The sequence below is a fragment of the Pipistrellus hanaki genome (genome assembly GCF_964339955.1).
Source record: "Pipistrellus hanaki genome assembly, chromosome: 13".
Lineage (NCBI taxonomy): Eukaryota > Metazoa > Chordata > Mammalia > Chiroptera > Vespertilionidae > Pipistrellus > Pipistrellus hanaki.
In genome coordinates this window covers 23692437-23763849 of record NC_140515.1, presented here as the reverse complement: position 1 = coordinate 23763849, position 71413 = coordinate 23692437, and the positions used below count along the sequence as shown (strand labels likewise).

Below are 71413 nucleotides of genomic sequence, written 5' to 3'. Positions count from 1 at the left end.
CAGTGGTTGAGTGTTGACCTATAAACAAGGAGGTCCTGGCTCGATTCCTATTCAGGGCATATACCTGGGTGGCCAGCTTGATCCCCAGTGGGAGGGGTGTACTGGAAGGAAATTTCATTGATTCTCTCTCATCATTCATGTTTCTATCTCTCTCTCTCCCACTTCCCTCCTCTCTGAAATCAATAAAAGTGTATTTACCAAGAAGCAATCATAGACACAGACAATAGCATGGTGATTACCGGAGGGCACGGAGGTGGGGGAAGCCAGAAGAAGGTAAAGGGAAGATAAATGGTGATGGAAGGAGACTTGACTTTGGGTGGGAACACAATACAATATACAGGTGATGCATTATAGAATTGTACACTTGAAACTTGTATAATTTTATTACCCAATATCACCCTAGTACATTCAATTTTAAAAAAAAATTATAATCACTTCTTATCTTCACCTTCTCAATTTAAATATGTTTCAGATAAAATAAGGACTGTGTTAGATGACCACGGAAATGGTCCTTAGAAATGTCCTTAGAAAGAAACAGCCGGAAGGAATTCAGAAATCGTCCCGCCCACTCCTTCCTTTGGCAGATGAGACCCCAGAGAGGCTGTGGAAAGCAGCTAGCTTGAGCTAAGGGACCTGGTAAGAAATAGCTCAGCCTGGACCCCAGGTCTCCTGATTCCTATGACCACACATGTCCACTCGTCCCTCAGCCACCCTAAGGCTCCAATGCAACCTAAATACTTTTGTAAAAATTATCCAACAACTTGGAGCTCCGATTGATATTCCTGAGGTCCCAAACAGAATAATTACTTCTGGCTTTGGTTGGTGGTTTGCCATCCTCTCTGCCACAAAGATAATTGCATTTTATCAAGCAAGCCTCCCGCTGCACAAAAAAAAAAAAAGTGCAGGCCAGCCACCTGCAGCCAACCAGCGTGCCCGTAAGAAGTCCCTCAGCAAAGCGCGGGACGCATGCAATGCCTTCAGAATGCCCCGGAGTCAGGATGCAAACGGCACACTGAGTCCCACAGCAGCATCGATTAAATGCCCACACATCCTATCACCTTGTAATTGCTTCCAGGGTGATAAAGCGCCGCTGGCTTCGGAGTAAAAATTTTAATTTCGAGGTAGTGCTATAATTTCTTGTGCCTTTTGGAATACAAAAGCCAGTGTAATCTCTCTTCAAGCAAACGAGCTCCTGGTGCCATGGTCTGCGGTGCCCTCTGTGTCATGTTTATGTGCTCTACTCGAAACCGGTTTATCATGAGACGGTGAGGAGAATGAGGGCTTGCAAATAGAACCTGAAATGGGAGGAGGGTGGAGGAGGCAGCACCGACAGATCTGTCTGGAACTTTCAGCCTTGGTTCCTTCGTGCAGCTGGAAAGTCAGGGCTCTAGAGTTAGTCATGCCCGTGGGAGGAGGAAAAGCTTCCACCCAGAGATCCTGACATGGGCGGCTGGGGGCACAATGCTGCCGTGGGTTAACGGGGGATGCACAGGGGAGCTTACCCAGGGCTGGTGGAGGGCCCTGTTTGGAGTATGTAGCATGGAAAATTTGTAAGAAGATTAAGCATAGGAACTGCCTCTGTTCTTTGCTTTGTGCCCTTCCAGTTAGTCCTAGGCATACATTTGATGCTATCGAGTCATCAGCACTGATCTTTGAAGGTTAGATCTTTGAGCTGAGATCTGCCAGGCTGTTTGCCCCCAACTTCCCTCCTCTGCCGGCCTGGTCACCCCTAACTGCCCTCCCCTGCAGGGTTAATTGCCTCCAACTGCCCTCCCTTGCAGGCCTGGTGCCTCCCAACTGCCCTCCCCTGCTGGCCATCTTGTGGCAGCCATCTTGTGTCCACATGGGGGCAGCCATCTTGTGTGTTGGAGTGATGGTCAATCTGCATATTACTCTTTTATTAGATTAGAAATGGAGACTGTTTCAGGGGAGAAAGCCCCAGAGTGGTGATGGATAGAGTTAGGTCAGTGCCATGAATTGTAAAGCTCTGCCCCAGCCCTGCTCCCCCTCACATGAGCGTGTAGGTAAGCCAGAAGCTCCCCAACATGCACCGAACACACACGATTATTTCTTAGCCCTACAAATAGCCAGAACCCATGGCCTCAATAAGCTGACTTTCGGGTGAAGGATACATCCCATGAACAAATAGATAAGTAAATAAATAAAACAAGAATTCCAGATGGTGATAGGGCTACAGGGAAAGGATTAAGATGATACAATGTAAAGGGTGAAGGGAAACCATCAACAATCAGGGATGGCTATTTGGAGGAGGTGACATCTGAGCTGAGATCTGAAGGATGAGGCCAAGCCATGTGAGAGGAGCCATGAGCTCCATTCCTATAAGTGTTGGGGAGGGAGGGCACTGTGCTTAGTAAGTGCCTAGGACTATACTCAGCTTCAACTATTACGCACGCTCCACTAACTTCCCACCAGAGATCCTCTGAGTTCACATTTCTCTCTTCTCACACTGAGACGCACTATTATAGTATGGGTGAATGTCAATTACATTACAGCACAGTTCCTAAACAGTTTTAATCCTCACACTAAGTCATGAGGTAGGTATCAGCCAGTGTACCCACTTTACAGAAGAGTAAACTGAGGCACCATAGCCTGAGTGATTTGCCCATGGTCAGGCGTCTAGTAGATGGGGAGCTGGCATTCGATGGGTCTGCTGCTGCCCTCTGAGCTCTGAATCCTGCACCATGCTCCCCCTCGAGGGCAGGCCTCAGCACATGGCAAAAGGCACAAGACTGGGAGTCAGACAGACACCCAAGAGCTGGCAAATATAAGCGCAGACAAGCCAGGCCTTCTCACACTTAGCTTTCTCCACTGTGCAGTGGCCACAGCAGACACCAGCCCCAGGTACTTCCAGCATGAGCATGAGCTCACAGCTCCTTGAGAAGTGGAAGTCTCTTTTCAACTGCACGACGGGATCATCCCTATGGTTTTCAGACTGAAGACCAGCTCAAGCCCTAAAAAGCCACCAGGAGGTTCCCCAGAGGAGCCCTGCCATCCTCCATAAGAACTGCTGTTTCACTTGGTTCTACTATCCAGCCCTCAGGAAGTACAGAGGAGCAGATGGGATACCTACTGACGGAGTTTTCCCAATTGACCTTTTGTTTTCTTTAATATATTTTATTGATTTTTTTTACAGAGAGGAAGGGAGAGGGATAGGAAGCTAGAAACATCGATGAGAGAGAATCATAGACCAGCTGCCTCCTGCACATCCCCTTCCGGGGATGGGCCCCAACCAATGTACATGCCCTTGACTGGAATCGAACCTGAGACTTTTCAGTCCGCAGGCTGACGCTCTATCCACTCAGCCAAACCGGTTTTGGCCCCAATTAACCTTTTAAAGTTTTAGACACAAGACTTCCAGACTTACCCATCTTTAAGCCTTTTCCACCCAATGCAACCAGGAATTCCAGATCCACTCATGTCTGATCCACCCAGGGTTCTATATCCAAACAGCCTCTTGCAAATAGCTGAGCCATGGAAACTTCAAGAAAAATAGTGAAAAGACGTTACTTTTTAGCGTTCTCCCATCCTCCTGTCTGTACCCACACATTTTCTCCTTGGCTTCCTGCCTGCTCCCACTCCCGTAACACTCCTGTGCACTCCTGCCTCTGAAGCAAAGACTCCAAGCATTTGTGTTCTCCCCATGAAAACTTGTCTTTCCTGTGTCCCATGATTCAGACAAGGTCTGCCTCAGGGACTGACAAGTTTGTCTAATGAGCCAATGCCCTCATCATCATCTTACATCCTCACAGCCCTTTACAGTCTGCAAAGTTCTGTACATCTATGGTCTAACTGGAGCGCATGCCAGCCCTCGGTACCAAGCACTGTCATCCCACTTCAAAGCTGCAGAAAGTAAACCTGCATCCGGTTTTGTAAATCTGAAGCCATTTGCTCAAAAACCACTCAGCTGGGGCAGGTGGGGGGAGAAAAAAAAACAACAACAACAAAAAAACTCAGCTAGTTTGTGATAAAACTAGAATTTGAACCAGGTCTTGGGATTCCATGTACATAGAGTTCTTTCTATTCTATCCCACACCCAAATGTTATTAAAAATGGTGTTCCCAAATGCAAGAGTTTTTAAGATGTATCCACAAACATCTGAAAGCACAGCAAAATGTTGAGGGTATGATTTTTATTTTTATTTTTTTAAATATACTTTATTTGTTTGTTTGTTTGTTTGTTTTTACAGAAAGGAAGAGAGAGGGATAGAGAGTTAGAAACATCCAATCAGCTGCCTCCTACACGCCCCCCCACTGGGGATGTGCCAGCAACCAAGGTACGTGCCCTTGACCAGAATCAAACCTGGGACCTTTCAGTCCGCAGGCTAATGCTCTTTCCACTGAGCCAAACCAGTTAGGGCCAGGGTATGATTTTTAATCAGTATTGGGAAAGAAAGGGCCTTTGCCTTTAAGACACCCAGGACCCAATACCGGGAAGAAGCACTGTTAATACCGTGTTTCCCAAAAAATAAGACACCCTCCAAAAATAAGACCTAGCGCATGGAAAAATAAGACATCCCCTGAAAATAAGATCTAGCGCATCTTTGGGAGCAAAAATTAATATAAGACACTGTCTTATTTTCGGGGAAACAGGATAGACATGATGAGGTGTCCAGCCCAGGAGGGTGAAGAGTCTCATTACATTCCAGAGGTCAATGTCCTCTATTCATCCTTCCTGATCTCTGCTGTACAATTTCATGCTTAGATTAAAAAAAGAAAATTAGGAGTAAAATTGCTTTTACTCTCACTTAAAAAATACTTTCCATTTTTTAATCATCATTCTTTATAATCATTTTAAAGCTAGGAGAGGGAAATAATCAAACAGCACAGAGCTAAGAGGTGTACTGGAGTCTCATATTTATTCTTAGTAAATTGTCCTTCCATCTTTCCCTCAACATCCTTCCAAGTCTTTAAATCAATGATTTTCTAACTCATCTCTAGGGAATAGAAAGATTGTACCCGCCTTAGGGGGGTGGGGGAGGGATAGATGGTATATTAGTCTGCATTCTCCAAATAACGTAACCAATAGAATAGAGAGAGAGGGAGAGAGAGGAGAGAGGAGAGAGAAACTTACTTTAAGGAACTGACTTACACGATTGTAGAGGCTGGTTAGTTGAACACCTGCAGGGTGGGCCAGCAGGCTGGAGACCAAAGAGTGGACGCTGCAGTTCAGGTGTGAAGGCTGCTGGCTGCAGAGCTTCTTGCTTAGGGCAGTACTTCAGCTCTATCCGTCCTCCAACTGATTGAATGAGGCCCACCCTCATCACGGAAGGCAATCTGCTTTACTCCAAGCCCACCACGTGAAAAGCCAACCTCATTCAAAAACGCCCTCGTAGAAATATCCGGAATAATGTCTAACTAAACATCCGGGCGCTGCAGCCCAGCCACGGTGATACATAAGTTAGTCATCACAGACAGACTCTGGCCGTTACCACCCCATCTCCACCCGGCCAAGAGCAGCTCAGCATCGCTTGGTTTTTATTAAACTTAAGATTTTATTTGAAACATTTTGTAAAGGTTTCTTTTACTATCTTAATCCAAAGTAGCAACTCAGGTAGAAATAAGACCCTGACTATGGGGGTGATATTTGGAATCCTGACGCCTTCAGACACTATAAAGCAGTGTTTCCCAAACTTCTCTCATGATGAGAATCACCTGGTGGAGTTGTTAAAATACAGATTCCTGAATCCCAACTAAGAAGTGCTAAACTAGAGTTTTTGGGAACATATAGGTAAAATTGTATACTTAACTAGTGCTCTAAGACAGACCAGGAAACAAAAAATGAGCACTAAGAGCACTAGTTAAGTATGCAATTTTACCTATATGTTCCCAAAAGTTCTAGTTTAGCACTTCTTAGTTGGGATTCAGGAATCTGTATTTTAACAACTCCACCAGGTGATTCTCATCATGAGAGAAGTTTGGGAAACACTGCTATAAAGTAACTTTTTTAACTATAATAGTTGACCCACACCTGTCTTGACTCCCTCTGATTGGGTCTGCAGAGTACATATGGGAAACCTTTTCTCAGCGTAAATCTGACAATGTCAGGTTATCACGTTTAACATCGACATTGATAAGTCATTTTATCAGCATTCCCTGGATGGGAAGCGATGAGAATGGCACTTTACCTCTGTGGTTAGACTTATTTTAACTTCTCACAGCAAAACTTCTTTCTCTTCTCATTTAACTAACACAAATATTTAAAGTTATGAATTTCCCACTCAATACAACTATGGCTACATCCCATTACTTTTTTATATGTGGCTTTTTCATGATCTATATTTTCTAAATATTCAGTAAACGTGGTTTTGGCTTTTCTCTTTGAACCCAGGAATTACTCGATAAAGACATGATTCTGCTTATCTAGTTGTGTCTCTATTTAATTTTTCCCAGGTTTATTTTTTAGGAAATATTGCCTGGTATATTTCTACTTTAGAAACTCTATTGAGAGTGTCTATGTGGCTGAATCTGATGTCAATGTTTATACCTCTTTTTTAGGGCACTTAATTACTTCGGAGAGATTCACAGATGACAGAACTTCATAGACCCGGGCATCACCCCATGGTTGTAGAGAAATCCATACACTGGCTACTCTTGCTATTTAATCAGCATTTTTAAAAATTTCTCTTTTATAAAACCTATGTGACTGCTGATGTAAACTGGTACATTAAATTCTCTTTAAGTAAAAAGATCCAGCTTGGCTCAGTGGATAGAGCATCAGCCTGTGGACTGAGGGGTCCCAGGTTCGATTACGGCCTAGGGCCCATGCCTGGGTTGCAGGCTCAATCCCCAGTAGGGGGCGTGCAGGAGGCAGCCTATCAATGATTCTCTCTCATCGTTGATGTTTCTATCTCCTCTCTTCCTTTCTGAAGTCAATAAAGATATATATTTTTAAAAAGAAATAATAAAGATTCTACAAGTCATGGGACTGAGTGTTATGAGATCTGGATCCAAAATCCCAGCTCTACCACAGCCAGCTGCAGGACCGGGGCCAAGCCTCTCACCCTGAGCTCAGCATCCTCGTCTCCCCATAACAGGGGCCGGAGAGCTAGCCTCCGCAAGCTCGGGCTCTCATCACTAAGCCTGGAGTTTCCAGAGGACTGTGGGGAGCAATGCCATCTCCAATCTCACTGTGTGAAATGGATCTGTAAGGTCCCAGCAAGCTTTAAAATTCCCTAATTGGAACAAGTCAGATACCCATGGTCCTTCGTTTAACTGCCTGGGCTAAAAGCACCCACACTCTATAAAATAAAAGAGAGGAGGAGGAATGAGGTTCAAGTCCTGGCTTTAATTAACTGGCTCTGTCATCACAGACATTACTACCTATTAGATCTCCCACTCCTCTGACCCTCACTTAGCTCATCTTTAAAATGGATATGTCACCAACCTCCCAAAGCTTAAGATAACGAATAGAAAGTGCTTTATAAACTGGGAAGTGCCATAAAACCTTAGTTCCTCTTATTAAATACTCATGCAGCATGAATACCTCCGATGCCTTCTGTGTTTTAGAAGGTGTTAAATTCAATGGAATTGTTAAACTTACTGCCTCTCATTAAAACAGCAGCCACAGGCAGGTCTATACAGGGAAAGCAAGGGAATCGGTATTTTGCCTGAATTACCTGGGTAATCACAGCTAAATCACTTTGATGAGTTAGGAAGAGTAAGAATTAAGACTATCTCAAGACTGGGGAAGGCCTTAATAACCTCACTCTGTCTTCTTCTGCCCGTTATTTCATACAATGGAGGCAGGACATACTGAGAAGAACACGAACCACAGGTTCCCAGCAGACTGGCAACTTAGCATGGGACCAAGGCAGGCCTGCTGACTAGAGTGTCAAATGAGTCTTCAAGTAAGGTGCTAATTGTTTTTTCATTTTAGCAACAAGGTAATAAGCCAATTCTTGGTTCTCCTAGCCCAATGGTTGGCAAACCCCAGCTCGCAAGCCACATGGGGCTCTTTGGCCCCTTGAGTGTGGCTCTTCCACAAAATGCCATGTGCAGGCGTGCACGTAGAGTGCGATTGAAACTTCATGGCCCATGTGCAGAAGTTGGTTTTCAGCCTGGGCAAGTCTATTTTGAAGAAGTGGTGTTAGAAGAAGTTTAAGTTTAAAAAACGTGACTCTCAAAAGAAATTTCAATTGTTGTCCTGTTGATATTTGGCTCTGTTGGCTAACTGTTGAGCAATTTCTTATAATTTTAAAATATACCTGCCCTGTGGCCTACCAATTTCATCTGTAGGTATATGCTCACAAAAAGATTTATACAGGAATGTTTGTAGCAACTCTATTTATAAATGTTGGGGGTATATGGGAGGACTATCTAAATGTCCATCAATAAGAGAATATTTAAGCAAATTGTGGTACAGGCATACAACAGATGACTGTTTGGGGGGGAAAAAAAAAAAAGAACTTATAAAACAATTGGGATGCATCTCAAAACATGTTGAATCTAGGAAGCCAAAATAAACCAAGTACATTCTGTTAGATTTCAAATGTTCTGCAGTATTGATTTATTCTCTATTTTGATTGGAGCCATGGTTACCTGGGCGCATCATTTTTCAAAACCCATCCAACTGTACACTTAAGATCTGTAAATTTTCCCTAGCCAGTTTGCTCAGTGGTTAGGCCCACGGACTGAAGGGTCCAGGTTTCGATTCTAGTCAAGAGCATGTACCTCAGTTGCAGGTTTAATCGCAGGCTCAGCTCAGGCTCAGCTCAATCCCTGGCCCTGGCTGGGGCATGTGCAACCAATTGATGTGTCTCCCACATCAATGTTTCTCTCTTTTTCTCTCCCCTTCCCTTCCACTCTCTCTCTAAAAATCAAAGGAAAAATATCCTCGGGTGAGGATTGACAACAACAAAAAGGTCTGTAAATTTTACTACATGCAAATCAAATCCCAATAAAGAATGCAGAAGAAGAAATAAATGCCACTTAAAACTTGTCATTTCTATTCCTGTGCTACTTTATAGGAAACATTTTTAAACTTAAACCCTTGTTGACTCTTTTCATAAATGTGATTTTAGCTTTACTTTATTCCCACGCCTTCATTAATGCCAATTTGATTTCTTTTTCTTTTAGTGCTTAAACATGCTCTAAGCATCTTCTTCCGTAACGTGCCTTATGCAAGCATTGCACTGAATGAAAATGGATATTCCCAACCCCGAGTACATGGTGCAAAAATAAAGGCCTTGTTATTGACCATGGAACTGGGTGAACCAATTAAACATGGCTTAATAGTGCAGGTGAAAAGGTGGCGACAGTTAGCGCTTACTACGGTGATCCCTGGGGTTCATTAGCATGGAGGGGAACTTATCAGAAGAGGTTTTCAGAACCTAATTAATTAAACCCCCTCCCCCCACTCCACCCTCCACCCCGTCAAATAGAAGCTTTCGATTAATATGAACCCACGCTGAGTTTAAACATCCACATTCATTAACCCCATAACTGATACATTTCCCAGCCAGGTGAGGAACATTAGTCACATTAATCAAAAAAGATCACAATAGGAATGAAAATAAATTGAGCCGAAACCCCGGTTTGGCTCAGTGGATAGAGAGCATCGGCCTGTGGACTAAAAGGTCCCAGGTTCGATTCCAGTCAAGGGCATGTACCTTAGTTGCAGGCACATCCCCAGTGGGGAGTATGCAGGAGGCAGCTGATCGATGGTTCTCTCTCATCGATGTTTCTAACTCTTTATCTCTCTATAAAAAATCAATATAAAAAAATATTTTTTTAAAAAAGAGCTAAGGAAAAAAAGAAAGAAAGAAAAAAATTGAGTAGCAAATGTAAAAGAGAGGATGTGATCCTTTGGCCCATTTTATAAATTCATTTTTATAATAGAACATTATCAAAAAAAATGTTAAGTGACAGCACATTGCAAATGAAATCTTTTTAAATTAGGAAATTGGTTAACATCCCAATAAATCAATTATAAGTTAAAATATTACAACTCAAAATATAATACACCTAGATTACCTTAAACACAATCAGAACACTACCAGCCTACCGCTGGGCAGTCACCTCACTGCCGCTGCCCACCGACACCAGAGCATGGAAGCTCGTGTGGCTAGCCTGGGGAAAGATCAAAATTCAAATTCCTACAGAATGCGCATCCCTTTCATGCCGTCCGTCCTAACTTGTATCCTGCCCACCACCTCCTGAAAATACCCACCACCGTCAAATATCTCCTAGAGGGTCAGGGAAAAGAGCGGAGCTGACACAGAAGGACCCGACCAACGTCCAGCTGTTCCTGGACAGCCTTTTCTCTTTCTTCCAAACAGAAGTCTTAGCGCATGGCCACACAAAGTAAAGACTCCATTTCCCAGGCTTCCTTGCAGCAGGCAGAGGTGGTAGACTGCAGGCTGTAGAACCAGATTCTGGCCGATGGAACGGAAACCAAGCTGTCCCGTGACGGCATTCAGGAGTCCCCTCCAAACACAGTCGGTGCAGAGCGACGGCCGTTCCCTTTCTCTCCGCTTCTCGTTCCCACCCAGCACGCAAGTGCGGCCGTGGGAAACGAAGGCGGAAGGCGAGGCCCTACAAGAGGGGTACGGTGAGCTGGACGCAGGCCGCATCTCTAACAACGTGTGGAGGAGAACCACGCTGATAGCTTGCCCTCACAACTCCAGCCTTTTCTAGGAAAGAGCAGTAAATTTCCATCTTGTTTAGGCCATTTTATGTTTGGGTGTTGTTGTTATTGTTGGGAACTGAATTTAATCCTCACCGGTACAAAGAGCATTATGTTTGTCGTTTTGTGGTTTTCTTTTTTGTTGCTGTTGCTTAAAATCAAACTGATCATGAAAGCCCCCCGTCCTGAGAAAGAGCATCAGGTCTGTGTGAGCAGGCATTCCTGTGGTCACCTGAGTGTGCAGGGAACGGAGCCTGAGCCTGCGGCAAGGATTAAGGCTGATGGTCACTCGCAGGTGCAGTCCCCGGACAGTGAGAACAAGGCAAAAGGGTGTGAAACAGGGAAGGATGAAAGCATGGCCAGGTGATGCACTGCTCACAATGGCCCATAAAAAGATGTGTCAGGTTGCTTGTCACTCGGCAATTCGGGCCATCTTCGAGCCCTAGGAATAAACCATGCTTTAATCCGTCCATGGGAAGGCAGAAGGAAAGAAAATTACTTATGTGCCCCTACTTGGATAGCCAGCATTCTCCCCTTAGGCAGTTAACGCCTCTACTCCGACTGTACCATCTGCCTCCTTCCATATACTCGTACCTCAGGAAGGCAGAGCTCACACACCCACGTGTTTTGTTTCCTTCAACTTCAGAGGTAGAGGAGCTGGAAAATAAAGGCACGTGGCCACCAGGTGGCGCTGTGTGGTGGTAGCCAGAGAGGAGACCCCATAACTCCCAGGAAGTGATTCTCATCCCAGCAAGATGCAGCAGAAGTTGGCCTAGTCCAGCTACTAGTCTTTTGAACTTTTTAAATTTCATGGCACACATAAACTAATTACTAAAATTCTGCAGCACGCACAAAATTTTTTGTTTTTCCGATCTGACAAAAAAAAAAAAAAGTAGGTATAATTTTGATTCATACACACCGGATGCTATGTTATGCTGGCTGCTGTCATTTTTTTACTTGACAATCTAAGGGAAGAGAGGTCAGTGCCCCTGACTAAATAGTCAGGTATTGCACGTTTTAAAAATTCTTGCAGCCCATCTGTTGAAAATCACTGGCCTAGAACAATAAACCCACCAGTTTCCAAAGGGGCCCAAAGTTTGACCTTAAAACATCTCAAAGCTGACATTCGCACTGCCCATGGGCCCCCTAATATACGTACATACAGCCTTACCTGTGAATATGATCCTAGAGGCTTTAGTTTCCTGGTGTCTAATATTATTAGCCAATTCCTCCATTTGCCCTAAAAGGTCATAGATAATACTCTCACTCTACATCTAAGATTAGAATAAATGAAGATAAAAGATGAGCAAATACTTGATAACCTCAAGTCAACACACATCCGAGCAATGGAACTACAGAGACATATTAAATCTTCTGGTTTGTCATATTGACTTCTGGGCGGAGCTATCCACCTCCGATTCTCTGTGTGCCTGCCTCTCGGAGCGTCGCGATTCTGCAGGAAATTTAAATTGCAGGCCAGAGAGGTACAAGAAAGAAACAACCAGACTAATCTTAAAAGGTATTCATAGACAATGCTGTGGTGTGAGAAAAAGTTTTTACTTGCATACAAAGGGGCTGGACCGGTTTTTTTTTTTTAAAAAAAGGACCTCACAGAATATGGAAATGAGTAATATAAACTACTTAACTTACTACATTTCTTTCAGAAATGTTTTCCTATCCTGGGATAAAGAAAATTAAATTCTCCAGGAAGTCAGACGGAGGGAAAAATGGCAGAACTGCTTTTTTCTCTTCTTCACTAAGAATCCAAAGACATGTCCAAGTCCCAGAGGCCCAGTTGGGCCATGCACTGGTTTAACTGGGAAACTCCCCTAACCACTTGTACAGCCAGTTTCTAGTTTATTAAAAAAAAAAAAAAAAAAAAGGATAACGTTGCCAAAACCGGTTTGGCTTGGTGGACAGAGTGTCGGTCTGCGGACTGGAAGGTCCCAGGTTCGATTCTGGTCAAGGGCATGTGCATTGGTTGCGGGCACATCCCCAGTGGGGAGTGTACAGGAGGCAGCTGGTCGATGTTTCTAGCTCTCTATCCCTCTCCCTTCCTCTCTGTGAAAAATCAATAAAATATATATTTTTTAAAGTATAACATTATTGCTACAGAATTAATTTCAAAAAGTTAAAAATCTGATCTCCATGCAAACAGAAAACAAGCATGTCAAAGATCTCATTCCCGTCTTTAGTTATTGAGAGAGCCAGTAAGACATTCTGACTGAGTCAAAGGAGAATGTGAGGAACGGAGATACAGTTAGTCCGTCAAAGGAATGCCAAAATCAATTTGCTCATAGATGTGAAACTGGTTAATGTCCTACATGACAATAAATAGATATTTGGGGTGTCTTTTTCTACTACATAGAAATCAGTGGCATCTCTCCATGGGAAAATTTATTTGCATCCTTGTGGCAAGGAATTATTTACTTTCCTCTTAGATAAGAATCGCGTGCAATGCTATTCCATTTTCACACGTTAACTCCCATCCCTACCGAGTTGTAAGATAGCCCCGTCCAGGAGCCGGCAGGACAAACTACTGCCTATGGGTCAAACCCAGACCACAGCCTGTGGCTTTATTTGCTTGTGTTGTTTTGTTTGTTTGTTTAAATATATTTTTATTGATTTCAGAGAGGAAAGGGGAGTGAGAGATATAGAAACATCAATGATGAAAGAAAATCATTGATTAGCTGCCTCCTGCACACCCCCAACTGGGGATCCAGCCTGAAACCCAGGCATTTGCCCTGACCAGGAATGGAACTGCGACCTGCTGGTTCATAGGTTGACACTCAACCAGCCAGGCCACAGCCTATTTTTATACATCCCACAAAGCATGGCTTGGACATTTTAAAAGAGCTGTTAAAGAAAAGAAAAGAGGGAGGGAGGAAGAGAGGGAGGGAGAGAGGGAGGGGTGACGTCTTGGCATTTAGAATCAGAATAGTTCATGTTCATAATTCCATGAAGTAGTCAAAGAGAGTTTCCCATTTTACAAACCCGAGTTACTACTATAAAAAATCAGGACATTTTAGGTAAAACAGAGATATATGGGTTTATTGAAGAGGTCCAATGAACTGGCAAACTTGGACCCACATTGTCACATGGCAACAATCAACTAGATTCTTATTTCTCAGAGCATGGCATCACCTGGAGATGGTGAGAAATATGGGGTCTCAGACCCCACCACCCCTCCCAAAGCTCAGCCCCAGGGCCAGCTGCCCAGCGACGCCCCTGCACACGAAAGTCTAGGAAGCACTGAGCTAGCTCTGGACTAGGTCTTCAGCGAGGCATGGACTCCCCAGACTGCTATGGTCCCCACCGGTCTCTCTCTCTCGGCATTTGGTCTTTTTTACTTACTTACATTACCTGCCTGACTTGTGTAAATAGTCCAGTTGTCAACCTAATCCAAACCCCTTGGCCTATCAGCTGAGCCCTCCAGCACTATATTTCAAAAGTTTCTCTCACTACTTCCCAGCCCAACCCCTTCCATCCCACTTACACTAACTCCCTAATAGATCTTTCCTCCCATTACTCCTCCCTGCAGAAATCCGATGTGACTCTTTTATCTGCCCATTCATCCATCCACATTAGAAAGCACGTATGCTGACATGCTTTGCATTCCTAATCACAGGACCCTTCCAATGTCACTTTTGCTCACGTTGGTCATTCTAGCACGCAGCACAGTGTCTGGCGTACAGTGGGCGGTCCGTAGTGAAACTCTGATCGTAGGGACAAACAATCCAATGAGCGGAGGAATTGTGAAAGCCAGAACTTCGGGTGACAAATGTTTATTGTCCATCAGGTCCTGTGTGGGGCCCTGGGGATACCAGGTGCAGAAGATGGCATCCTACTCTCCAGGAGAGCCTGACAGAGAAGCCAGAATCGGAGCACAAGAGGATGTGAGCTGTTACGGAAGTGTAACCGTTATCTATTGTTTTAATAATTCTGTATAACACACCACAGAGCCTCCGAGGCAGGCTACAGTTATCACTCTCCCAGGTGGTCATGTAAGCGGCTTTGCTGCTCTTGACTGGAATTTATTAGTACCTGGGCGCCAGGTGGAGGCCAGGAGCTACTGGCTGGAATGGCTGGCTCACCTCCCCGGGCCTCTCACCCTCCAGCACACTGCTCTTGGCATTTTCATGGCGATGGCTTAAATTTATTTTTTCTTTTAACAAGGTAAAACCATTTTTCCAATAAATAATACAGTTTTTGCAAAAAGACCAAAGGAACTACATCCGTCTTGTGGTCCAGGTTTGTTTTATGATGTATGAACCGCCATCCCCTGTCTCTTCTCTCGGCAATACTTCTTGGGATGTCCTTGGTAGAAGCTTAGAATCCAAAATGGGAAAATTATTTTGGAAGCTTTTCCATTCCACAATCCCAGAATCATTTTGTTCTAAATACTATACAATGGCAGGAAGAACACTGCCAATCAAAACAATTTAAAAAAATAATAACAACATAAAACGTGTTGATGCCCTAACCAGTTTGGCTCAGTGGATAGAGCATCAGCCTGCGGACTCAAGGATCCCAGGTTCGATTCCGGTCAGGGGCATGTACCTTGGTTGTGGGCACATCCCCAGTAGGGGGTGTGCAGGAGGCAGCGGATCGATGATTCTCTCTCATCGATATTTCTAACTCCCTCTCCCTTCCTCTCTCTAAGAAACCAATAAAATATTTTTTAAACAAAAAACGTGTTGAGTCCTTTCAATGAGCCGTTGTGCTAGGCACTCCCTGACTCATCTCTCCTCCTAGCGGGTCCAGTTACAGAGGAAGAAACTGAGGGTCAGAGAAGTTAGACGGCTGGTTTGAGGGTGCGCAGCCAGGATTCAGCACTCTGGAAACTCTCCCTTCCTGTCACACCACCAAAAGTGAAGTTACGTCCATCACTGTGTCCTACTTTCCTTGCTGAGAGAGGCTGTGTCATGGTTTTCATAACTCCATCATTTTTGGCCAAATGCACAGCCCCAAGAATTAACATTTCAGCAAGAGAAGCGCCGGGAGTAAATTAGAACACAGGTCAGCCATGAAATTACGGCTGTGTATTTTTAGGGCCATTGTACACGAACAGACAAGGCCTATTCATTTTCCTTGTCCTGCGCGATATTACATTTTGAAATTGTTTCCTTGGTTCAAAAAGTTCTGATGCCATTTGTGTCATGTCAGTCGTAAAACAAATGCAAGTAATCCGAGGAGTCCGATCGTTAGGAACCAACCTAAGCTGAGGACGGTGCAGCGTGTGTGTGTTTCATTCTATACCTAATGCAATTTTAATGGAACCACTTCCCTCCTCAGGTTTGAAAATTGCAACCTAAGTTTTCCTGCCTATCACATTATTTTGTCCAGAGTCGTCATTTGCCTGCAACTTCAAGATACTGAGAAGAAAGAACTCAAGTATGTAGACATGAATATTCCGGGTCATGTGGTGCCGACTTGCTGTCAGAGAAAACTTTCTCATCCTAAAGGATCGGATCCGCACTTAGTACCTACCACCCATCTGCTTTCTCTCCTGAAATACACAATTTTCCGTCTGTTCCAGGAGTTGACTCCCAGTAATGTCTGGCGTGGAATAAAAAGCTCAAAAGTCAAATGAAGCCTTGCCTCAGCAATCCTGTCAACTTCTGCGGTTTGACTTCTAAAATGGCCCACTTTTCAAAGTGACATAACAATCAATGGGCCATTTAGTGACTTAGTTGGAAATACAAAGCCCGGGTTGTTTATTGGTTTAAAAAAAAAAGTCAGCAAGGAGACACAGGAAAGTTAACTTTTTCTTATATCTACATAGAGACAGCAAAAGGCTTCATTCATCTCACATGACAACTCCAGGTAAGTAGGAGTTCTGCCTGAAGCACACTGTTGAGAACAATCTTGAGGTCACGTCTGGAGATGATGGGAAATATGCAGCAATAGATTAGTAATGTCTGCTTAATTATACCATTACAATCAGCAGCCTTTGTACCAGCCTGGCTTCATTCTTCCAAAAGTTACAGTTGTTTAAAAGTTTAGTCATCTAGTTGGTTGCAGGCACATCCCTGGTAGGGTGTGTACAAGAGGCAGCTGGTCGATGTCTCTCTCTCTCTCATCGATGTTTCTAGCTCTCTATCCCTCTCCCTTCCTCTCTGTAAAAAATCAATAAAATATATATATTTTTTAAAAAGTTTAGTCATCTAGAAGTACCCGCTATATTTTATTATATGTGGTCAATTAAAAAGCATGTTTTGATGCCCAGCATAACTGAGGACATTAAAGAAATTACAGTAGCCCTAGCCGGCTTGGCTCAGTGGATACAGCGTGGGCCTGCAGACTGAAGGGTTTGATTCCGGTCAAGGGCATATGCCTGAGTTGCTGGCTCGATCCTCCATAGGGGGTGTACAGGAGGCAACCATCAATGATTATCTCTCTCTCCCTCTCCCATCCTCTCAGAAATCAATAAAAAATATTTTGAAGGAAAAAAAAAAAGAAATTACAGTAGACATTATTGTTCTTCCACAGTGGACCATTACTCAGAAAAGTGACCCAGGGTTTTTCCCTAGACAGCTGTGTAAGAAGCATGTAACGTACTTACTAGTACATATTTATTGTTCATATTCAAGCTTCATAGAATTGGCTTCACCTAGTTAGATTTCTCCTTTAAAATATATCATTGGAGTTCATGCTTATGTGATTTCTCTGTACACACATACTAAATTTTTTTCCACTGTTAAATAAATAAGTAAACCATTGTTTTATTCCTAATCTCTCCCCATAGTTTAGAAACTGAGTGCTCTAAAATGACTATGTAGCCATGTCTTTCGGCAGCCCAGAATCGAATCAGTGGCTTTTCGCTAAGCACATGGCCAGACAATGCTGAGAGCCCTGTTCAATAAAAGCAATGCACATAGCCCATCCCAGGACCACATCAGATCACGAGGTAGAAATCAACGGACCTTCTTGTCCGGTACCTCATTAACATTCAAAAATTATAGTTGTTCCGTAGTTAGCACTTGTACATCTTCCTTTTCACCTGTAGAGCCATGGTAAGAAAAGCATCCTTACTGACGGATGTCAGCAGAACCTGGGAATCCATGGTGTTTTGTGCATTAAGCAAAGGTTAAAACATAATCACATTCAAAGATCACGCAAAAAACAAACAAACAAACAAACAAAAAACACAACCTCCCTTTTCTCCTATTCCTTATCTTTTAGTGCCACCTCCAGGATTTTCTAAGAACAGCTCAAATAAAATCAAGACCTTCAACAAAACACAGAGGTCCGAAATTCCAAAGGAGAACTCACCCAAGTTCACCTGCTGCAAAGCCAGAGCCACTGGGGCACGAGGGTCCTGCAGGTACCACCCTCCTGGATGGGCTTCTTAGAAGCCTCTTCGTAGGCACCACAATAAATATACAGGAAAGATTTTTCAGACCTAAAGAAAGGTTTAAAGAATATATGATGAGCCAGGGATTTAGGGGCTAGTCCTAGAAGCAAACTCTCAATAAACTGAGATAACGCTCTGGGGGATATCCGTTTTGCAGTTTATTTCATGCATTAGCATCAAAGGAGAAGAGGTAAAGCAAGTTCTATGAGCCCGACCAGTGTGGCCCAGTGGCTGAGCATCAACCTATGAACCAGGAGGTCACAGTTCAATTCCAGATCAGGGGACATGCACCGGTTGGTTGCTCACTTGGTCCCCAGTAGGGGGCGTGCAGGAAGCAACTGATCAATGGTTCTCTCTCATCATTGATGTTTCTATCTCTCCCCTCCCTTCCTCCCTGAAATCAATAGAAATATATATTTTTTTTAAAGTTATATGAAATCCATTAGTGGAAGATTAAGGAGGTGGGAAAAAGCAAAGCTGAGAAATCACTAGGACTGGATGAAATGTAAAATAGAGAAACACATGTTTCTTTCATATTGGTGGGTGCGGACAGTTAACACCTAACACACATAGTTTACATGCAGGTAAAGGGTAATAATAAGGAATGTGGGAGTTCACCCACCCTGTTACCTTTGGAGGTCTGGAGAAGAGGTCATTCTGACATTTTAAGTATGTTATTCTAGACGCACAAAAATAATGGACAGAACTTGTTCAATGTTTCTCTCTCACATCAATTTCTCTCTCTCTCTCTCTCTCTCTCTCTCTCTCTCTCTCTCTCTCTCTCTCCCCCCTCCTCCTTTATTCTCTCTCTAAAAATCAATTTGAAAAACACGTTTTAAAAAGAAGACTAACACTTAAAAATGACTGTACAGACTAGAAAATAGACCAGTGCACCTAATCTAGCCTTTGTGCCTCAGGGCCTCTGATTCAGATAGTAAATTAATTCAAAAGAGGAAGATCTCCCTATGAATTAACTATACCAATCAAAGGATTCCACAGAACCCATGAATCCTGAGCTGGACCTTTAAAAATGAGGAATATTCTTGGCAGTTTAAGTTTTATTGTTGAGAGAGAGAGAGAGAGAGAGAGAGAGAGAGAGAGAGAGAGAGAGAGAGAGAGACATTGACAGGTTGCCTCCCAAACACACCCAGACCAGGAACCCACCATGTAGGTCTGTGCCCTGACTGGGAATTGAACCCACAACCTTGCAGTGCACAGGATAATGCCCCAGCCAACTGAGCCACACCAGCCAGAGCAAATATTCCAGTTTAGAAACTCACTCATCGAATCGGCAATTACAACCAAACATTTTCAAGGCCTTTCCAAACCTGAACTAAGGCAGGAAGATGGGGATGCATGACAGACAGAGAAGAGACAAATGGGTCAAAGGTAAGAAAGACTGACAAATAAAGAGGAAAGAGCCTCTTTAAACTCCGTGCTTCTTTAGATCAGGTGGAAAAGCAGAGGTTCCTCACGCCTTTCATCATCATGCTTGAATTCAGAGAGGGAAACCCCATTTATAATGATCATCTTGTGGAAATTCTAAAATTCGAAGGCATCTTAGTGGGAGAGAGAAGGAAGAGAAGAAGAGGGTGGGGAAAACTAGAGGTTCATGTATGCATGCATTTACAGATGGAGAGCAGTGATTTTCAATCTTTATCATCTCATGGCACACATAAGTAATTACTAAAATTCTGTGGCCCACCAAAAAATAACTTTTTTACTGATCTAACAAAAAAAAAAGTCTAATTTTGATTCGTTCACACCAGATGGCTATTGTTATGCTGGCTGTTGTCATTTTTTTATTTGACAATCTAAGGGGAAAGAGATCGGCGCCCCTGACTAAATGGTCGGGCATTGCACGTTTTAAAAATTCTTGCAACATGCCAGTTGAAAATCGCTGATGTAGAGCATCTGCTATGTGCCAGGAGTTATTTTAGGCGCTGAGGATGCATGCAGTCATGAATAAAGCAGATAAAGCAGGCAATGCCCCTATTTTCAGGGAGCCTCAATTCCAGTGAGGAAAGAGAGGTAATAAACATATAAACATGTAAGTACATAATATGTCCATTGTGCAAACCACATGACTCTCTGGGGAGGAGTCCCCAACAGAGGGAACTGCAAGAGCAAAGGTGCTGAGACAAGACTGATGAGAGCATGTTTAGGGAATAGTGTGGGAAGCAGAATCCCAAGAGGGCCCTGTGAACTCCCTCCTCTCCCACACTGCTCCCAGGAGTATGTATGTGAAAGGAATTCTGCTGCTGTGATTAAGATTACTAATCAGCCAAAACCGGTTTGGCTCAGTGGATAGAATGTCAGCCTGCGGACTGAAGGGTCCCAGGTTCTATTCCGGTCAAGGGCACGTACCTTGGTTGAGGGCACATCCCCAGTAGGGGGTGTGCAACTGATTGATGATTCTCTCTCATCGATGTTTCTAACTCTCTATCCCTCTCTCTTCCTCTCTGTAAAAAATCAATTAAATATATATATGTATTTTTAAAAAGATTACTAATCAGTTGACCTCTAGAGAGGAAGACTGTCCAGGTGGGGCTAACCGAATTGCATGAGTCCTTTTAAGGAAACATTTTTGGCCGAAACCGGTTTGGCTCAGTGGATAGAGCATCGGTCAGTGGACTGCAAGGTCCCAGGTTCGATTCCGGTCAAGGGCATGTACATTGGTTGCGGGCACATCCCCACAAGGGGGTGTGCAGGAGGCTGCTGGTCGATGTTTCTCTCTCATCGATGTTTCTAGCTCTCTATCCCTCTTCCTTCCTCTCTGTGAAAAATCAATAAAATATATTAAAAAAAAAAAAAAAAAAAAAAAAGCAAACGTTTTCTCTAGCTGGTTGCAGAAGGGGAACTCAGATTCAGGCCACCCTTTCGGGCTTAGAGATGGGGGAGACCGCATGGCAAGAAATGGAGCTGAGAGTAGCCCTCTGCTGATAGCCAATGAGGAAACAAGAGTCTCAGTCCTACAACCATAAGGAACTGAGTTCTACCAACAACCTGAATGGATTTGGTAGCAGACTTTTCCCCAGAGCCCCCAGACAAGAGTCCAGTCCTGCAGACAGCTGACGTTAGCTTAAGCAGAAAACATGGTAGAGCCTGCCCGGACTTCTGAGCCACAAAATCTCTATATATAAATATGCAAAGTGTCCCCTCGGGAGTTCAACCGAGAGACCAGGAGTTTGGTTGCTCCCTATGATGTGTGCTGACCATCAGGAGACGATGCAGAATGAAGGAAGGCCCTAGCCAGCAGCCAGAAGGAAGGACCGAATCGGCCCTGATCGCTGGCCAGGCTGGGGACCCTACCTGTGTACGAATTTCGTGCACCGGGCCTCTAGTTTAGTATATAATAAGCAATGTTGGCTGGAGCGAAGTCTCAGGCACCTGCTACTAGGTCCACCTGGTTCACGGTTTGTCACCTTCAGAGGCTCCGGGTGAGAGCCCTTCGTTGTCTTTGCCAATGTCACCATGAAAAATGAGCACCGTTATTTTTGTTTCTAAACAGCGTGCACAACCTCTTAAATTGGTCCAAAACTTTTCCATGGATCCTGGCTATTCTACTTCTTGGCAACAAGGAGTGTCTTAAACTGTGAGCCCCGTGAAGGCACGGAGGTGATTTGGAGCTTTCTCTTGGACTTAATTAAATGATTGCAGGTGCTTATTTCAACTATACGCAAGTGTTGTGGGAGCCCCTAAAAAAAAAAAAAATTTTTTTTAAAAACCCTTACATAGGCCTCAAGACCCCTGATAATACTATGTAACGGCTTTTTCGTTTCGTGGGTAATTCATCAAATTAATGAACTTTCATCAGTTCCTAACATTCATTTCGTGGAGTCCTTTAAGTTTCCCATTTCTTTTCTCAGAAATGAGCTGCACACCTATTTGCTCAAAGTGAGAGGATACTTAATGTTTGCAAACCCTCTGCTGAATATGCCTTCATTTAAAAATCACCTTTTTTGGTCCTGGAGATTCTCAGCCTGCCTGGGACCTGGATCCTGGCCAGCCAGGGGGCCAGCTGGGAGTGAGGGTCTTCGCCGACCAGGGCTGGAGGAAGTACACGGGGGATGTCCTCAACTCGCGGTGGAGCCTGAGCCCACGGCTGAAGCCCGCGTCCCCTTGGCCACCTCAGCAGCCGTCACTGTTGGCTTTTTATTTTATTATTTTCCCCCATCACCATTTACTACCCCTATACCCTCTTCCTCACCCCCCAATTCCTGAAATCATCACACTGTTTTCCATGCCCATGAGTTCTTTCTCTCTCTTTTTCTCTTTTTCTTTTTTTCCCTCAATTCTTCCACCCCTCCAATAGCCTTAGGAGATTTAGCTGAGCTCTCTGAGCCTCAGTTAACGCCTGGAAAAGTGGCTCCTTCCTCACGGAGTCCTAGGATCAGAGGCGATGGCCTAGAAAGGGGCTGGCGCACAGCAGCTGGAAACGTTGGCAAAGGACTGCGATCATTTTCCTCGCCTTCGGTCCTTCTTCGGCCTCACTCCCATTCATTGCTTGCTTTGTTTATCCTCATTTGCTTCAAATCTCCGTTCAGGGACGTCTTCTTTGATCTCCCTATCTGAAAGAGCTGCTTTCCTGTTACCCATACCACATTTTCCACGGTAGTGATTTATCTACATAGTCATCATCTATCTTCCCTGCAGACTGTGAAGATGCAGGAGGCAGGCACTTGGCTTTGCTTTCAGCAGTACATCCAGTGCCTTGCACAGTACACACTCCATATAGCTACTGAATGAAGACATGGTCAGCGGAGAGCTGCCAGCACAGCCACCGACACTCCCAGGAATCCTCCCCAAGCACCAAGCAACATGTCATCTCCGCAGACTCCTGCTGGCGCCCTCTCCTACACCCAGGGCCCCACACACGTCCTGCACGTGGTTCGCCAGTGACAGTGGGAATGGGGGACACCCATTATGGAGAAGTCAGGCAGAGGATGTGAACGGATTCTGGCTGGGGGATGGGGGGCAGAGGTGAGGGGAGGGGTTAGCAGTAAAGGCATTGCAGATACAAAACACATTTTTAAAGTCATCTTCACCAGGACTATTCTCTGAAAATGTGACAGAAATCTCTTAAATGTCAAGAGATAGGGTTTTTTGCCAAGCAACAGAGTGCTGAGGACTGCAAGGAAAGATTCTTATTACAAAAAAGCGCTCAATTCTGGAGTAGGGTTTCAACATTCCAGAAATATTTCTGATTGGGTGTGTGTGCATGGAAGGCTCTGCCTCTCTCTCTTGCTGTTATTATCTTGGGGGTCTATAGTTTATTTTTTCCTACGGTGGGGTTCCTTTGCCATTTTCCCAGTCTTCCAGCTCCCTCTGGAAGGCAGTTTCTGGCAAAGCACTCAACCGCCAATAAAAGCTGCCCCTGAGTCGCTATTAGTAATCAATTCCTGGCCACGGGAAATCATCGAGGTTGATCATATCTTAATCACTCGCCAGGTTAGCATGGGGCAGGCTTGGAGATTCCTAAGGCTGAGTCTGCACAGCGCTGACACGTTCGTTAGAGAAGCACATCCTTCCTGTTGCTGTGGGAGCTGGACAGAGAGGGAAGCACGTGATCGCTCTTCATGGATTTGCTCTTCTCAGTTGCTGGTATGTCTGTAGCACTGCATTTGATATGCATTGTCTTTCACCCGCTCCAGATGTCCGCCACGTGTTTGGCTGGCTTCTTCTGAATATTGTATGATGAAGGGTTTGCCAGGATAAATGAATTCAGTAAAGTAGCAGGATCCGAAATAAATATTCAGAAAGCAGCTGCATTTTCATACACAATAATGAACTATTAGAAAGGGAAACTAAGAAAACAATCCCATTTACTATTGCATAAAAAAGAAATAAAATAAAATACCGAGGAATAAATTTAACCAAGGAAGTAAAAGACTGTAAGGCTTGAGGTGCAGGAAACTGGAGTTGGAAACCACCAAGACATATTAAAGGAAGGTTTATTCCCCAGTAATGAGCGGGACTCATTATGGAAGTAGAGAAATCAGAATTAGAGGAGGGGGAGAAGGAGGGACCCAACCGGGCAGACTCGCAGACAGAGAGAGAATAGCACGTGGAACAGTGAAGAGCCTTTTGAGAGGGAGGAACAGGAAAGGGTTGGATCCAGGGCAGGACAGGAAGGGATGGGCCCCGAGGGCACTGGGCACGCACTGATTGGTGGTTTAATGTCTTGGGGATGCAGATGCTGGTAATGTCATAACTCCGCCCACCAGTTGGGGGGAGGGAGGATCTCACAAAGACCTGTACTCAGAAAATTACAAGACACTGAAGGAGTTGAAGAATTGAAGAAATTGAAGAATAAGTGGAAGCATATACTGTGTTCATGAATAGGAAGAATGAACATCATTAATATGTCCACAGTACCCAAGAAATCGATGGATTCAACACAATTCCTATCAAGATACCAATGGTGTATTTCACAGAACTGGAACCAATATTCTAAAAAGGTATATGGAACCACAGAAGACCCCATATAGCCTCAGCTATCTTGAGAAAGAAGAACAAATCGGGAGGAATCACACTACTTGATATCAAACTATAACTGAAACTCCCTACCTCAGTGTGAGCAGAGGTTTTTGTAAGGAGGGGAAGGGAAAGCAGAACAAGAGGTCAAGGGGAGGGGATTGAAAAGTTCTCTACATGCAGACCAGCACACTGTTTTCCCGAGAAGGATCTGGAAACTGGTCAAGCAATGGTCTGGTGTGTGTCATCCTGGTCTTCAACATCCTACTTCTATGTCATCCTGGTTCTATGATGGAAAGTCAGTAAGTCTCCTGGAAATGGGATGACTGAAGATCAGAGTCTGCATCTTCTGAAGTTAGTTCCTAGGATTCTAATACACACACACGTTGTTTATCTACAAGCTACATATTAGTCAGAGTCAGCCTTTACCAAAAGAATGTCAAAAGAATGGTGGATTACAATTCCCCACTGTTGCAAAACTATACTACAACTTCATAGTAATCAAAACAACATGATACTGGCATAAAAACAGACATAGAGAGCGATGCAACAGAATAGAGAGTCCAGAAATAAACACAAGACTTATGGTCAATTAATAATTGAAAAAGGAGGCAAGAACATACAATGGGGTAAAGACAGTCTAACAATAAATGGTTTGGGGAAAATGTAATAGATATATGAAAAAATAAAATGAGACCACCTTCTTAGGTCATATTCAAAAATAACCTCTACATGGATTAAAGACTTAAATGTTAGACTCAAAACTATAAAACTCCTAGGGGAAAAAAAAAAAAAAAAAACATAGGCATAAAATCTCAGACATTTCTTGTAGCAATATTTTTCTCTGATATGTCTCCTTGGGCAAGGGAAACAAAAGAAAACAAAACAAATGGAACTACATCAAACTAAAAAGTTTTGCCCAGCAAAAGATATAAGCAAAACGAAAAGACAACCCACTGAATGGAGAACATATTTGCCAATGATATATCTGGTAAGGAGTTAATGTCCAAAATTTGTAAAGAACTTATACAACTTAACACCAAAAGAGCAAACAATCCAACTAAAAAATGAGCAAAGTACTTGAATGGACACTTCTCCAAAGAGGACATACAGATGGCCACTAGACATATGAAAAGATGCTCAACAGTCACCGATCATCAGAGAGATGTAATTTAAAACCACAATGAGATAGCACCTCACACCTGTCAGAATGACTATCATCAATAAATCAACAAACAGTGGTGTCCGTGAGGAGGTGCAGAAAAGGGAACCTCGAGCACTGCTGGTGGGAATGCAGTTTGGTGCAGCCACTGTGGAGAACAGTACGGAGCTTCCTCATGAAGTTAAAAATGGAATTGTATTATGACCCAGGATTTTCCACTTCTGGGAATTTATCTGAGGAAACCTGAAACACTAATTCAAACGGATATATGCACCCCCTCTTTTCATTGCAGCTTTATTTACAATAGCCGAGATTTGGAAGCAGCCGAAGTGCCCGTCAGTAGATGAGTGGATTAAAAAGCTGTAGGACATTTACACATGGAATACTACTACTTGGCCGCAGAAAGGCAAGGAATCTTACCTTTTACGATAGCATTGATGGACTTGGAGAGTATTATACTAAGTGAAATAAGCCAATCAGAGACAGACAAATACCACATGATTTCACTTACATGTGGAATCTAATGAACAAAATAAACAAGCAAAATAGAAACAGATTCATAGATACAGAGAGCAGACTGATAGCTGTCATAAGAGAGAGGGGAGTCAGTGGGCGTGGTGAAGGGATTGAACAAAAAACACATACACACACAAACCACACATAAACCTCTTAGACATAGACAACAGTAGTGATTACCAGAGAGGAAGTGGGGGAGGGAGAAGAGGATAAAGGGGTGATAAATGGTGATGGACAGAGACTTCACTTGGAATGGGGAATATACAATACAATAGACAGATGATGTATTATGGAATCGTACACTTGAAAGCTATATAATTTTATTAACCAATGTCAACCCAATAGATTCCACAACAACAACAAAAAAAGTGAAACTATTAAAGAATTAGAACAACAACCATCATTTAAAAAAATAAATAAAATAAAAAGGCTTTGTTAGCACCACAGGAAGTCATTGGGGGTCCTATCAGTGAAGCTGCTTTCTCTGGCTATCGTACATCAGACAGTACTGAGCTCTCAGGACCAGGTCACAGCCACGTTTCCTCTGCTCAAACCTTCCAGCAGTGTCCCATCCCATTCACTGGAAATTCAATGGCACAACCAAAGCCCAGAAAGCCTTGCATTTTCTGGCTTCAGGCTAGCTCTCAGATTTTATCTTCTCAAACTCTCCCCACTCCTGCCATATTGGCCTCTGTGCTATTTCTATTAGTTTTCTGTTGTTAGGTAATAAATGACTGTGTAGCAGCTCCCCACTCCCATCCCCCAGCCTTTTATTATTATCTTATGATTAGAGGCCCAGTGCACGAAATTCATAGGGTCCCTACGCCTGACTGGCAATCAGGGCCAATTAGGGCCTTCTGGCTGCCAGCCAGGGACTTCCTTCGTCCCGCACCACCCCATGGTGGTCAGCGCATGTCATACTGAGCAATCGAGCTTCCAGTCTCCCGGTCAAACTCCTGAGGGGACACTCTGCATATTAGCCTCTTATGTATATAAACTAGAGGCCCAGTGTACGGATTCGTGCACCTATGGGATCCTTTGGCCTGGCCTGCAGGGATTGGGCTGAAACCGGCTCTCTAACATCCCCCAAGAGGTCCCAGATTGCAAGAGGGTACAGGCCAGGCTGAGGGACCCCACTGGTGCACAATTGGGGCCAGGGAGGAACCACCGGAGGACCCCAGGGTGTGTCTGACCCATCTCGCCCAGTCCCCATCAGCTGGACCCAAGCAGTAAGCTAACCTACCAGTCAGAACGTCTGCCCCCTGGTGGTCAGTGCACACCATACCCACTGGTCAAATGGTCAAACACTTAGCATATTAGGCTTTCATTATGTAGGTAGGATAGTTTGCCTGGAAGGGACAGCATTCACCCAGGTGTCTTGTGAAAGGTTGACGTGCAGATACTTCCAACTCTCCAATAAGTGAATGATGCAAGGGCCACACACTGGCCTCCGACAAGTTTGAATCTCAGCCTAACCACCCTCCTACAAGACCTTAGAAAGTCATGCTGCCCTCTTTGGAACTCATTTCTCATAACCTGTAAAATGACGAGTCTGCACCAGCATGGTATGTCCCAAACTGTGTTTTTTTTTTAGAAAACTAATTTTACAAGACATTTCATCGATTAAAAAACGGAAAAATATCCAGTGATCAAATAAGTGTGAAACATGCAGCACACTGAATGTGCCCCCTTTATTACCCTCTCAGATCCTGCTACTGATTCCAGTGGGATTCGAGTTAACAAACCTCTGAGATGGAAGACTGAGCTGTCGTTGCTGCCACCCCCATTCTGTTTTGTTACAGATGGCATGTACTCACCAAAGGTAACTTCATTCTTCTTCTGACATCTGATTCCGAAACGAGCGATTCCAGTCGTGAAATGTGCATGCTGTGTGCCGATATTTCCAGAAGCTGGACAAATCCCTGATTGCTTCAGGAAGTCCTATGTGAAGACGGGTTCATACGTGGCCCCTCTGGGTCTCCATGCAGCCCCGGTGGCCCTGTGGTCAAGTTCACAAGGACACATTAGTGACCGTGGCTTCTTACCTCTCAGTCACTACCTTGTATTGTAGTAAAGGGGCAGGGATAATTGCACTGCTCTGACACCACTCTTTTTTTTTTTAATATATTTTATTGAGTTTTTACAGAGAGGAAGAGAGAGGGGTAGAAAGCTCCAAGTTTTTACAGAGAGGAAGAGAGAGGGGTAGAAACATCCATGAGAGAGAAATATTGATCAGCTGCCTCTTGCACACCCCCTACTGGGGATGTGCCCTCAACCAAAGTACATGCCCTTGACGGGAATCGAACCTGGAACCTTTCAGTCCACAGGCTGACGCTCCATCCACTGAGCCAAACAGGTTTCGGCTCCACACTTTTTTAAAGGTTGGGGAGCACTTCCAGGTCAAGCACAACCTAGAGTTGCTGACATCAGTCCCCAAACACTCAGAGACTCCAAGCTGAGCAGGGACTCTGCCTGCGCAGTAGGCAAGGAACTTCAGGAGGCCTGGTTTCTGAGGAAGTGCTGTCCCACAGCACGTGCGGAGACGACGGAAATAGTCTCTGATCTGCCTGTCCAATATGGGAGCCATGTGTGTCTGTTAAGCACTCATAAAGTGGCTGATGCCGCTGAGAAAGTGGAATGTTAATTTTGTGTCATTTTAATTCATATAAATTTGAGCAGTCACTATGTGGCTTCAGTCAAGTCACTTAACTTCTCCAGCCCCTCCGAAATCCACCCACTTTTCCCCATCTCTCTAATCCCCTTAAAATTTCCATCCTGTTTTCCACAGTGGCTTCACCAATTTACATTCCCACCAACAGTACACAATAGTTTCCTTTTCTCCTCATCCTTGCCAGCACTTGTTATTTCTTGTCTTATATATAATGTAATTTTTTTTTGTTTGAATTTTCACAGAATACCCCTGACATTTCTGGAAGGACCCACAAGAAGGTAGCCGAAACCGGTTTGGTTCAGTGGCTAGAGCGTCAGCCTGAGGACTGAAAGGTCCTGGGTTCGATTCCAGTCAAGGGCATGTACTTTGGTTGCAGGCACATCCCCAGTAGGGGATGTGCAGGAGGTAGCTGATCGATGTTTCTCTCTCATTGATGTTTCTAACTGTCTATCCCTCTCCCTTCCTCTCTGTAAAAAAAATCAATAAAATATATTTTTAAAAATAAAAATAAAGAACAGGGGACCTTCGTCCCACCAAGGAGAGGCCATGACAGTGGGTTGGATGAATAGGCTGTGTTTTTGTTATTTCCTTGAATTCTAGACTTTACAAGCCTCTTAGCCATTGGCTGGTGGGGATGAGGTAATCCACATACTGAACTAAGTCTGCCCTATTCTGGGTGCCTGCTCCAATTCTGTCTAAGGACAAGTCAGAGCTCAGGTGTCCTTTGGGAAGCTTTCTCTGACGTTGGCTCCACCCCCTTGCCAGCTGGATCCAGCAGCATCCACCAGGACTTCCACCATCACTGCTGGGGAGCTCTCATCCATCAGTGCTGTGCCCCCGCCCCAGCGCAGGGCCTGGCACACACAGTGGGTTCAGTAAACTAGCCCACAGGCTCTCGGGAACTGAATCATCTGAGGGAGGTGTTGGGCACAGCTCCCAGCCCCAAGAACCTTCTTTTTTGGGGAGGGGGAACTCACAACGGGGCAGGCTGGCCCACCCGGAGGAAGTGAGGCCCAATGCTCATAGGATGGATTTAGGAGCAGAGGCAAAGACAGGGACTTCTCCTACAGCCCTCCCTGGGGGCTGGGCTCAGGGGCTCTGGGTTGACTAGCCTGCCTTCCGGGAGGAGGAAAGGGGAAGAGAAATCCCTGGGGGGTGGGTTTTGAGTCAGCTCTATTGTCATAATGGAAACAGCACAGCACTGGGCGCAGGACACTTCCCCTGTGTGGGCCGCGCAGTCCTCCTTATGAGATGGAAATAACGGGCCCGCACGGGGAGTTGGGCGTAAGTGACAGGGCGTGACAAAGCACTCTGTTAACAGTCAGATGTGAAGGGGGACCCTGCCTCCAGCCAGGGGCTCAGAGCCTGCAACACCTGCCTCCAGCCCAGCCAAAAGCCCCTCGCTTTGTTTAGTCCCGTGGTCGGCAAACATGCGGGCTCGCGAGCCACATGTGGCTCTTTGGCCCCTTGAGTATGGTGGCTCTTCCACAAAATACCACAGCCTGGGCGAGTCTACTTTGAAGAAATGGCGTTAGAAGGAGCTTACGTTTAAAAAATCTGGCTCTCCAAAGAAATTTCAACCGTTGTCCTGTTGCTATTTGGCTCTGTGGACTAATGAGTTTGCCGACCACGCACTGGTTTAGTCCCAGGTCTGAACGCTGACCTGACCAGTCGGAGCCTTTTGGGACAGGGATTCCTCCTGTCCATCAGGCACCCACACTGCACCGAGGATCTGCTCCGTGTCCAGAGGGGACACATTGGAGGGGCAGCCCGTGAGGAGACGGTCCGAGGGTGGGCGCAGTGTCCCCGGGGTGAGTGCTGTGCATCCTGGGGTGGAGGGTGCGGAGCTGAGCGGCCAGGAGGAGAGGCCACCGGAGGGGAACGCTGTGCTGAGACTCACGGTGTCAGCCCAGCACCCCGGGACATCCTGTTCCCTCCTCCCTTTTGCGCAAGGTCCGGGCCAGCAGGAGGTGCCGAGCCGCTCGGGCCCCTGCGAGGCCCCTGCAGCGGGGAGGAGGGCCGCCCCCTCTCCACGGCGAGTGCCCACCCCACACGCGTGGGTGGACAGCCGCCGTCCAGGTGACCGGCCTGGAAAGCGGTGTAGGTAACGGCGTTTGCTTCCCAGGTGAAGAGGTTTGACCAGCCCGACGGCAGCAGGCGGCGCCCGGGCTCCGCTGGAGGCTGAGGTTTGGGGGAGTCACCGCCCGCCCGCCCCGCCCGCCCAGCCCAGCCCGCCGGGCCGCTTCCTCCTCCGGGCCGGGCGGGGTCCGCCCAGCTTCCCGCCGGCCCCGCGCCATGTCCGCGGGCTGGTTCCGCCGCCGCTTCCTGCCCGGGGGCCCGCTCCCCGCCGCCCCGCGCTCGCCCCGGCCGCGCGCCAGCCCCGTGCCCTACCGGCGGCCCCGCTTCCTGCGCGGCTCGGTCTCCGGCCCCGCCGCCCCCGACGGCCCGCGCCGCCCGGACGCCCGGCCCGTGCGCTGCCCCGCGCGCGGCCGCACACTGCCCTGGAACGCGGGCTACGCCGAGTGAGTGCCCACCCCCTGCCTCCCCACCGAGCCTCCCCTTCCCCTTCCTGCGGCCCCGGCACCCCTCACCCCGGACCCCTCACCCCGGACCCCTGCGGTGCAGCTGGGGCCTGTGCTGAGCCAGGGAACGAACGGGCTGCGCTGAGTGAGTGATCCCCTCCCCAACCTGTGGCGAGCCCCTTCTTGCCCTGCTCTCCGGGCTCGAGGGCTCGATCAGCCTTCCCCTTCTCCACCTCTGCCTTTTCTCTGGGACTCCGCCCTCCCTCAGAGAAGGAGGTAGCAAGTTGGGAAGGACCTGCACCCCTGGGGCTTCCAACGTGAGACAGGGAGACTGGGTGGAGTGCCCACTTTCTGAGCTTTGGAGATACCTCCCCCGGTACACACACACACACACACTCTCACCCTGGGTTCTGGCCTATGCTGTGTGGGACAGGGATTCTCGCGTAGATTGGGGGAGGAGGGAGAGAGAAGGGGAGGGAATCGCAAGGGAACCCCAGATTTCCCCAGCAGCCTCGCTTCACCTCCCAGGCAGGTCATCAGGCAGACTGCAGCGGGGCTGGGCCCTGCGTTTTGCCTTAGGTTACTGAACAGTTAACATACTTACACCATCTTTGTCCAGACATGAGGGACAGCGTGGGGGCTACTGCCCAGAAGGAGGGCTCCTCCCTGTGCACCAGCTCTGATCTCTGTGCCCACAAGGACATGGGTGTGTCCCTGGAGGGTCACTGATCACTTCCTGGCCTCAGGATCATCAATGCAGAGAAATCTGAGTTCAATGAGGATCAGGCCGCCTGTGGGAAGCTGAGCATCCGGAGGTGTGAGTTTGGGCCTGAAGAGGACCAGGAGTGGCTGACCTTGTGCCCAGAGGAGGTGAGCATACTGGGTTGAGCCCCTCTTACCGCCTGGGGGCCAGGACTAGGGCTAAGACTTCAGGCTGGAGTTCCTGCCCTAGTGCGCCACGCTGGGCCAGGGATCAACTGGGGAAGCCAGGAAGAACCTGACGCCAGCCCTTTCCTGGACAGTTCCTGACCGGCCATTACTGGGCACTGTTTGATGGGCACGGCGGTCCGGCTGCAGCCATCCTGGCTGCCAACACCCTGCACTCCTGCCTGCGCCGGCAGCTGGAGGCCATAGGAGAGGGCATGGTGGCCACTCCGCCCCCTATGCACCTCAGCGGCCGTTGTGTCTGCCCCAGTGACCCCCAGTTTGTGGAGGAAAAGGGCATTAGGACAGAAGACTTGGTGATCGGGGCTCTGGAGAGCGCCTTCCAGGAATGTGTAAGTGTGGCTTTTGACTGGGGAAGGAGTGACAGTTTTGCCCCCGGGGGCCTGAGAAACTTTGGGTGTGGTAGTCACCCTCAATGTTTCAATTGGGAAGACGAGGTTGGGTGGTTTGTTCCTTCCTGACAGCCATCATCATCATCATAATTACCCCTCCCATTGGTCCAGTGCCTACTCTGTGCTATGTGCTCTTACCTGCATCATCTCGTTGTACACCGTGGGTCCGCGGTGCCAGAGCTGGTTTCCCTTCCTCACTCTTTTGAGTAGGACTTCCCTCCCTCCCAGCCGTACATCCAGATCAGATCACGGGGTCCTGGAGTCATAGCTAGACTTTGGACTAGGACTGCCAGGCTGGTTGGAGGGGAAGTGAGCTGCAGGATGAGCGTTGGGGACAGGGTGATACTGCGGCAGCACAAGCTAACGTGGCCTGTTTGCCCCAGGATGAGGTGATCCGGCGGGAGCTGGAGGCCTCAGGCCAAGTGGGTGGCTGCACAGCCCTGGTGGCTGTGTCGCTGAAGGGGAAGCTGTATGTGGCCAACGCCGGAGATAGCAGGTGAGTGGGCTCGGAGAGTGGGGGAGGTGGAGAGTGGGCAGGTGGCAGGCAGGCAGCAGAGGGCAGTGAGGACAATGAAAGGGGGCTGGAAGTGGAGGGAAGGAAATGGGGAGGCTTGATGAGCTATTTGTACACCTGGCCTATATGGAGTATGAGTGGACAGCGGATGCCAGAGCGTGCACAGGGAGAAGGGACTGGGCCTTTACCCTGCAGGCAGTTAGGGAGGACTTTGGACAGGGGGCATGGGCCGAGCAGGCCCCTGGTGGTTGGAGGAGGTGCCAGCAGGAAGGATGCCATGGGAGAGGTTGGAGGCTTCATCACTGCCCTCTCCTCCTCCCCAATCCCATCCAGAGCCATCTTGGTGCGGAGAGATGAGGTACAGCCTCTGAGCTCTGAGTTTACCCCGGAGACTGAGCGACAACGGATCCAGCAATTGGTAGGTGCCCTTAGCAGAGGGAGGCTGTGGAGCTCCATCTCCTGGGTGCAGGGCCACCAAGGAGAGCCTAATCGGAGCATGGCCTTCCTACCCCAGGCCTTTGTCTACCCTGAGCTTCTGGCTGATGAGTTCACCCGACTGGAGTTCCCTCGGCGCCTGAAGGGGGATGACTTGGGGCAGAAAGTTTTGTTCAGGGATTACTACATGAGTGGCTGGTGAGCAGGATGGGGGTGGGGAGACACAGTGGGGAGAATGATGGGGTCCAAGCCCAGCTCTGTAGCCTGGGGCAACCCCCATCCACTTGGGCAGGGTGGACCCTATGTTGAGGGGAGAGGTGGGAAGGAGGGTCTGGGTTGATACTGGGTCTGCTCCTGATAGGAGCTACAAGTGCGTGGAGAAGTCGGATCTCAAGTACCCACTGATCCACGGACAGGGTAGGCAGGTCAGTGAACAGCCCCCTCCAAGAATCCTTCAATTTCTCACTGCAGAGGCAGTTCTTTTGTGCTTGTGGCTGGTGTCTTGGGGCCGGTTCCAAGGCCACAGGATGTTTCTCCCTCAGCCCAGGGTGCCTGCATGCTTTACTGTGCATTTGCTGGGGCTGCTGTCATCTCATATTTCCCTTGTCCCCAGGCTCGGTTACTGGGAACACTGGCTGTCTCCCGGGGCCTGGGAGACCATCAGCTCAGAGTCCTGGACACAAACATTCATCTCAAGCCCTTCTTGCTCTCTGTCCCACAGGTGAGAGGGCAACAGTCCACCCCAGCTTCCTTCCATCTACCCAGAAAATGAGGCTGGTGGGAGTCAGGAGGGGAAAGTTGAGGGATCCCCAGGCTTAACTTGCAGGTGACAGTGCTGGATTTGGACCAGTTGGAGCTGCAGGAGGAGGATGTGGTTGTCATGGCAACTGATGGGCTCTGGGATGTCCTGTCCAATGAGCAGGTGGCACAGCTAGTGCGGAGCTTCCTCCCTGGCAATCGAGAGGACCCACACAGGTACTGTAACTGCTGGGGACCTGCCTGGGCTGGGGTGCAGCAGCAACACCAAGTAGTTACAGCTAGGAAGACAGCACTGGCAAGCCTGGCTCAGGATTGGTGTGGTCTCAAGATTCTAAGGAGTGGAGATGTCTGTGGGTTCAATCTGGGCCTCGCAAGTTTGCAGCTTGCCTGGCCCCCCAGTCGGACTGCATTGCTTGGTCTCCAAGTGTCTCGCCCAGTGCAGTGAGTTCTCCCTGAGGGCGGGCTTTGCCTCTTTGCTCGGCCCTGGAGTACATCTGCAGGATGATCCCCACAGGTTCTCGGAGCTGGCCAAAATGCTGATACACAGCACACAGGCGAAGGATGGCAGTCCCACAGCGGAAGAGCAGGTGTCCTACGATGACGTCTCTGTGTTCGTGATTCCCTTGTACAGCCAGAGCCAAGGGAGCAGTGGCCACTGAGGATTCAGACACCACATCCCAGAACCATTCAGGCCAGGTGCAGTGTGGCTGTTGTCAACAGCACACCTGCCTGCCTGCCCCCGGACACAACCCAGGGCTCTTGCCCCCAACTCCAACCCATTCCAAGGGCTTTATTTATACCAGGCAATCAGAACTGAAGAGTGCCGAGAACCCTGCTCCCAAGCTCCTCCCTTTGGCAGGCAGTTGGAGAACAAAAAAGGGCAAGGAGTCCCAGTTGGCCGAGTGGGGAATTCCCTCCAATGACTGCTCCTGCCTCTGGGCTAGCATCTCAATTGCTCCTTCCAGGCCCCAGCCCCACCCCAGGCTGATGCCCCAATAATGCCTTTCTTTTGTTGCTCCCCATTATCTCCCCATGATTAAATGTTTGTGTGCAGAAAAGCCCTGCGAATCCTGAATTCCTGTACAGCTTGGCATCACAATGTACCTTCACTTTCACCTTCCAAACAATCAGTCTTAGCTCTACCTTGCAAGCTTGCATATAGCACTTTTTCTCTATGGCCTCCCTAGTTTCCAGTTTGGGGTGAGCCCCAGTGAGAGTCCTGTTGCCCAGGGAACAGAAAGAAGGTCTCCACCACCAACTGTGAGCTCTGGGCTTGACGTACCAGAAGGGCTGCCCTTTTAACTTGTTTTTTAATGGAAATTCCAAGGCTTGCATTTTGATGAGCAGCTTAATTTCTTACCCTTCCCACAAGACTATTTTACAATCTAGCATTTGCCAAGGCTCAGGTGCTGGGAAAGTACACTGAGTGGCCAGATTATTATGCATTCAGAAATCATAATAATCTGGTCACTCAATGTATTTGTTCAATTATAAGGCAATCGCCTTCATGACCTCAAACTTACTCGACTCTTCCCTGATCCACTATTTTAAGTTTACAATTGAGATGAGTTTTTATCGGGCAATTCACAACCAATAAACAGCAGCTAGGAAGGACAAGGACCAATAAGGCCCCAGAATTGATGGTAAAATTTATGTATTTACTAACTCCTTGAGGACGCTCTCAGACCCTCTTTCTGGCCCATTAACTCATTTTAGACTCCATTTCCTAAATTTTTTTAGGGAAGATAGGAAAACTACAAAATTTCTCTTTTTTCAGTCATTTCCCATAGCCCAGTACTTCCGGACCTTCCTGACAAACTGGTTGGCCCCAGCCGCCCTGGGCAGCCTCTCCATGACTCTAGTTAGGCAGCTGGCAAGTGCGGGAGTGTGCCCAAATAACTTGCAGTTTTACTTCCCCTTTCCTCAGTAGTTTCCCACCCTCAAAAGTGCGGGCAGCATCCGGTGTCTGCCTCTTGCCCAAATCAACAGCTGAGCCAACTCATCCTCTTGCTCCTCACACCGAAGGCTGAAGCCAAGGGAGTGGGCGTAGTGGGTCTGTCAACTACAAGCAAGCTGATAGTGACTGCAGCAGCCTTCCCACTGGGTTGTGAGGTCTCTTCCTCCTAGACCACATGTGTCAAACACAAGGCCCGCGGGCCAAATCCGGCCGGCCAGGCCTTGCAATGTGGCCCGCACCGCGCTGTCATCACTGCACTCCGCTGTCAGTTTATGACATTGTCAGTTTATGACTGTTCAGTAAACCATTCGGCCCGCGATTTAGGCTGGATTTTAGATTTTGGCCCCTTCTCTGATTGAGTTCGACACCCCTATCCTAGACCAATCTGTCAGGAGAGCCTATGCATAAGCTGGGATGTTCCCTCTGCTGCCTTTCACAGCCCTTGACCAACCTCCAGTGACCCTGGGCAAAGTAACGGGCCTAAGACTGTCTTCTCTGAGGGCCTAAGACTGTCCAGAGAGGGCCAGGAATAAGGCACACAGCAGGTGCTTGCAGCTCCAAGGATAGAGCAGTTAGAATACAGGCTCTAGTAGTTACCAACTCACAAGCCAGGCAGTGGGTTACCAAGCAAGGATGTCTACCAGAACTGGCATAGGAGCCTAAAAGAGGCCCCACTATCCTTGCCTCCCAAAAGCCAAGGCCTAGCAGGATAAATCTTATTCCAGAGGCTGCCGTTCTGATCAAGAATGAGGGAACAATGAAGATGAAAAGTAACCTGAGGTACATGCCAGATGTAAGTCTTTGAAGATCAAGGTTGGCTCAGGCTGGCCATTTCTGGCCATATGGTTGCTTATTAGAGGCTGGGGGTTGAGGAGACCCACGCTGCTCTTCGCTTGAGGACTGGGTTTAGGGGTTCCTCCCACCACCCCATAGCTTAGTCACCAGGGGCAATCAAGGGCAGTCCCAGGAAGCCCAACAATCCATCCACACAGTGTTTCAGCTAACCCCATTGTGAGCCAGGAGATAACCCATCTCACCCTCCAACTCTAGGAACCAAACAAACAATGCTACCAAAACTCAAAGGATGAGGCTAGAGCCATAAAATGCTGTTTAACAGATAACATGGAAAAATGTTTATGTTAAGTACAAAAGAGACATAAAATAGTATATACAGTAGAATAACAACTATGTAAACACACCAAAAATCTACACACAGAAATGTGAGGAACACTTAACACCAAAAGATTAACAGCGATAGCGTTTGGGTGGAAAACTGATTCTTTTTAAAATTTCCAAATTTTCTTTAATAAACATGAATTATTATTGCAACCAGGAACTTTTTCTTAAAAATAATAATAACAACAATAACCCACTAGCTGGTGGCTGAAGAATGCAGTGCTGTTAACTATCACAAATCGGTAGCTCTGGCACCGACTTGAAAGTGGTGAGCAGCCCCGCCCACTGAGAATTCAAGCACCTCTGGCTCCACTGAGAGCATCCATGGCCCCAGCCTTCAGCCTCTTTGGCCAACAGCCTTTATTCTCTTTATTCTGCCTTATTCCCAACACCACATCATCTCGTCACTTCCAGCTGTATCGCTTTCCTTTCCTCCCCAACTAAGAAGTCAGGTCCTTATAGAGGCCATGAGTGCATGTTTTCAAAGGACATGGTACCTCAGCTTTGGACACACAACTCAATACATTTTCCTGCTGATAGGAAAATAATGCTTGTAGCTGCTCTGGTAACAGATATGTTAATTATGCAGGTTTCTATTAACCCTGTTACAAGCTCGCTCTCTCTCAAGTTATCCCTACCATGAATTTTCTAACCCGGGAAAGCCAGCAGCGGGCAGTAAAGAGCTCAGTTCATTTGGTTTCTAAAATTTCCTTCACTATTAAACGGCTAAGCTATATAAAGTGGGTATCACTGAAGCCGCAAGTCCTAGTCTGCATTGAGAAAGATGCATGCCCCTTAACCTTTAAGTTTGAGGAACAAGTCAAAATTGCTAGCCCTGGCCAGTGTTTCACAGTGGTTAGAGCATCAGCCTGCGCCAGGTTTGATCCTGGCCACGGTCAGGAGCATGTGCAGGAAGCAACCATTTACTGCGTCTCTCACATTGATGTTTATCCCTCCTTCCCTTTTTAAAAATCAATGGAAAAAATATCCTTGGGTGAAGATTAAAAGAAAAAAAAAGTAACTGCTAAAACAAAATAGTAACTGCTTATAATTCATAGCCTACTTCTGCTGCTGAACAGAGGCAGTAATGGCTTGCTTTCCCGCTAGCAGACATGTATTCTTAGGCAAGTCCTTGTGGATAAATCATCTTGTTGAGTCTGTTTCTGGAAGTGCAGGGAGTATGTTACCTGCTTAATTAAATGTTTGGGAATTTAGTAAAATAACATGCCATTCATTCATCCTGCTCTAAGGCGGCCATGCAGGGGAGAAAAAGCCATAAGCTAGCCACAGCTCATCTCAACCCTGGTCAGGACCCCTCCCTCTTCAAAGAGAAGGCAAGGAACAGGAAGAAGAAAGAAGACCTAACAGGTAAACAGGAGTGACCTGTAATTGGTAAAGCCCCAAACTGAAAATGCCATGGTTGCAGCATCCTGTCCCAATACTGTAAGCCAGACACAAAAGGCATGCAGAAGTGACTGTCACACATATAAAGATGCAGACAGAGTATCACCAGGCAAAAAAGGGGGCTAATACTGCAGAGAGGGCCCCAAAGTGCGGCTTGATGAACACAAGGAAGTTGTCCCAAGACCCTCAATTAGCTGCCATGGGAATAGCAAACACTTGAAGCTTTGCTCCGTTAAGTCTCCTAAGGGGAAATGTAATAGGGAAGACTCACAAACACTTGTGGCAAATACTATTAACAAAAATGCAGTCTTTCCCCAGGCTGTCCTTCAGCTAAACTCCAAGAAACAACAGGTATTTTATATATATGCATACATACACCCTAATAAAACCCTAATATCCAAATTGACTGAAAGATGAAATGACCGGTCGCATGACACGCACTGGCCACTAGGGAGCAAATGCTCAATGCAAGAGCTGCCCCGTGGTGGTCAGTGCGCTCCCACAGGGGGAGTGCCGCTCAGCCAGAAGCTAGGCTCAGCTGGATGAGTGCATGGGCAGTGGTGGTAGCCTCTCCCACCTCTGCAGCAGTGCTAAGGACCCCTTGGGGATGTCCACCTGCCAGCTTAGGCCAACTCCCAACACAGGGAATAAATCTAAGCTGGCAGGCGGACATCCCCCAAGGGGTCCCAGACTGCAAGAGGGTGCAGGCCAGGCTGAGGGAACCCTGCCCCAGTGCACAAATGCCATGCACTGGGCCTCTAGTATACATATATATGTATGCACATACTTAGATATATTTAAGTGAAGGTGTACACACTGTGCTAGAATACAAACAACAGAAATCCCAGGTCATATATAAAAAGGCTAATATAACATATAACACAGGGCTGGAGCCAGCTCATGGTTGAGAGCTGGGAAGGGATGGTATCATCAGAAGACTATGTACACCATTTGTGGTGGGCAGGGAAGGCATCAATGTAAACAACTCAAACTTACTCCACAATACTGGCCCCACATGAATGTATTATGTATCTCATGTACAAAAATAGACTCCCTTGCTTTTGTACACGACCACACTGGGTAGACACCCAGGAGGACCATGGGTTTGTCTTGATGACGAGGGACCACACTAGGCTACTGCTAAACCTCCCAGTCCCCTTCCTCCCTTTTAGGTTCTTGGGCCTTTTCCCACCAAAACCCAGAGCATGAGGCATGTCTAGATCGTCCACCCTCAAATGACTATAACTTGCAAGCTTCCTAGCAAACAAGGTCTTTCTGTATCTGTCCCTTTCTGACCCCAAGATATATGAAGACTTATTTCTGTAAATGTTTGGCACCTAAGTAACATGAAGGTTGTGGATTATACCACAATAACACAGGGAAACCAGTAATAAGACATGCAGGGTGAGGACAAGGTGCACTGAACTGCTCTAACATCTCAAAACCAGAACTGTGGCTTCCCATGCATTTACGGGGGATGGGAGAGGGGATGTGCAGAATTAATAACTTCACCAGCTCCTCAGCAGCAAATACATTCAAAATTGAAGGTGCCTTAAGGGCCCCACTATACCCTAATCATGAGTCTGTCTGATCATCCTCTGGAGGAGCTTGGTGCAGTTGACGGCTAGAAAATTTGAGTCCCAATTGAATATGCCCCACCAAGAGTCCTTTTGAAGAAGCTTGGCAAAGCACTTTTTTTCTTTTGAGCAGATGTACAGCGCATCCATGGGAAGGCCATGTGGAAGGATGCTCTCCAGCCCAGTCAAACGATCCAGTCCCAATATTAGATCAGTCCCCTCTGAGTTTTTTCCTGCTGGCCACACTCACTGTACAGAAATAGCCCAACAGCATCAGGATCAGTCATCAATGGTGGGCAACCAGAAGGCCTGGGAAAAGAACATAAAGTCAACTTTAAAAAGCTAAGTCGCTCTCTTAACTACTAAGCGTTCTTTTACCCCTTCCACAGCATCAAGCTGTCCAACCCTTATGGCTGGTGGCCCTCCCTCCCAAACAACCGACTCTGGCAATCTATGGAGAAACACTCCACTTTACACGGTTCTGTTTCCCTCCAATATTGCTACCCTTTTTATCCTTACCACAGAGGCCCAGTGGTAAGGATAAAAAGGAGTGCTGACCAGGAGGTAGGCATCTGGGTAACCTGGCCTCATACTAATGTACCAGGTAACCCTCAGAAAGGCCCTAACCTTCCTGATCTTTAAAAAATGAGAAAGATTGTACTGGATGGTTTTGTTGTATTTTTTTTCTGACAGTTTTCATAGGAAGGGGGGGAAGGGATGGTGGAGAAAAGAAAGCTAATGTGTTCTGGGTAAGTGCCTCATCCTCCAAACATCCAGGTAGGTTTAAAAGATGCCAAGAGGAAAGTGGTGGCTGAGCTCATGATGCTTTATTCTAACAGTGTTATCTAGGAAGAGACATTGCCTGAAGAAAATTTTCTAAGTGATGAGTTATGATCAATTGTAAGAATGTCTGAGGAATTCAGTGATAAGCTGAGAGAAATGGGAATCTTATAGGTTACAACCACAAAAGGCTTGTTCTAAGTATTTTAAGAAGCCAAAAAGCTATTAAAACATAGTCCAGGTAGTTTGGACACAGAACCAGGAGTCAGAGTTAAAACTGACTTAACTCACAGGTGATCCCAGATCATAGAAAGAAGAGTTAAATGAAAGGTCAGCCCAACCAGAAATCAGATAATAACAGGTGAAACATGGAAACAACAGTTGAGAAATATAAACTGGGGTGCTCACATACCATGTTCACATACCATGTTGGAACATGCACTGGCAAAGGTCATGAACTTGGGGTTGAACTGCAAACAGGTAATGGGACCTGTATATTTGCCATCCAACACAGCTACTTTTATACAATTCCCTCCATTCCAGACATAGATCTTACCTACTTAGAACACATCTTGCTGTGCTCGCATCAGTAGCACAAATATTAGAACACAGCCTGCTGTGCTCGTTGAAACACCCACAACCCAACTGAAGGACATCTCCCACTGTTTACATACCATGTTGGAACATGCACTGGCAAAAGTCATGAACTTGGGGTTGAACTGCAAACAGGTAATGGGACCTGTATGTTTGCCATCCAACACAGCTACTTTTATACCGCTCTCTCCATTCCAGACATGGATCTTGCCATCCTCTGAACCTGAATAGAATGATCAAAGGAACACACAACGGCTCAAAGCACAATAAAAAGGCAAGTGGGGAAGAGACATCAATTGGCATCTGAAAAGAGGTCATATTTTAAGACCCAGCCCTCAGCAGAAATTGAGAGGGAGAAGCAGTGAAGAAAATACACTAGAAATTAATCTTGATCCTAATTATTTGTTCCTAAGCAAATAACTTCCCCTCTGACTTTAGTTTTCTCATTAGAAATGGGGGCTGCACCGAGCTGGTATGCACAATGATCGAGTATAAACCCATGCACCAAGGTCACTGGTCAGGGCACATGCCTGGGTTGTGGGCTTGATCCCCAACAGAGGCATGCAGGAGGCAGCCGATCAATGTTGATGTTTCTCCCTCTCCCTTCCTCTCTCCCTAAAATCAATTTAAAAAATTAACAAAAATAATACAAACAAAACCTCAGTATTAGAAAAATAACCCACAAAGGGTATAAAGAGCACTTACCGATCATAATAAACTGGGAATCTGGAGTAAACGAGGCCTCCAGTGTGACAGCTTTGCTGTTGGCATAACCCTAAAGAAACAGAACCGTTCTCTTGCCAATGTGCCATTAACAAAAACATAACTGCCTAGAAACACTGACCCAGCAGACTCATCCCCTTCCTTTCTGTGAAACCATCTTCTCATGCACAACGGCACCAAGTTTCCAAATGTGGCCCCACCCTTTACCACTCACCCCCTACTCCAAACTCCATATTCAAGAGAGCAAGAAAACATTTATGCAGGAATTAGAAGACATCTAAACACTAAACTTGGGTCAATGGTGAGAAGTGAATGTCTCAGAATCCAAGAGTTATAAATAAGTTCATATATAGGAACAAAATACAAGCCCGTGCCTCAATCAGTGAGTCAAGGATAGCTGTTTGTCTCCACTAACCAGCGAACTCTCTCAACTCTCAACCCTGGAGATGGGAACATGGAAGCAGCTATGTCAGCTCACCCCAAACGTGTGCATCACCACTCCTTTGAATGCGTCAATAAGACGAATGAAGCTGCCGTTGGTGGAGATGAGGATGAGTTTGCCATCATTGCTGAACTTAAGTCCTGTCCACTCACAAGTCCGATCGTACTGCATCTTAAATGTTGCAAATGGCCCCTGCAAAAGATAAAAGCAGCAGCCCCAATGCACATCAATAATTCCTTCTGCCAGAGCTCTTATTCTATCCCATTTGGATTCCTTTCTGACTAGGGAAAGCAAAGGATGAACTGCTATGACACATGACACTCCCCAATACCTACCATATACCTCTCTATTCTAGAAAAGGTTCTTAAAGCCCTAGCTGGTTTGGCTCAGCAGATAGAGAGCATCAGCAAACTGAAGGGTCCCGGGTCCAATTCCGGGTTTCGGACTCAATCCCAAGTAGGGGGCATGCACAGAAGGCAGCAGATCAATAATTTTCTTTCATCATTGATGTTTCTATTTCTTCCCCTCCTTTCCTCTCTAAAATATATATATATTGATTTTAGAGATTTTTTTTTTTAAGGTTCTTAAAATGTCCATCTCACCCTTCAAAACTTCCACAATATCAAGATAGCTTAAGGGTTTACCTTATCAAAAGAGCGGAGGTCATAGAGTTTGACCATTTCAGAATTGACGCCTGCAGCAAAAATTAACCCTTCTGGATCAAAAGAACAAACTGGTTTGCCCTGTAGGTGCATGAGGCCCTAAGAAAACAGAAATAAATAAAAAAAGTTAATGAACCTAGGATCCGATCACTATAAAATTTACTTTTCCCAAGAAAACTGTGAAAGAGACAAAAATAGGTAACAGCCTACCTATGGAAGTGAAAAAGTAAAACTGAAATGAAGCTTTTATAAAAAAAAAAAAAAAAAAAAACAGGTCTCCATACAACTAATTTTAGATCAACCTTAACTGTATTTTATAGCCACTAAATCCAAATAAAAAACCTGAGGCGAAGGCTCCAGGAAAACATTTTTAAAGCAGTAAGCCACAGAGCATAATGTAATATGGACTAGATTAGGACATTTGCTTAATTACCAGCTACCTACCAGAAAATCAGATTTGCTCCAAAGTTTTTTTAAAAGACTCTGGGATCCCAGAATGGAACCAATGCTTTCCCCTTTCCTTGAGAGGGAGAGTTGATGACAGTGCCTACCATACATAACACTCAAAGTGTAACTGTGAGGTACCATTACCTGGCAGTTAGGAGACCGGAGATCCCAGAGTCGAATGGTCTTATCAAGAGACCCAGAAATGAAAGTGTCATCCACAGGTGACATGGACAAGGCCACCACCCTGAAATGCATTGAGATAAATAGGAGTTGAAGCAAAATATTTATAAAAACTGGATGTGAACCTTAAACCACTCTACCGGCTTACATATATAAAACTGTTCTCCCCAAACTGCCATTTTAAGGAACATACTACACAAGCAATCTGGATAGTCCAAAGCAACTAATATAATGAAAAAAGCAACTTAAAGCTATAACATAAAAATGTATGATTCCAATGCAAATCAAAACACAATGAGATACCACTTCACAACCACCAGCATAACTATAATCTAAAAGAGAGATAACAGAAAAAAAGGAGATATAACAAATGTTGGTAAGGATGTGGAGAAGTTGTAATCTTTATACATTGCTGGTGAGAATGTAATGGCACAGTTCCTTTGGGAAAGGTTTATAATTCCTCAAAACACCAGAGTTGCTATGACCCAGAAATTACAAGAAAAATGAAAGTGTATGTCCACACAAAAAAAGAACACGTATGCTCATAGCAGCATTATTCATAAGAGCAAAAAACTGGAAACCCAATGTCCATCAACTAATGAATGGATAAGCAAAATGTATGTATCCATACAATGGAATATTATTCAACATTAAAAAATGAAGTGCTGATTCATGTTACATACAGCATGTATGAACTTTGTAGACATGGTAAGTGACAAACACAAAAGGTCATATACTGTCTGATTCTATTTATTCAAAATGTCTAGAAGAGGCAAAGCTATGGAGACAGAAAGTAGATTAGTGGTTGCCAAGGAGTGTGAATGGGTACAAGGTTTCTCTTTGGGGTGATGAAAATGTTCTGGAATTAATATAGTGGAATGGTTGCCCAACTTCATAAGTGTACTGAAAACCACTAACTGTTTACTTTAAAAGGGTAACTTTATGGTACTGAACTATATGGGGTACTCAGTGACTGGTCTGTGGCCTAGACTAAAAATCTATATATATCCAAGTGGCCTAGACTAAAAGTCTACACCACTCATTAAGTATCCCATATAGTTCAGTACCATAAATTCACCCTTTTAAAGTAAACAGTTCAGTGGTTTTCAATACACTTACAAAGTTGGGCAACCATTCCACTATCTTTTTTTTTTTAATATATATATTTTATTGATTTTTCTTACAGAGAGGAAGGGAGAGAGATAGAGGTAGAAACGTCGATGAGAGAGAAACATCAACCAGTTGCCTCTTGCACACCCTCTACCGGGGATGTGCCCGCAATCAATGTACATGCCCTTGACCGGAATCGAACCTGGGACCTTTCAGTCCACAGACTGACACTCTACCACTGAGCCAAACCGGTTTCGGCCATTCCACTATCTTAATTCCAGAACATTTTCATCACTCCAAAGAGAAACCTTGTACCATTCTCACTCCCTATACCCATTCTAGATTTTTAAAATCTAGAAATAGAGGAAATTCAAGTTTTGAATGATACTGAAAGGGGTTCAGGAGGTTTTGGTTCCACTAGAAAGAATTAAACTGTATACCATGAATAGAAAATGAAAAAATTTACCAGCATGGCTGGGAGGGTGAACTCAAACTGATCACTGGGGTCACTCCCAGGAATAATCCAACAGGTCTGGGCTGAGGTCTGAGAATTCAGGTTTCTAACAAACTCCTAAGTGATCATGAGACTGCTAATTTGGGCATTACACTTACAGAGCCACAGGCCTGTGCTACCAGCAACTATATTTTTATATAGGTCCCTTTGTATGATTATCCCATTAAGAATTACCCACTACCCAGCTGGTGTGGCTCAATGGTTGAGCATTGACTCATGAACCAACAGGTCACAGTTTGATTCCCAGTAAGGGCGCATGCCTGGTTTGCAGGCCTGATCCCCAGTAGGGGGTGCAGAAGGCATTCAATCAATGTTTTTTCTCTCATCATTGATGTTTCCATCTCTTCTTCTCCCTTCCTCTCTATAATCAATTTAAGAGAGAGAGAGAGGGAGGGAGGGAGGGAGGGAGGGAGGGAGGGAGGGAGGGAGGGAGGGAGGAAGGGAATCGCTCACTGAAAAACATTTCTTCCAAGGACTCATCCTGAGCTCTCCTGTCCTCCCTGCTGGTGTTCTTGCTCTGCCATTCTGGGCTCTGAAGAGACACCCTCCATTTCCTCAGCATTTGGACCTGGCCTGCAGAGAAGGACCACATGTGGCTCCACTTTACCTGACCATGGGGTTCTTGAAGTGTGAGCTATGATCTGTGCAGGGACTGTGACTCTACCATATCACCTATGAAGAAAGCCCTTGTGAAAATAGACACTCAGGTGGCTCTTTCTTCTAGGTGTTATGGTCAAATAGTTCCACATTCTGGCTTGGCTATAAAACACTTCATAGATTTAGCAGCTGGTATCACAAATCAAGACTACAGACATACAGGAGCCCTGGCTGAGTAGCTCTGTTGGTTACAGCATTGTCCCAATACACCAAGGTTGCAAGTTTGATCTCCAGTCAGAGCATATACATGAATCAACCAATAAATGCATAAATAAGTGGAACAATGATCTCTCTCTCTCTCTCTCTCTCTCTCTCTCTCTCTCTCTCTCTAAAAATCAATAAATAAAAACACTTTTTAAAATTTTAGAGGAAATTTGCTTGTTGTACTGTTTCATTTGACAAAGAAAAGCTTGAAATAAAAAAGGTGATTGAACTGCACAGCTCATTTGTAAATAGATTTTTAAAATCTAGAAATAGAGGAAATTCAAGTTTTGAATGATAGTGAAAGGGGTTCAGGAGGTTTTGGTTCCACTAGAAAGAGTTAAAGTGTATACCATGAATAGAAAATGGAAAAAATTTACTTTCCTTACCATGTACTTTTTAAAATTTTTCTTAAAAAAAAAAAATCTTCCAATATAACTCAACTAACATTTACACCAGCTCCCCAACTTAAAAATTAAAAAGATACTGTAAACTAAAATTTCCTCGAAAATGCTAAAGTGATAGATATTAAAGTAGATATTAAGCAGAGTAAGCAAAATGCATGCATATAGATAGACATGTAATTTTATGCCACAGCATTCAGGTCAATAGCTCAGAGGAAGTCCATCTTGGATTTTATGCTGAGAGGTAAAGGGAACACAAAAAGGAATAATACCTCAACTCTATGGGAGCTTAACTATCTAGTCCAGACATCTCTAAGAGAAGATCAGGGAAGGCTTCCTGGAAGAAGCATTACCTGTGGTAAACATGATTTCGATGGGAGACACCTTTCCAACTGAGAAATAATGATGGGGAAAAGGTCAGAGCCAGAGGAAGAAGAACCTGAGTCCAAGGGAAATGAGTAGGCAAATGTGGAGAGTCTTTAAGGCTTCCTGAGGGAGAATGTGGTCAGAACTGTAACACAGGTGCTAAAGCAGGATGTTAAGGGATGGGGAGATTAATTAGCATTTGACAATAATTCACCTGACAGAACAGAAGCAAAGGAAAGAGTAGGAAGGATTAAAACTAGATAGAATCAATAGGATTTAACAGCTCACTGGATATGAAGGGAGGGGAAAGGGAGTCCAGAGAATTGATAGGAACAGACATGAAGCAACCTGAGGTAAACAGAGAGATGACTCAAGGAACAGAACAATGATGGATGGAGTGTTGGACCTGTTAGGTGTGGGCATGGAAAAACATCTGCACAGATGTGTATAAAACCTGTAGGTGAAAGTTGAGTCTGGAAATCATGGCAGACATGGGCTAAAAATACTGATTTGGGAAGCCACCTGAGAAGATATGAATTAAATCAGGGGAGATATATATTTTTTAAATACCAGGTAGGGGGAGAGGCTAGGATAGAACCTTATTTATTTTAGAGCCAAAAGGAGAAAGAGAAGCCAAGAATAGCAAGGGGACAGAATCCAGATGGGAAAAGTCAGCTGCATACTGGGGGGGAAAATGCTTTACTGAAAAGCTGAGCACCCTGCAAAAAAGCCCAAGACAATGGATTTTAACTGGAGGCAGCAGGGAAAAAGAAGTAAAACAGCTTAGAAAAAAACCCATACATGACGCTGGGACTAGACTGAGACTGAGACTGATTTAAATAGTGAATAACTCTGAGGAGGTAGAGACAGGAGTATGCGAATTACTCATGTTTGACTGTGAAAAGGAGTGGGTGATAGGCTCCAGAAATAGGTTTAAGATATGAGACCAAGTCTGTGGACAGCAAGGAAATGTCCAGTTAAGGAGATGAAAGCAAACAGAGATTGGTTTTGTCAAGGAAGAAAGGCTACTCTTTTCTCAAGAAAAGATTAGAAGGAAGAGTAGAATTTGGGTGAAAGAAATAGAATTTGAAAAGAACTCATTTTGGATGGCCTTCATTTTGTCAAAAGGAGAGGGACAAAGTCTTCTACTAATAAGAATCAGGTGGTCAAGAGACTGAACAACTGGGAAGATTGGAAAGAATTTTGAACAACTGCAATCTAATCTTAATTACAGACAACAGTATATTAGTGAACATTAATTTGATTACAAACAAGGAAAAACATCTACTACTTGTCACAAACCATTCACTGTCTGGCACTACAGTAATCAACAGCTGCTGCCTCTTACCTTAAGCAACATAGAAATGCCCTGACCAATCAGAGTGCAGCCTGGCTCTTGGTCCACCTCCTGTCAGGGTATTCTACCACTTCAAGCCTTACTTGGTTTCTGGACATTTGCAAATGAAAGCAGGAGGAAGTAACCCCCTCCCTGTGATTAAAATATCATCCAAGGGAAAAACATGTTTAACATTCAACCAAAACTTGACAAACTAGAGAAAAAATACTGAGGAAATTGGTGAAGGATACAACAGAGAAGCAACCTACACTACCAAATAGAATAAGGAAACAAGTTTCTTGACTTTCAAAAGTAACAAAGGACAATTATTCTTTTGCATCCTCATTAAGATCCCCACATAGAATATGTCTGTGTAGAGCAGAAGCCTGCTGAAATGGGACCACCTTACTGGAAGGCTTCATGTATGTACAGATATCCCTTTCATTGGGGTTCCTAAATGCTAACTGTATTTTTTATTACATAGGTTTCCACTGAATATCTTTAATCTACCGTTTTTCCTAATTACGTTTTAACTGTGATTTTGAGACAGATCAGTAAACCAGGACAAGTGGACTAGGGAAAGTAAGATCAAACTGTTAAACAACAGTTTGCAACCATCTAGAAATTCAAAATCCCAAGCAGTTACTAGTACAGCCATCTAGTACAGTGATCGCCAACCTTTCGGACCTCATGGACCAGCAGTGGGGACCACCAGTTGGCGACCACTGATCTAGTACGTATATCCTATCTTCCCTAAACCAGGGACATTTGAGTAAATGGTTCCCACTTATCCTCCTAATCAGAGGGTAAATAGCTTAAATCATTCTATGCAGGGAGACAGCAGAAATCCAAATAGTGCCATTTGCTAACAACAACTAAGGACCGACGAAGTTAAGAGAATAAACCTCATTTTGGTACATGAGCATAAAGCTGATGAATATTCATTCTATCGAGATTCTCCCGTGAGACTTCCCCTAAACACCCAATCTTTAAAAACCCTCAAAACAAAGTTCCCAGCCTGCTTTCTCCTTCCTACTTCTTTCCCCTAGGCATGTATCTCCTAAACTCCAAGGGACCCCACAAGGCTTGCAACCAGGATGGCAATGGGCAGTGGCAGATCATCCCCAGCAAACCCCTGGAGCCTGTACCCAAGGTCCTCTTTTCTCTGACTTTTTAGTGAGCCAAAGCAAACCAGCCTAAGCTCATTTCCCAGCCCTTCCTTGTTTCATTGTCCCCAACTTTAATAAACATCCTCTAAAATTCACCTGGACTTCATGTTGTGAAATTTTTCCTGCACGGAATCAAGAACCCACACACTACAGGCTAGGCTGGCCTTAGGCAAACTCACCAAGGACCAGGTCCCCTTTCCGGCAACAATTAAATTTATCTATGAAGTCCTACCCCTACCTCCACAACCTCAGTTAATCAAGAGTTGACTGAGGGGGGATTAACAAAAGAAAACCAAGAGGAAGGCCAAGCAGCAGTGAGGAACTAGCTTTAGTTCACTGATAAAAAATCTCTCTATTCATTCTTCTATTATCTGAGAGCTCAGAGATAAAAAAAACTATCCATGCCTATAACACTTGGGGTCTTACCTTTTGTTATGTCCAGGAAAGTATCTGATGTATTTGTTGTCATGCAAGGACAGGTAACGAATAGTATCTGTAAGAAGACAAATAAGGCATGATGATATCCTACTATTTTTAAAGAAACTTACTTTGCATTTCATCTTGAAAAGGCAAGATCAAAGAAGTCACTGCTGTCTTTAACACAAGCAAGGTGTGAATAAATAGTAAATAATTCCTTTCCACAACTGAAAAGAAGGCACTACAGATCTGACATTATTCAAAAGCAGAATTCTTAAGTTGATAACTTCACCTGAATGTGTTTACAATTTACATAAAAACTAAACAAAATGGAAAGAGAAGTTACTTCTTTTCTAATTAACCAACTATCCACTGGTCCCTTGTGCATCAGAGAAATTAGTTTAAAATACTAATAAAGTGGCGAAGTGAGAAAATTTGGATTTCAAAGATCTTTAAGATATTTTCAAAATAAAACTCATGAACTATACCAAGAAGTCAGAACAGAGAGATTTTGACAATAACAACGAAAGGAATAATCGTAGAGATTTGTACTTGGATAAAATAAGATACTCTTAAAAACCAAATGATTAAAAGATGGTGGTGGGAAGGGAAATGAAGTGCCATAAAGAATAGAACTGGAAAGTATTATGCTCTTAAAAAGACTATGAATAAGGAACAATTGTTGAGAAAGGGGTAATAGGAAATGATGCCAAAATGCAGAAAGGAAAGCACAGAAAGAACATTTTGGAGGAAAACAGAACACAGGAACAAAGACACTAACAGCACCAAGTCATCCCAGTGGTTCACAGGAGTAGTTTCTAGTAAAAGGGCATTTAAGCTGAGAGAGGGTTACAAAATTGAACTCTACATAGTTTTCCTTGAATACATCTTTAAAGTTCTCCAATAACAACTACTAAGTCTTCCTGTTTGTCCTGTTGCTAGGAGCTACTCACCCTCCCTAAGCAGAAAAAGGCTTTCTCCCCATTACCTGGTTTCCCAGAGATGAGCAGGGCGTTGCCATCCTCTCCGCCCCACTCGGTAGCTGGCGCGCTGTTCCTGGCAAGGCAGTGGCCTGTACAGTTATCTCCTGTACCGGGTGGTATCATAGACCCTCAAACTGTACAAACTACTACCTCAGCCTGGAATCAGGCAAAAGGAAACGAAGCGTTGAAGGACTCTTCAGGATGCACTCGAGACAGGAAAGGCAATATCCTCACAGCAGAGGCCTGGCAGCAAAGCTGCCAAGTGCCACACATTTGCCTCATCTTGAACCAGATTTGGACAATCCTTATTTAATCACCCAGAAAAAGACCCCAACAGAAGAAATATTCCAGTCATGCAGATAATCACATAGATATGTATCCTTAGGATTCTAATGTCTTATATATGCTTGTCAAAAGCATCAAATGCATGCTTACTTAAAAAATATATAGGTATGAAAAGTAGAAATAAAAACTCAATTACAGGTAGAAACATCTCATTAAATATTTAAAAAAACAAAAAGAGCCGAAACCGGTTTTGCTCAGTGGATAGTGCGTGAGACTGAAAGGTCCCAGGTTCGATTCCGGTCAAGGGCATGTACCTTGGTTTGGGCACACCGCAGGAGGCAAATGATCGATGTTTCTCTCTCATCAATATTTCTAGCTCTCTATCCCTCTCCCTTCCTCTCTGTAAAAAAAAAAATCAATAAAAAATATTAAAAAATAAAATATCATTCTTAAAAAAAAAAGACATTTCAGCTCTCAGACTGGCAGAGCCACAATAATAGTGTAAGCAATCTCTGTTGAATGACATTAGAAAAATCTTACCGCAAAAAAAGTGAAACAATCAAATTAGTGAGAATTTTTTTAAAAAGGAGTCCTAACATGAAAGTGTTGCCCAGTCAGTGTGGCTCAATGGTTGAGCATTGCCTTATGAACCAGGAGGTCACAATTAGGTTCCTGGTCAGGAACATGCACAGGTTGAGGATTTAATCCCCAGTGTAGGAGGCAGCCAATCAATGATTCTCTCATCATTGATGTTTCTTATCTCCCTCTCCCTCTATCTTTCTCTCTGAAATCAATAAAAATATATTGTAAAAAATAATAATAGCCAAAACTGGCTTGGCTTAATGGATAGAGCTTTGGTCTGTGGACTGAAAGGTCCCAGGTTCGATTCCAGTCAAGGGCATGTACATTGATTGCGGGCACATCTCTGGTAGGGGGTGTGCAAGAGGCAGCTGGTCAATGTTTCTCTCTCATCGACGTTTCTAGCTCTCTATCCCTCTTCCTTCCTCTCTGTGGAAAATCAATAAAATATATTTAAATAATAATAATGATAATAATAATAAAAGAAAGTGGTATTGCTCAATTATCAAGATCATCTGTCACTGAGAACTTATCCAGGTGAAATGCAGGTAAAAACCGAGACCATTATTAGAGAAAAAAACTCACAAGTTTCATTTCTGAAAATAATTTTACTCTTCAAAGACATTAGCTTTACTTAAAAGGGAAAAGGATAAAATTCAGATAAAAACATTGTCCCCAGAATTAAAGACAAACAAGGTCAGCACAATGTCCTTTATTGACACAGACCATAAAAGATTGGGCATACCCTAAAAACTCCTCTAGATCCCATAAACTATTATAGCTCAAGCATTTATGAAAACTTTTCTCAAATCTCTATATTTTGAAGAGAAGGTACTATTGTTTACCACTTGCTGTGTGTCAAGTATTCTTTCCTTTCATTTGTTCTAAAAGTATTCTTCTAAGTTTCAAGAAGTACAAACCTTAAACACCATTTCTTGCTTCCTATTTCCACTTTCTGCTCTAAACTAAAGATCTTTCATACTCAATTTCAAGACTTTCAAAACCACTTGCGGCTTGCCTCCAGCATCTTTTTTCAGTCATAACAATGTTAGCACTGCTAACATCATAGGAAAATATTTAAAGTAACTACCACCAAAACAGAAATAGTCACAAAGATTCCATTAACTATTTAACAAAGGAAACCATGACCATTAACTACTAAAAAGAAGGCTTGCTTACCATCTATTTTATTAGAGCTGTAAACGACTGTGTTTGCTGCATGAGTATATCTGATGAGGTCCACGCCATATTTCTTACTGTACAGGGTTCTCTTTGGTCTGATAAGAAAATGGATAGAGAAAGAAAACCATCAAAATCCTCCATCATCAAAATCTGGGATCTTCATTTTTTAAAAAGCACTTGAATGATTTGGCAAAGATGAGGATTCTTGGTAATCTCTAACAATGGAAAGAATCAGAATTTCTCACAAGAGGGAAGAAACAAATGAAATCAATCAAGTGCAACAGCTTTTCACCAAATGCAAAGATTGGAAAGTGGAAGTAAATCTAAGGGCTCAATTCAGTCTTTATTACAATGTTCAAAAGTTAGCTTTGACAAAAAATACATCTATTTGGGAACAAAGGCACGCACGCACAAAGTCATCTTGTTAACAAAGAGGGATATGGAAATACATCAAACCAGTGAGGCCAGAACTTTGTTTACCTTTCCTAAAAACCTGCTGTCGCAGAAGCTATCCAATCTCCCTATCCTACATGTCCAAAGTACTTACTGAGCCTTTTGAAAGGCAAGCCTAACTCTCCCTAGCAAAACTAGTTAGTTAGTCATTCATTGCTTTCTTTTTACTTTAATGCAAAATCAATCCATTCGCTGAAGTTCCTTAAATGTCTTCCACTATGGAAGCCTGAGGATCTGAAACCAAATTCAACAAAATCATTAACCAAAACTTCATAATGTTCTACATTTAGGTGTAGGAGAATTTCATAAATCCTGTACGAATGTTTACCAAGAGTTTCGATTATGACAAAGATCACCCTGTCATCAATGCAAATCCATCTTGGCACATAGATGTTAAACTATCAGATGACCCAGGCAGCTATAAGAAATCAATCATATGCACTTCCAATATTTTTGTTTGTTCTCACCTGAGTATATTTTTCCCATGAGAAAGAGGGTGGGAAGGAAGGAGAAAGGAAGATCAATGTAAGAAGTCTCACCTCACATCAATTGGTTGCCTCCTGCACATGCCCTGAATGAAGTGGGGATTGAACCTGCAACCAGATATGAGCTCCTGACCAGAAATCAAATCCACAACCCTTGGGAGCATGGGCAGACATAACCACTGAAAACACTATATTTTTTAATGTCAGTAAGATTAACAATTTCCCTACATAAAATGCATTTCCAAACAAGACTTCTCACTCCAAATGAACTGAATTTTCCATTTCTTACCATTACTGAAAGATCAGCTAAAAAGATCAGCTCAGAGGCTAGCTACCTAGCAAAGTCCACTGTCCAGAGTTGTTCATTGGGGTTACTTACTATATGGTGGTATCCAGTGAAAATGAATAAACACATATGAGCATGCACATGTGCTTGCTCTCATAAGATAGTTGACTTTGCCTCTATCAGTGAAAGGAGAAGCTTTCTTGTCCCAGTATTTCAGTCTATCTATTAACAGTAGAGCCTAAAGAGCCAATGTTAAAGTCTGTGGTGTAAGGAAAATTTTCAGTTCCACTTTTATATACTAGGTGTACCGGTTAATAATGGAGGATTTTGTAATCAAAGAAAACAAGGTAATTTTGAGAGAAACATCAAAATTGCTTTATTCAAAGTAATGTCCATCGCTAGCTACACAATTTCCCCATCTTTCAGGTAATTTGTGGATATCGCCCCAATAGAACTTTTCTTGTTTTGAGGCACACCATTCAGAGACCCAATTTTCCACTTCTTATGTTTTGTTTTTTTGTGTGTTTTTTAAATATATTTTTTATTGATTTTTCACAGAGAGGAAGAGAGAGAGATAGAGAGTTAGAAACATCGATGAGAGAGAATCATCGATCAGCTGCCTCTTGCACACCCCTTACTGGGGATGTGCCCGCAACCAAGGTACATGCCCTTGACCGGAATCGAACCCGGGACCTTTCAGTCTACAGGCTGACACTCTTTCCACTGAGCCAAACCCGTTTCGGCCACTTCTTACGTTTTGAAGCGCTGCTCAGAAAGTGCATGTGCCATCGATTGGAACAAGTGGTAATCTGAAGGAGGACGGTCTGGTGAATATAACGGGTGGGTTAATACTTCACGGTGGGTTAATACTTCCCAGTCTTTAACTGGTTTTGAAGTGTGTGATGGCGCATCATCATGAAGCAAAATTACTTTGCTGTGTCTTCTGGCACATTCTGATGGTCTCATGACCAAAGTGTGATTCAAATTGATTATTTGTTGTTGGTAGTGATCAGTATTAACAGTTTCACCTGGTTTTAGAAGCTCATAATACACCACACCTTCCTGATTCCACCAAACTCAGAGCATTGTCTTCTTTCCAAAGCGATTTGGCCTTTCAGTTGATGTTGACGGTTGATCTGGATCAACTCATGATTTTGTGCGTTTGAGACTCTCAAAATAAATCCAATTTTCATCGCCAATCACAATTTGATGCAAAAAAACAAAAAACTTTTTCGTGCTTTCGTTGAAGCAACATTTTACTGGTTTTTCATTGACTTTTCGGTTTTCCATTTATATATATTTTTATATATATATTTCATTCAGTTGACGTGGCACCCATTTTCCTTCCTTTAAAATCTTTCCCATTGCTTGTAAATGATCGAAAATTGTTTGCTGAGCAACGTTTAATCTTTCTGCAAGTTGTTTTTGAGTTTGACACACATCTTCATAGTAAAGCTTGTAATTCTTAGTCTTCAAACTTTTTCGGTTGACCTGGATGTTGTCTTTCACATCGAAATCATCACTTTTAAAGCATCTAAACCAGCGTTCACAAGTATCTTGAGATGAAGCATGTTCACCATAAGCTTCCCGAAGTATACCTTTTCTTCAAAATAATGAATTAAAACTTACCACAAATGCTCTTTTTTTGGGGGGGTTGGGGGACATGAAATTCAACACTTTTACTAGTAAGCATAAAAATATCTATGATGTTAACACCTTCAGCAAAGTTGACATATGAAGTTTTGAAACTTGCTGTAATACAACAAAATAGCATATATATCAAATCCCATATATATATATATATATATATATATATATATATATATATCAACATGTGTAACTCCATCTATTGAAAAAAATCCACATTAACTGGTACACCTAGTAGCATATTTGCCTCAAATTTGTCAATAACACTAACCTGATATTTGTTCTTAATTACAGAAATCTTTTACCACATGATTTTCTAGTTTGAAAGTAAGATTCTAATGTACTGCGTTCATTTCAGAGAACCTTTACAAAGCCCAGGAACAATTTTTTCACAAATATTTTGGTAAGCTTCTCTCCACCAACCAAAATCATGGGTTGATCTAGATTGATGATTCTGGTGATCAAGAATGAATAAATAGCCCTAGCTGGTTTGGCACAGTGGATGGAGCTTCTGCCTGCAGACTGAAGGGTCCCAGGTTCGATTCTGGTCAAGGGCACATGCTCAGGTTGCGGATTCGATCCCCAGTAGGGGAAATGTAGGAGGAAGCCAGTAAATGATTCTCTCTCATCATTGATGTTTCTATCTCTCTCTCCCTTCCTCTCTGAAATAATAAAAATATATTTTTAAATAATGAATAAATAACATTAAAGCCTTCTTTTTGAATAATTCGCATCATCTGCCACAGATAATATCCTTCATATTCTCTCAAGTTGAAAAAAAAAAATCACTCAATGGATGAACTCCATTATAAAATTTTAAAGAACAGTAAACTAAAAAACATAGAGCATAAAGAATATTGTTTGCCCTAACCGGTTTGGCTCAGTGGATAAGAGCATTGGCCTGTGACTAAAGGGGCCCAGGTTTGATTCCGGTCAAGGGCATGTATCTTGGTTGCAGGTACATCTCCAGTAGGGAGTATGCAGGAGGCAGCTGAATCGGTTTCTCCCCCATCGATGTTTCTAACTCACTATTCTATCCCTCTCCATTCCTCTCTGTAAAAAATCAATACGTTAAAATTTTAAAAAAAAGAATAAACGGGCTTGACACCTCCAACTTCTAGGGGAAAAAATGCGTATGTTTAAATATGTACATAGCCAAGACCGGTTTGGCTCAATGGATAGAGAGTCAGCTTGGGGACTGAAGGGTCCCGGGTTCGATTCTGGTCAAGGGCATGTACCTTGGTTGCGGGCATATCCCCAGTAGGGGGTGTGCAAGAGGCAGCTGATCGATGACTCTCTCTCATCGATGTTTCTAACTCTCTATCTCTCTCCCTTCCTCTCTGTACAAAATCAATAAAATATATTTAAATATGTACATAGAGAATAAAGCAAATGGGCAAAATGGGGCCAATTATTGGATCATATGGGTGTTCTTTGGAACATTGCTGTGACTTTTCTATAAGTTTGTAATTATGTAAGAATGCTACATGAGTGAATAAAACTATAGTATGTCATAAAATTAGCATTTTACTTTTTTCAAGATAGGACTTCAAGTCACTGTCATTCCTCCCAACAAGTCAAAATTTATTTCCTTTGAATGAAGATATGCACTTTCATCCTCAGGTTCCAGGGAGAAGTTCTAATCTGTGCACAAGCATTTCAAGGAAGCCAGGTTCAAATTACTTCTAGCTCCAGAACCCCACAACTGACCCCCACCCCAGCTTTATACATTAACATTACTCTCTTCCAACCAGATTAAGTGGCCAGATATGGACAGAAATCCATATGCTAAACAAATTAAGATGAGTCAAAAAACTCAGCATCACTCTAGCTAACAAATTCTCTTCCCCCAGGACCACTACTATAGGCCATCCTCCCACATAGAGCAGGCAAATCCAGAGCCAATCACATAATATTGTACTTTTTCATAGCCCCAGTGGGAAAAAAAGTGGGTAGAACACTATGGCTCAGACCAAACAGAATTACTTTAGATAACTAAACTCACAAAGAGACAAGTTCTATAAGAAAGTTTATAGGAGACATCAGTGTGTATTTTTAAAGGCAAAAAAAAAAAGAAGAAGAAGAAGAAGAAGAAGAACAGCTGGAGAAAATAAAGGAAAATCCAAAGATTCAAAAAATAAGATCTGGAACTAGACAACAAAATGAAGTCTGACAAAACCAAACATCTGCAAGCCTGCTTGAGTCAAGTGGCTGAAGGGAAATAAAATTTAGTCTAAACCCAGTTCTGCCCCAAAGGAGCTCACAACTTGGCAAGAACTTTAAGAAAGCAAATCTACAAGGGTGAGGTGAAGCTGACAAGGTCCTAAGGAAAAAAAAAAAGGGGAGGGGGCAAAAAATGCTGGGCTTACAAGCAGGTGTGGTGAGTCTCCAAAGGACTTGGGGGGCAACGTATAAATTTCTTGGTTAGACTAGACTCGGTTTTTTGATAATTCCAAGTGGACCATAAAGTGTAAATTTTTTTAAGCGTGTTAAGAGGAAACACAACATTGTTATACGATGCTTTCTTTGTTCTAAGGGGAGATCCACATTCGGGTCGGGATGGGACAGCCAAGTTTGTTTGTGCCTGGCAAAAAAAAAAGGAAAAGTTTCAGATGTTGGTAAAAAAAAAAAAAGTTCACTCATAAGCGTGGGCATCGGGTCCGAAGGAATATGAGCATGATCTGGAACAGAAAGGAAAGGAAGGGGGGAAAAAAATCCTGACGCTGAGAACTGCAACCCACGCGGCCTTCCAGCAGCAAGGCGGCGGGAGGCTGCGGGCCAGGGGACGGGCGGGTGCCAGCGCCGGATCGAGGTCACCTCCGCGGGGGCACGCAGGGCGGCCGGCTGCGGCGCGGGAGCCGCCTCCGCGGTTCGGCGGGCGCCGGGGGCAGAGCCGACGGGCATCTCGGATGGAGTAGGCGGCGCGGGAAAGCCACCCGCTGGGCAAACCGGGCGCTGAAAGGTCAAGGTCATGGTGGGGTTTGGCAAGAGATGCAGGGCGCTCTGGGAAGAGATCGCAGACTTAGAACATACTACTACTCCTAGCATTACAACCGTTACTTCATTAAAAAATAAAATAAGAAAGGAAAGGCCTCCTGGACGGCTTCGGAATGGAAAAGGCCCTGGCAGGAGCGAGTGCAAAGTAGGCCGGAGGCGGGAGTCGGAGCGGGGAACGGGCCGCGCGGGGCGACCCGCGGGCGGGAGGAGGGGCTCGGGGCCGGGCGCGGGGCCAACCGCCGCACTCACTTGCCCTCCTGGCAGTCGTACAGCACGATGGAGTCGTCGTCGCTGCTGGAGATGACCGTCTCGCCGTTAGGGCTGAAGTCGAAGCAGTTGATCTTGTCTGAGTTCTCACGAAACACCTTGGCGACGCGGAAGCTCCGCAGCACGCCGTCGGTCAGCTTCATGGCGGCAGCGGCGGAGCAGGGCCGGGGCGGGGCCCCGCAGCGAGCGGGCAGGCGAGCGAGCGAGCGAGCGAGGGAGCGGGCGGGCAGCAGAGGGGCCGACCCAGGCAGGGCAGGCGCCGCGCCGGCGGCGAGCGCGAGAGCGGCGGACAGTCGGGGCGCCTGGTCCTCTCCCTCCTCCTGCTCGTGCCACGCTCTCCTGACAGGAAGGCCTCGCCGACCGTTGCTTCTCGCTGTAGGCTCTCGAGCAACCGACACAGATCAACTCATTGTGTCGGCCATCTTGGGGCGACTGGCAAAAGCCGAGGGCGAGAGACCTCACCGCGGGGCACGCCGGGAAAGGGGGCGGGGCGAGGCCAACGGCACGAGGCCGGGAAAGGGGGCGGGGCGGTGACGTCAGTGACGGCTCTCGAGAAGTGGAGTAACAGCGTGGCTCCAGGCGGCGGTTTCCCAGCCCGCGCGCGTCGGGGCGGGAGCCGCCCACCGCCTCCCCCGTGGGCCGGAAGACCGCTTTGTGCAGCTTTAGCCCCACCCCGGCTCGGGCGCCCCCTTCCGGCGCCCGATCGCGGGCCACGCGGAGGTCCGCTGTGTCAGTCAGTGAACCCAGCGCTGGCGGGCTTTAACTGCCAGTCCTGGGCAGAAGGGACACAGATTCAATGTCTGTCTTTTTCCTGAGTGCGTTATACTGTATGGTAGGCTGCACTCATTTTAGGGATGAATATTTTTTCATTTGGATATACACACTTTTGTGATCCCGAGCCAGAACTTTAAGCCTTCTTTTTAAAACATTTTTAATGTATAGCATAAAGCGCAGAGTGAACTAATTGTAAGTGTACCGCTCCACACTCATCTAAGTTTTAAAAAAGTATGTACATCAGATGACATGATACTGTATAGAGAGAACCCTAAAGATTCCACCAAAAACTACCAGAACTGATAAATGAATTCAGTAAAGTAGCAGGATACAAAATAAATATCCAGAAATCAGTTGCATTATTTTTTCGAGGGTATTTTTCTAAAGTTTTGTTGTGGTTTTGTTTTTTGTTTTTTAGAGAGAGTGGGAGGGAGGGAGAGAGACAGAGAGAGATATTGATGTTGGTTGCCTCCTGCACACTCCCCAAACTGAAGCTGAGGATGGAGCCTGTAACAGAGGTACATGCCCTTGACTGGAATGGAACCTGGGACCCTTCAGTCAGCCGCCAGATGCTCCATACACCAAGCCAAACCAGCTAGGGCTCAGTTGCATTTTTATACATCAAAAGTGAACTATCAGAAAGGGAGACTAAGAAAACAATCCCACTTACAATTGCATTAAAAAAAAAAAAATAGTCCTAGCCTGTTTGGCTCATTGATTGGCTGCCTTCTGCACATTTCTCTCTGTCTTCCCTCTCTTCCACTCTCTCTAAAAATCAATGAAGAAATATCCTTGGGTGAGAACTTTTTAAAAATTAAAAGTAAAAATAAATAAATAAATAAATAAATAAATAAATAAATAAATAAATAAATAAGCCTGGCCATTGCTCAATGGTTAGAGCATCAGCCCACCAACTGAAGAGTATCAAGTTCAATTCCTGGTCAAGGACACATACCTTGTTGGAGGCTCCATCTCCCTGGGAGTGTGCGGGAGGCAACCAATCAATGTGTCTCTCTCACATTGATTTTTTTAAATTCTTTTTTGTTTTACATTGTTGTTATTGATATCTCTCTTTACACCCCCCCCACACACTCCCCTCCTTCCACTCTCTTTAAAAAAAAAGTCAGTATGCATATGCTCCCAGACCATGTGCATGCACACCCTTCTGCAGAAGTAAAAATATTTGCCTTGCTGAAAAATAAATACATAAATAAATGGGGAAAATATCCTGGGGTGAATATTAAAAAATAAAATAAAATACCTAGGAATAAATTTAACCAAGAATGCAAAAAACCTGTACTTAAAAAATTAGGACACTGAAGAAGTAATTTTTATTTTTAATCCTCACCAGAGGATTTTTTTCCATTGATTTCTAGAGAGAATGAAAGAGAGAGGGAAAGATAGAGAGAAACATCGATGGGAGAGAAACACATTGATTAATTTCCTCCGACCAGGGCCAGGGCCCGAGGAGCCTGCAACCAGGTTTGGGATCAAACCTGGGACCCTTTGTTCCACAGGACAACGCTCTATCCATTGAGCCAAACCAACTAAGGCTAAAGAAATAAATTGAAGAAGATACAAATAAGTGGAAGCAAATACTGTGTTCATGGATAGGAAGAATTTACATCATTAAAATGTATGCAAAGAAATCTATAGATTCAATGCAATTCTTATAAAGATATTAATGGCGTATTTCACAGAACTAAAAAAAAATTCCAAAAAATTATATAGAACCACATCGACCAGCTGCCTCCTGCACACCCCCCAAATAGCCTCAGCAATCTTGAGAAAGAAGAACAAAGTTGGAGGAATCATGCCAATTGCTATCAAACTATACTAATACTACAAGGCCATAGTAGTCAAAATAGCATGGTACTGGCATAAAAACGGACATATATTAGACAGCCCAATCTATGACAAAGGAGGTAAGAACATACAATAGGGTAAGAACAGTACCCTGTATAATGAAACCTTAATATGCAAATCAACAGAACAGCGGAACGACCAGTCGCTATGATGCACACTGACCACCAGGGTGCAGATGCTCAACACAGGAGCTTCCCCTGGTGGTCAGTGCGCTCCCACAGAGGAGCTGAGCAGGGCTTTTGGCTGGCAAGCCTCTCCCACCTCCGAGGCAGCGCTAAGGACCCCTCAGGGGATGTCCACTAAGCGGTTCCCAACTGCGAGAGGATGCAGGCTGGGCTGAGGGATCCCCCCTCCGATCCCCCAGTGCACGAATATTGTGTACCAGGCTGCAGATTGGTGCAGCCACTGTGGAAAACAGTATGGAATTTCCTCAAAATATTAAAAATGGAACTGCATTATGACCCAGAAATTCCACTTTAGGGAATAAAGAGTGTCTCAAAAAATGTGTACACACACTTTGAATAAAAAGTAGTGTTTATTAAAATACATTTCGGCCTGGCCTACATGGCTCAGTGGTTGAGCATCAACCTGTGAACCACGAAGTCACAGTTCGATTCCCAGTCAGGGCACATGCCCAGATTGTAGGCTGGATCCCCAATGTGGGGGGAGGCAGCCAATCAATGATTCTCTTTCATCATTGATATTTCTTTATTTATTTTTTAATTTTATTTAATGTTACCTCACCCCAGCCTCCCCTAGACCCTGCACTCCTCATCTTTGATATTTCTATCTCTCTCTTCCTCTCTGAAATCAGTAAAAATATTTTTTAAAAATACATTTTAGCTGAAACCGGTTTGGCTCAGTGGATAGAGCGTCAGCCTATGGACTGAAGGGCCCCAGGTTCGATTCCAGTCAAGGCCATGTACCTTGGTTGTGGGCACCTCCCCAGTAGAGGGTGTGCAGGAGGCAGCTGATCGATGTTTCTCTTTCATCGATATTTCTCTCTCATCGTCAATGTTTCTAACTATCTCTCTCCCTTCCTCTCTGTAAAAAAATCAATAAAATATATTTTTAAATAAATAAATAAATAAAATAAAAAAGAAATTTTAAAAAATATAAAAATACCAGAATCAATATTTTCAATATTGAGCTATCAGCTGTTAAAGTGTGTATACATTTCTGGGAGGGATACCCTATATATAAAAAAAAAAAAAAAAAAAAACCCTGAAACATCAATTCAAAAGGATTTTTGCACCCTTCTGTTCATTTCAACTTGATTTATAATAGCCAAGATTGAGAAGCAGTCTAAGTGCTCATCAATAGATGAGTGGATAAAAAAAAGCTGGTGTACATTTAACAATGGAATACTACTTGATCATTTAAAAAAAAGAAACTCTTACATTTTTGTGGCAGCACAGATGGACCTGGAAAGTATTATGCTAAGGGAAATAGGCTAGTCAGAGAGAGACAAGTATCATATGATCTCATTTATAGGTGGAATCTAATGAACAAAATAAACTAACAAAATAAAACAGAGAATAATACAGAGAACAGAGAGACAAATGTCAGAGACGAGGGGATTCTGGGGCTGGGTGAAAAAAGTGAAGAGATTAAGCAAAAAAAAAAAAAAAAAAAAAAAAAATCATATACACAGACAACAGTATGGTGAATACCAGAGGGAAAGGGGAGTAGGAGGAGGAAAAAGAGGGTAAAGGGGTGATAAATGGTGATGGAAGGAATCTTGATTTGGGGTGGTAAACACATAATACAATATATAGGTGCCATATTGTAAAATTGTACACCTGAAACCTATATAATTTGATTAACTAACTAGAGGCCCAGCACACAAAATTCGAGCACTGGGGGGTTGTCCCTCAGCCCAGCCTGCATCATCTCCAATCTGGGACCCATCAGGAGATGTCCGACTGCTGGTTTAGGTCCAACCCCTGTTGGACATCCCTCTCACAATCCGGGACTTCTGGCCCCTAACCACTCACCTGCCTGATTGCCCCTAACCACTCTGCCTGCCAGCCTGATAGCCTTCTAACCCCTCCCCTGTTGGCCTGATTGCCCCAACTGCCCTCCCCTGCAGGCCTGGTCCCCCCCCAACTGCCCTCCTCCACCGGCCATCTTGTGACCCTGGGGGCAGCCATCTTGTGATGCGATGGCATGAGGGTCAAATTGCATATTACCTCTTTATTATATAGGATGTCACCCCAATAAATTCAGTAAAAATATTTTTAATATATAGGAGAAAAAATGTACTTACAGTTCCAAAACTCATAGCAACAATTACAAATAAAATTCTAAAAGGGAAAATTATCTCCTCATTCCACTAAATGCAGTTTTATTTTTTTAAAATATATTTTATTGATTTTTTTTTTTTTTTTACAGAGAGGAAGAGAGAGGGATAGAGAGTTAGAAACATCATGACTGGAATCAAACCTAGGACCTTTCAGTCCGCAGGCCGATGCTCTATCCACTGATCCAAACCGGTTTCGGTACTAAATGCAGTTTTAAATTTCCCTGATTTCATATATATGTAAATACATAAGTATACACACACACAAACTTTACAGATGCATCATTTCCTCCCCCATACTTTAGTATTGCATCGTACACATTTTTTCATGTTACTAAACTGGCTGCTGTTGGTGTTCTTAATCCAGGTATAATTTAATTGATAGTCTTTAATACCATATACAGTTGCGCAACCATCACCACATTTAAGATGTAAAACAGCTGCATTACCCTCTTTGTAGTCAACAGGATTGTTCCATTGATTCCTCACAGGGGTTCTTTGCCTTAAAGGGAGAGACAGTTGATCGCTAACAAAGAAAAGCACATCTAATCCCAAAACAGGCCCCACGAACCCTGGCTTTCCCTTTCTGTGCAAAGGGGGACACGGTGCAGCGCATGAGGGTGCACAGACGTCTAACTTGTGTGGAGCTCCTCAGACAGTTCACTGCCTGGGGTCTCCCACAACGGAGATGGAGCCTGTTTCTTTTACTTCATTAAACTCAGTGGCCAAAGAGGAAAGACAGAAACATTTATTTTTTTAAAAAACATTTTATTGATTTTTTACAGAAAGGAAGGGAGAGAGAGAGAGAGAGTTAGAAACATCAACCAGCTGCTTCCTGCACACTCCCCACTGGGGATGTGCCCGCAACCAAGGTACATGCCCTTGACCGGAATCAAACATGGGACCCTTCAGTCCACAGGCCGACGCTCCATCTACTGAGCCAGACCTGTTAGGGCAAACAACGGAAACATTTAAATCATTGATATTAGGAAGATGTGCTGTCCATAGAACCAGCTGTAACCTGGACAGTGATAAAAACAATACAGAAACCCGGGGACCGCAGGGGTCTTTCTGGGAAGAACTAGGGGCTGTGTCCCATCCCCTGAGTAAAGAAACAAGAGCCAGGATTGCCACTCATTCAAAACAAAGTTGTTTTCTAAGGGGAGAAGGCAAGATCCTGGCTCAGGCTGGGCTGCCATTCACCTCCCGACAAAGAGCAGAGTTTCTGGCTACGATTTGTTCTAGGGTCTGGAAAAAGCCTGTGTGAGTGAAACCTGAACGGATGGCGACTTTCCAAACTGCAAAGCCGTGGAAGAAAAGCCCTGGGCCCCACCGCACTCACTTCCCTGCAGACCGGGCGTCGTTATTTCACAGGCTGGAAATGCCGACGCAGCCGGCTCTGAGTACTTAGGTGCAACATGGATAAACCTGGTGCCATGCCCTGGACTTGTTGGGCAGTGGACACATCCACTGGCATACCATTTTGTGGTTCCTCTTAACCCACAAAAATAACCACAGAAACAGCTGTAATTTACCACTGAATGTTGTCGGCCAAGAGAAATCTTTGCAGGGTATCTTTCAAGTTTTCTACTTCCTGTACCTTTCCCAGATTTCACTGTTAAGACCGGAGCTTTCTTCCAAGACTTGACTTTTAGAATTATTTTTGGAATGGAAAAGGTCATTTTTCATATTTTAAGAGTGTCCTGAAATGGTCCAGCCTGTTTCACGTTCCCTGCCTGGCTCCCAGCCATGCTAGAGTTGGGCTCTCCTAGCTGGACTTTAAAAAGTGACCACACAGCCGAAGCCAGTATGGCTCAGTGGATAGAGCATCAGCCTGCAGACTCAAGGGTCCCAGGTTCAATTCCAGTCAAGGGCATGTTCCTTGGTTGTGGGCACATCCCCAGAGGGGGTGTGCAAGAGGCAGCTTGTCGATGTTTCTCTCTCATTGATGTTTCTAACTATCTCTCTCCCTTCCTCTCTGTAAAAATCAATAATATATATATATATATATATATATATATATATATATATTTATTCTATTTTATTTTTTTTTTAAGTGACCACATGGCTGTAAAAAAGAAGGAACTCTTACCATTGGCAACAACATGGATGGACCTGGAGAGATTATGCTAAGCAAAATAAAATAGACAAAAATAAGTATCATATGTGGAATCTAATGAACAAAATAAACTGATGAACAAAATAGATCCAGAGACATAGAAACTTGAAACACATTAAAAATTTCAGAGGGAAGGTGGATGTGGGAGGATGGGTGGGGAGTGATTAACCCTGGAACTTATATTCATACTAGAAGCCCGGTGCATGAATTCATGCACAGGTGGGATCCCTCTGGGTGTCCTCTTGGGATCCGGCTCCTACCTGCTGCTCCCACTCATATCCCTGAGGCTGTGCCCCCCTCTCTGGGCATTGATAGGGGTGGGACCAGCCAGGTCTGGGTCTCACACGATTTTGAGGTACATGGGGACTTTTAATGTACATGAATTTTGTGCAACAGGTCACTAGTAATAAAAACATAGTATCCAGAAGTAGCTACTGTTACATTTGTTTTTATTATGATAAGTTACATATAATATAGATTTTACCATTTTGATGTGGAACTTTACAGATTTTCCTCCTGAAATATATATATATATATATATATATATATATATATATATATATATATAAAATTTTAGTAAGGAAGAGGGAGAGAGAGATAGAAACATCAATGAGGAGAGAGGATCATTGAATTGCTGTCTCTTGCATGCCCCATGCCGGGAACTGAGCTTGCAAACCAAGCATGTGTCCTGACCTGGAATTGAACCGTGACCTGCTAGGTCGACACTCAACCAGCACACCAGCCGGGCTGAACTATATTTTAATGGGTTTATAATATAATATTACTTATAATCCACCCTTTTCTTATAATACTATAAACATGTTCCAGGTCAATAATACAGGGCTACGTAATCATTTTGGATGAATTGTATTAATAAATTTACTGGTCTAAAGAATGCTAATTGCTTATTTTCAGTTGTCACTAAAATTAAGATTTCTAAGGGTTTAAAATTATAATTAATATTGAAGAAATTAATATGTTTTTAATAAAAGATAGTATAAGGTATGGAAATATGTTCTCATTAATGGAAATAAAATAACTTTGTCTTGGTTATTTCAGAACCGGAAGAGAAAATATTATTTATTTATTTTTTAAAATATATTTTATTGATTTAGAGAGGAAGGGAGAGAGATAGAGAGTTAGAAACATCAATGAGAGAGAGTCATCGATCAGCTGCCTCCTGCACACCCCCTACTGGGGATATGCCCGCAACCAAGGTACATGCCCTTGACCGGAATCGAACCCGGGTCCTTCAGTCCCCAAGCCGACGCTCTATCCATTGAGCCAAACCGGTTTCGGCTATTTATTTATTTAATATATTTTATTGATTTTTTACAGAGAGGAAGGGAGAGGAAGAGTTAGAAATATAGATAAGATAGAAACATCAATCAGCTGCCTCCTGCACACTCCCTACTGGGGATGTGCCCACAACCAAGGTTTATACCCTTGACCGGAATCAAACCTGGGACCTTTCAGTCTGCAGACCGACGCTCTACCACTGAGCCAAACCAATTAGGGCAGAAAATATTATTTCTTATAATTAAGTTGGCTAACACTAAGTTATTAGAATTTTTTAATTTTTAAATTAATTTTTAGAGAAAAAGGGAGAGAGAAAGAGAAACATTGATATGAGAACAGAACATAGATTGGCTGCCTCCTGCAGGCCCCCTACCAGAAGGGATGGAGCCCGAAACCTGGGCATGTGCCCTGACTGGGAATCAAACCAGCAATTTTTGGGTGCATGGGTCGATGCTCAACCAACTGAGCAACATCAGCCAGGGCTAATATTAGGATTTTTAAAATTAATTAATATCCACTACCAATGGTATATTTATATAAAACTAAAACTTAAGTTGTTTTATCAACTAAAAGGACAGTTTTCCTATGTCATGGGTCTGTTCCTGATAAGATTTGGTAAAGTTGGTTGCACAAAAAAACAAAAAACACAAGTTCTGTATAAGATGTTCCCTTAATGAGGTCCTTACGTAAACGGAATCTTCTCAGTAAGTGTTTATCTTCCTGGCCCTGTGGATGATAGTGTTGGTCACTCCCTAAAGTTCTTCTCCTTGGCTTCATTGACATTATTCCTTTCTGACTTCCTTCTTGCCTGCCTGGACACACCCCTCCTAGTCTCTTCCTGGCTTTTCTTTGGCCACTGTTTGGCAGACACTACCGGTCGCTTACCCCCCTGCTCCTTTCCGATGGAACCCTGATCTTGTTGATTCCTCCCTCTTCTCATTGGCAATACATTTTCCATTTGTTGAGCTCAATTCTCTGAGGTAAATCCTGGTTAGTCTAAGCCACTGGTTCTCAAATGTATGGTTCTAGGACCAGAAGCATTTTAACTAGGAACCTGTCAAAAATCCCAGTTCTCAGACCTCACATCAGGCCTAATGGAGTAGAAGCGCTGGGGGTGGAGCCCAGCCATCTGTGTTTCAAGCAGCCCTACAGGGAGGTGAGCCTAACGCGTGTTCACATGGAAGAACCGCCGACCAAAGCCACCCAGGAGGAGCGGTCTTGTTCCCCATCCCAGCCACGGCATCGGGCATGCGTGAGTGATGGAATGCATGCTCGTGACAAACGAGAAGTCTGCTGTGGGGGAGGGTCCTGGGAAGGGCTCTTTGCCTCTGAAAGAGCTACAAGGAAGGGATCCCGCTCTGGACACCGTCTGCTGGGCGTGATGCCTCGGCCTGCTGCAGCCAGGTTTCACCGCGAGGACAGCAGCCTAAAGGCAACCCAGGAGTCTATAGCGGCCGAGCAACAAGACGGAAAGGTTCTGTTGTGGGTTGAGTTGTGTCTCTCCCCCTCCCCCAGAGATATATCGAAGCCCTCACCTCCGGGAAGTACCCCAGAATGTAACCGTATTTGGAGATGGGGTCGTTACAAAGGTAATCCGTTACGATGAGGTCACACTGGAGTCGGGTGGACCCTAAGTCCAATGTGACTGGTGTCCTTATTAGAAGAGAGAGACACCCCAACGAAGACGGCTCTGCCAAGATGGAGGCAGAGAGTGGAGTCTCTCCAATGGATTTCAGAGGGAGCGTGGTGGCCCTGCTTAGATTTCGTACTGTGAGCCTCCAGAACCGTGAGACGATAAAAGCCCTTTGTTTTAACCCACCCAGTTCGTGTGACTTCCCTATGGCAGCTGCAGGAAACCGACCCCGGGCCCTTGTGATCTATACACCAACCCTGCAGCCGTCCTGTCTTGAGATTACTGGTTACGTTTAAGTAATATTTTTTCCTTATTATTTAAGCTAGCGGGAGAGAGTTATTTTTTGTTTGTTTGTTTTTTTCCAGATTTATTGCAATATCATTGACACAGTATTGTGTAAGTTTAAAGTCTTGACAAGGAGGAAAATTGCTTAGTGTCCTACAGTAAATTACAGCAGGCAGGAGGGTGGAGGGCAGAGATAAGGGAGGTTAAATCAGTTAATAGCTGCAGGCCAAAACCCAGCAAGATTGCTTACATTCCTGAACGCCTGTGGAAACTTTGATTATCTAGAGAAGAGCTGACCACCCCCGGACACCACTGCATTCTGCTTCCACGTGAACATTCTGGACGCTTGCCCGCAATCAGTACAAAAAGAACAAACACTTCCTCCTGACCGACCAGCCACCTGTCCCAGAACCAGCCCGATTCACCTCCCCCACCCCTTTATCTGTAGCCAATGTAAATTCTGTTAAAACAGCTTACATCTTTTTTTCTCCAAACTGTCGGCTCCTGGACGACAAACGGGTTTGTCTTCTGCACCTCGCCCGCTGCTGCTGGTTTAGATGGCAGGCCCCGGGACCTCGTCCTTTTTCTGGCTGGCATGTGGCTCAACAAGCCCTTCCTTTCGGCGGAAAGGATTTTGTTTAACGGTGTACAGTGTAATGACTTGGTCCACTTGTATGCTGTGAAATAGTTACAATAGGGTTAGGATTGGCCCTACATTATGGGGAGGTTTATTCTGCTGCCCCTCAGGTTTTTACACAGGCCTTCACAATAACTAGAGTCAGGTGACTCTCTGGGAAGGCCGTGTGTGTGTGTGTGTGTGTGTGTGTGTGTGTGTAAGCTAAATTGCCAGAGGAAATTTATTTTTAATTTGGTGTGTGTGGGGGTTAATCCTCACTTGAGGATTTTTTTTTCATTGATTTTTAGAGAGAGTGGAAGGAAGGAGAGAAAGAGGGAGAGAGAGAGAGAGAGAGAGAGAGAGAGAGAGAGAGAGAGAGAGAGAGAGAGAGAGAGAAGGAAACATCGATGTGAGAGACTCATGGATTGGTTGCCTCCGCTCTCACCCTGACAGGGACCAGGGATCGAGCCTGCAACTGAGGTGCATGACCTTGACTGGAATTGAACCCATGACCCGTTAGTCCTTGGGCTGACACTCTCACCACTGAGCAACCGAGGAGGGCAGGATTGGCCCATTTATCAAATGTTCACGTTTCATGATACACAGTTTAAAGCGGAATCTGCACTATGCCATATGTCTTCTTTCCAAAAACTGGTGGCTCCTTACACATTCCAATTCCTTGAGATAAATTTGAGTTAAAGTGCCCAGTGGGACGTCTCTGGAACTTAAGCTTGTTTGGGAGAAAAACATTTCCCTCCTCACTTTTAGATTAGTTGGCTTGAACTAATGCATAAAAACGGACAAAAGAAAAGAAAAAAAAAAAACCTGACATGACAGATAAACAG

General features: G+C 44.5%; 2 protein-coding genes and 1 long non-coding RNA gene across 5 annotated transcripts; 1 reads left to right on the top strand and 2 right to left on the bottom strand.

The window, feature by feature from the left end:
* Positions 1–11843: 11843 nt before the first annotated feature.
* LOC311631734 lies at positions 11844–32096 on the bottom strand. The gene is made up of 4 exons (XR_014796638.1): positions 31516–32096; positions 27974–28155; positions 17920–18049; positions 11844–11884 (listed from the first exon to the last, which is right to left on the bottom strand). It is a non-coding gene; the product is annotated as an uncharacterized lncRNA (long non-coding RNA).
* On the top strand, positions 30798–35452 carry PPM1M (protein phosphatase, Mg2+/Mn2+ dependent 1M). Of its 2 annotated transcripts, none has more exons than XM_084902161.1 (10): positions 30798–31349; positions 32096–32219; positions 32372–32626; positions 33070–33182; positions 33534–33618; positions 33715–33833; positions 33997–34060; positions 34249–34356; positions 34486–34610; positions 34909–35452. In XM_084902161.1, the coding sequence occupies exons 1-10, from the start codon at positions 31123–31125 to the stop codon at positions 35051–35053; spliced, it is 1365 nt and encodes a 454-aa protein (XP_084758287.1). In that variant the 5' UTR covers positions 30798–31122; the 3' UTR covers positions 35054–35452. The 2 variants fall into 2 exon arrangements, with proteins under 2 accessions (XP_084758287.1, XP_084758286.1); XM_084902160.1 differs by having other exon boundaries at positions 30799–31349; positions 34462–34610.
* A 2003-nt stretch (positions 35453–37455) lies between these two features.
* On the bottom strand, positions 37456–60139 carry WDR82 (WD repeat domain 82). Of its 2 annotated transcripts, XR_014796637.1 has the most exons (10): positions 59657–60139; positions 53537–53634; positions 50520–50586; positions 44301–44400; positions 43692–43808; positions 43084–43239; positions 42588–42657; positions 41963–42105; positions 39624–40817; positions 37456–39546 (listed from the first exon to the last, which is right to left on the bottom strand). XR_014796637.1 is itself a non-coding variant. In XM_084902162.1 (9 exons), exons 1-9 carry the CDS (start codon positions 59815–59817, stop codon positions 40788–40790), a joined length of 942 nt encoding a protein of 313 aa, XP_084758288.1. In that variant the 5' UTR covers positions 59818–60139; the 3' UTR covers positions 37456–40787. The 2 variants fall into 2 exon arrangements, 1 of the variants encoding a protein (XP_084758288.1); XM_084902162.1 differs by having other exon boundaries at positions 37456–40817.
* Positions 60140–71413: the final 11274 nt, after the last annotated feature.

Coding starts and splice junctions, on each gene's coding strand:
- WDR82 (XM_084902162.1), bottom strand. CDS start 59,817: ATGAAGCTGACCGACGGCGTGCTGCGGAGCTTCCGCGTCGCCAAGGTG. Junction 53,635..59,656: donor TACGACTGCCAGGAGGGCAA/GTGAGTGCGGCG, acceptor TTTTCTTATCAG/ACCAAAGAGAACCCTGTACA. Junction 42,658..43,083: donor TGGTGATGCACACGTTTGGG/GTGAGCTGACAT, acceptor CTGTTTCTTTAG/GGTTATGCCAACAGCAAAGC.
- PPM1M (XM_084902160.1), top strand. CDS start 31,123: ATGTCCGCGGGCTGGTTCCGCCGCCGCTTCCTGCCCGGGGGCCCGCTC. Junction 33,834..33,996: donor GATTACTACATGAGTGGCTG/GTGAGCAGGATG, acceptor TGCTCCTGATAG/GAGCTACAAGTGCGTGGAGA. Junction 34,061..34,248: donor TCCACGGACAGGGTAGGCAG/GTCAGTGAACAG, acceptor CCTTGTCCCCAG/GCTCGGTTACTGGGAACACT.